Below are 58,220 nucleotides of genomic sequence, written 5' to 3'. Positions count from 1 at the left end.
ATTTCTCAATAAACAATGATTTTCATTGATGTGTATTTGTTGTTTTTAATAAACACATAACATTATGTACTACATATGCACAAAACCTGCTTTTTTTCTTACATTTGAATATCCAGATTTTCATTTATCTGAATGCCAAAAGAGAACAATTTGCCTACTTAATTGAGTTTCTACTGTATTTCAATTAGCACATAATGATAACAAGTGTCAACTGGAATTAAGGAAGTGACTTTTTGGATTGTTAGTGTGAATACTGAAAAGTGTGTCCTATACTAAATAGTCACTAAACTGAAACATGGCCATAGCGGTATGTTATGGAATCAAGTATTAGGCTTTGGTCAACTATACTGTAATTAAAGGCCATGACAATCCCTCAAGAACAATAAAGGCTCTTAAACAGAAAAGCATTCATTAATCTACTCAGTAATTTCAAGCTTTGACTGCAGATAAGAACATTCAAGTATCTAGTTTTTTGTTAAGAAAATTTAGGCCTAAATCTCACGAAATCAATTAATTCATATTATGAGACAATGGTACATTTAAGCAGGAGAACTAAAACAATATAATTACCATGCTTTATGTTCCTATAAAAGATATAATGTCATTGCTAGCATGTTTAAACGCAAGAAGTAAGTTCCAAGAATAATATTGATGTCTGTAAGTTTATGATATGTACATAATTCATGTTAAAAATATGTTACTGCTTAATAAAACAATTAATTTCTTATGTTCGATTTAGTTTCATTTTACGTTTTTGTTGCTGTGATTATAATATTTGTTAATAAAATTACGTTTTTTGTTTGTTTTAAATATGTATGTCTTAACCATCAATTTTCTTCCAAAATAAGGCTTCAAGTAGGTATATATTTGTCTGTCATTAAGTTAAGTATGCCTCTTAGGACAAAGTAAAGTGTAGGTACCTAAATTAGGTAAAGTTAGCGAGGTTAACTTTACTTTATTACAATAAAATTCTAAAACTGTTAAAATGTTTACTTATTAGTAAATTCGATATCAATAATAGCCATATATCGTAAAAAAGAGAGAAAATAAACTTATTGCATTGAGCTATAAAACTCAGTTTATACCTGCGCGCGTGATATCTTTACACATAACAAAACACAGCACTAGAAAATAACTTACTTGCACTGTGCCAATTATGTAACAAGTATTATATATTTAATACTATTTAAAATTGATTATTATTGTAGAATTTAAATGGGAATCGTGGGCGAAGAATTTATATATTTTAAACACAAGTTTTTATTACAGCTAATCGAACATATAGGATCGACAGTAGACAGAGGTCAGAGACACTAATCAGAAGAGAGCGTTCAAGACTCATTTATTTGACAATTGACATATATTGAAAATTGCCATTTTCTATTTTTAATCGGTGAGGAATTATTTTTATTGCTATTTTTTTATTGCTAAATAATAATAGCTCAGTGTCAATAATATGACTAATGGAGATTAATTTAAATGTTTAAATAATAAAATTAATAGTATCAGTTAATAGTTTGTTAGTAGTTAGTGATATTGATACGAATGTTGAAATTTTATTACAACATTATTACTAGGTAAGTCGTAAAAAACAAACCAATACAAATAAACTTTTTATAATTTTAATATAATTTAGATCAGGGTTTGTCACTTTTAATTGAAAATAGTTAATAAAAAAAAAGATTTGTGCAATTTACAGGATACGATATAAGAAAAAATATATCATCTTAATATCATTTATTAGCAAATATAATTACATTTTACAAAATAAATAAACTATCTTTATTACTCAGAAAATAAATTAAAGCGCGTGCATTTCAGTACACGTGACAGAAATGAAACTTTTTTGCGTCAGAAACGATAGACTCGTGACATATAAATTTATATTGTTAAAATCCAATCAGTTTCGTATCCAAAGTTTCACATCAACAATAAATTATAAATGCGTTTTATACACTTAAAAATTTAAGTGCATTTGATAATTATACATCTATTAAACATACACATTATATTTACATCTTTATAAATAGAGCTAAATAAATATATTTCAATATTTTTTACAGTATTATAACGAGTTTCGTAGTTATATCGAGTCTTAGTACCATAGCCATTATAATTTTAAAAAAAATCTACATTGTAAAAATTGTAATGTGCTGGAAGATCGAAACATCGAGGAAAATCGAACTAAATGCAAGATTATTAGTTTCTTCATAGTCGTTTAAAAGATTTGTATTTCAAAATTCGCGACAATTTTCGTTTTTAGTCTCACACAAAGCTAATTAGACTAGGGTGTCAAATGTGGCAGGGCAAAGATTTTTTCTATTGAATCATTACGAAACAAAAACACTAGAACTTAATAAAGGCAGGTTCAAAAGAGGCATATAAATTAAATCAACGCGATTTAAATTCTCTAAAGTTTGAAAGTATAAAAGTGGTGGGAAAATAAATGTATGTTTTTTTTATTTAACTAATAAAACTAGAAAAATAAATTATCTTAAACTAAAAAAAGTATAGACTTTATTTACATTTCACCTCATTTAAAAATAAAACAAGGAAATAAATGTTTAAATATAAAAGAAATATTTCTTCTATGCTTAAAGATAAAATATTAAATGTAGTACATAAAACGTAATACGGGAACTTTTTAAATATGGAAATATAATTTCTGGGATACCCTAAATAAATTAAGTTTTTTCTAACATAATGCCACCATACTAAATTAATTGATATTAATATAAAATATTAAGGTAGACTTTCCTTTGAAGTTTTCACATAATTTTATGTTTCACACATATGACACGATCAATATTAATTTAAACAAAAAAGGAAAGTCAACCGCTACTTTCTTGTCTGAATATAAATATATGCGCTTACAGTTAATTCTTTTAGATGATTTTTCAATAATTAAACCTCCTTTTTATTTTATTTTAAATTATATATATATAAAAAAAAATACAAAAAGTTAGTCCAATTCTTAAGCAATCGATTAATAAAAAAAAGTTAACGCAAGCGCATAAATAAACTAACATCGTCAAAACAATGAAGTAACCAATCTTATTAAATTATAATAAGCGCGTGGAATTGGAATGTATACGAAACTATTTGTCATATTAATAAAAATAAACCGCATGCAACACAGTGACGTGACTGTCAGTGATATTTTTTTTTTTTTAATTTTGGCTGTCAGTGATATTGTCGTTTTAGCGCCAAATTTTTCACCTGAACGCTCTTGAAGTATATTACGTTGCATTCAAATTTAAACAATTGTTTCGAATGCAATTCCTTTATAATATACATACATGTAAACTTAGTGTTACTTAAACTATATTGCCAAAAAATATAAATGTTGAAAAATACTGTACCAAATTAAATGTTGTAGCTTTACGTTTTGTAAACATTAATTATTAACTACTTAAATGAACAGTGACATTAAATTCAAGGAATAATTATTGTCGTAAATAATGACAAAGATATAATGGCAAATATATTCTTACTTCACCTTTTAATGTATTTTTTTTAAAATGATAAATTATTAATATTCCTATTCCTTCATAATTTCCTTTAAAAAAGCGTAACGCTTTTGTTAAGAGTGGGGACAGCGATAGCCCAAGGGGATCAGGCGGCTCTCCATCCCCTAAGGCTACAAAATTGTCGAATTCAAAGAGATTGTCCACTTCATTTTACGACTTTTTGATATGTTAAAGATTATTGACAGATATAATTTGGTTAATCCAACCAATAAATGCGGATACTTTCACGTATACACCAGGCACGTCGCGTCGTCCACAACCGAAGCCCCAAGACACGAGTCCGACTAATTCGTAGAAGCCATCGTCTTGACATACTAGCGGACCACCGCCGTCACCCTGGAATATAGATAAAAAAAATAATTAGCATGATTTACATTATATAGATCAGTACGTCATATTGTTGATTGTCTAACATCAGCGCACCTAAATAAATATGCCGCCAATTCTACCGCCAAACAGCAATATTTCCTATTGTTATTTTGAAAGATGAGTGGGCCAGTGTCCGAGAGATAGCTACGAGACATTCTAATTAAATGCTACACTAACCTGACATGCGTCATTCCCTTCCTCACCCCCGGCGCAGAACGAGCTCGCTGGCAGTATGAATATCTTCTCGGTGACCGCGTTCACTTTGCGGATGCACTCCGCGTCGCTGACAATCGGCAATTCCGCTTCGCGCACGCGCAGTGGTATCGGACCCGCTGGATAATAAAAAAAACTCGTTAAATGATTTCCGTTCGACCAAAAAATATGATGACTTTTTTTCTTATTTGACACATGAAGTTATTTTAAATCCATCGTATTGGGAGGCAGGGTAATTGAAAACGATCTTGAGTAAACCGTTTCGGCAAATAGATGTCCCATAAGCGGTACTTCTTTTTTAATAAGTAAAGTTGTATTCAAAGATTTGTTTGTTTTTATATCCTGGTAAATGTATTTACAGACTTGAAAACAGTGTAATATTATTTATATAATTATTGTATTATCAAGTGAAAGGCTTGGAGCTTATTCCACTACGCTTCTCCAGTGCGGGTTGGTTAATGTTTAAGTATTCCATCGCTCACTTTCTCCCATGTATCCGTAGCCGGTCACCGTGCAGCGCTTTCCCGCCGCGTGGCTCACTCCGCGCGCCGGCAGGCACACCAAGCACACGCCTGCAACATCGTATCGACGTTTAAGTATGTGATTACGTTGACTAAAAGTAACATTCTCTAAATTTCCCACTGCTGGGCTGAGGCCTCTTCTCCCTTTGAGGAGAAGGTTTGGAGCATATGTGTATCTTTTATAAATATGTTACAATTTATATGTTTGCAAAATAGGGAAAAATAAATGGTAAGTTTAAGGTATTATAAATACTGTTGATAATAAATAACGTATTAACTGTGAACGTTTACTCCGTACCTTCTTTAAGTTCAGCTTTTCCATGGAGTTTGAGCAGTGCGATATCGTTGTCCAAGGTCTGACTGTTATGGTTATGGTGAATGTAGGTGGTGGCTACACGGAGCGTCTGCGCGCCCGGTGACCCGTATTTCCGGGTCAAGTCGTGATCTCCAACTCGCACGTAGATGGCATCACCGGAGCGAACAATACTGGAATATAAGATTTATTATTATTTTTTGTGAGTTTATTTCACGCCCCTAAAATTCAAGTGATACCTACTAGAGAAACTATAATTACAGATATTCCAAAAGTGAATCAAACCAATAAAAATAAGGTTTTGTCTGTTGATCTAGGAAATATATTCAGACTAGTGGGCGTTAAATGTTATTGCTTTGTTTCAGTTTGTCTCCAAATTTGACAATTGAACTGAATGGAACTTTTACTGAATGGTTTAAGTATGAAAACGATGTCGTACTTGGTAACACAGTGCGCGGCGGTGAGCACCCACTGCGTGCCCACGAGCGCGGCGCCGCACAGGTACTGGTTGAGGGAGTTGATGAGCGCCACCTGCCAGCACCACTCGCCGCGCTCGCCGTCCTCGCCGCCCATCACGCGCCCGGCTCGAGACGACGTTCCTTTTGACGTACAATTTTCTTTTAAACGAACTTTGATTTTAAATCTAATCAGCACCAAAAGTATTTGCAAGTTTTCGTCTCATTTTTTTAATTGAAACTAACGTAAAACTGGCGTAATAATAAAAACTTGCCAAAATATATCTCCGAGGCTCGAATGACCAATGAAGGTATTATGATTATTACTAAAATGATTATGAAAGATCATGATGCCGATCTCATTACCTTTAACACCGCAGACATATTTGTTGTATTTCTCTGGAGTTCTAAGAGTTGTCGCGTAGTTGGGTTCGTATTGAGCTAAAATAGAAACAAAAATTTAATGAATAAAATTCGTCTAAAATAACTAAGAGTTCTGTATTGATTGATTTAATAATTATACACTTACGTAGAGGCGATGTATATGGTAACGTGTGTGCCACAGTGTGTGTATGCGGTGTGTATGTGTGCGTAGTAGCCAATGGGAAGGAATCGTTACGATTGACGCCGATCGCTTCCAAAACCTTCGATTTTGGCGCGCAACACTGCGTGCCTGCCTTCTTACACTTGAATACATCTGTCAATTCTGCGTTACCTGATTGGAATATAATGCAAAATATTATTTATACGACCAAGCATCACTGACTGCTGGATTTATTTAATTTGGGTTTATAATTATTCTAGGTGAACGATATCATTGTGAAGAAACTTCTGTCATATTAATTCAATTGCTTTCAATTTCGGTAATCTTCTCCTATATAATTAGTTATACCGGCTTCTGAATGCTATTCATCCATTAATCCTCGACGAATTTCAGAATGATTATTTCAAACCAGTATGTAACAAACGTCGTCTGGACTGGATTCCTCGACCGATATTATATTCGGATTTATGTTTAATTAATTAGTAAAATGTACTGTGTTAAGGTAAACTTACGGAAACACGTAAACGACAGCAAGGAGACGATGCAAGAACCGGGACAGTCTGGGCGGGGATCGATGGGCGCTGGTGTCGTCGTCGTTGTCGTAGTTGTTGTGGTGGGCCGTGTTGTAGTACGTGGTGGTATTCTGAAATTTTATGATAGTTTATTATATAAAATATTGATATTGTATATTATAAGTCTTCAGAGGCGTAAGGCGTGGGCGAAGTGGGCCACGTTAAAATGAAGTCATTTGTAATGTAAAATATTTTGTCGCGATTATGCACCACTACGCGCGTGTAAATATTGGTCTTGACCCGCCACTGTATATGTTACGTTCGTATGAACAATTGACGGTAGGGCTGGCAAGCCTTAGTAGGCTTGTCATCGATATATTCTACCGGCGAACAACAAAAACGAGTACCTATTGATTTATTCCAGTTTGAAGAACCTTCCTTGAGTGAGTAATTAAAAGCACAAGAGACATTACACCTTAGTAAAGGTCTGCCAGCCTCAGGAAATGTTAGCAGGTGACAATTTGAAGGATGTGATATGTATTACATTATTACATGTTCCATTTGGTGGCAACTACATAACATTACATGCCGAATTAGCCAGTCTGCCTACATTTTTAATATATAAAAACACAAGTGACCTCACAGCTTAACAGTCTGCCTATAAGTACAAAACAACAAAAACATACCTTGTGTTGTCACAACAGACGGTGCCAGACAGTTTACAATTGGTGTTAGGAATCAGAACAGCCGGACGCTCGCAGAGGCTTCTGATTAAATTTATTATACAATGTCCTGGACATCTTGGCAGTGGAGCCTGGAATATAGGGAAAAGTGTATAAAAAATAATGTAAACATGTCAAATCTGCCATCACTACAAAATAGTACCCAAATTCAACATAGATTTTTTTGATGTTCGTTTTGTAATGTTTTAATAGTTCGTGTATGTTATGTGACGTTAATTTCAGTTTTGGACGCATCGGGTGTCGTTAGAATCCTTACATCCCGTATGATATCTATACATAATACTTTAAATACTAAAGTAACTCTATCGTTTACCTCTTCACTCTTTAACCACTGCACCGATTTAGATGAAATTTGGAGTGAAGAGTTTCAGTCCCGGAGAAGGATATAGCCTTTTTTAATTCATCTCACGCAGGGTTGAAATGGGGTTTATGGTTTGTATGTTATGGGTAATGTTTTACAAATTTCGCGCGGGTAAAGGCGCAGTTTCAGCCGGTTACACACTTGAGGCAGTCGCGTTTTTATAATTATTAAGGTAAATAATCGTTATACCTTACGTTATATTATGATTTTTGATTACATACTGGTGTCGTCGGCCTTGGCGTTGTATGCGGTCGCCTGGTTGCGACTTCCGTGGTGGAGTCGCTGAGACAGCAACTCTCGTCAGCCGGACACGAGGCATCTTCATCCACGTTCGCACAGAGCATATAAAAAAATCCAGTTACACATTCTCCGCGACATTTCCGACCAGGCTTCTGTTTTGGAGGCGGTGTAGTAGTTAGCTGTAAGTTATGAAAAAAAAAATATTACCAAACTATACAATTGTTGTTAAATAATAATAACCTCTAAGTATCCCTCTGCTAGGCTAAGGTTTCCTCTTTTGGAAAGGTATGGACCATGCTGTTCCAAATTGGGTTTGTAGATACAAACGTGGTAGATTTTCATCGGACTCATGAAGAATTATTTATGAAATAAACATGAACATTTCATTTGAAACCAAGGCAAGCCAAATCCAATCCAAATCCATGAAAATTCAGGTGCTTGTTCGGATTTGGTTTATACTGATCAAGCCTAACCATTGGTCTATCTTTATATATTATTGCTATAAACTGAAAATATTCCAAGAATATGGAGCATATTATAGTTATTAGGTTTGGGTTGATAAGAAATTACAATATCCGTGGTCCATTAATAAATATTACGTTTGTTGTTGTTTTTGGTATTTTCACATTACTTCTAAGCAAGTAAGTGGAAAACTTACCGTAGTTATAGGGCGCTTTGTAGAATACCTATTTTCAGCAGGAACTACCAGATCTGGTGGTCTTCTATCACCGAATCCATCTTGAGATACACAACACGATCTACCAGATACGCAAAGACCACTAGATGTAAGATACGCCTCGCAGTAATGGCTCAGGTGAGACGCAACGCAGATACCAGGGCAGGCTATGTTACCTGGAAAATAATGAAATATAATATTTAATTCTTGAAATAAGATCCTGAGCAGGGCCAGATCTCCCATATGGCTTTTTGAGCTTCAGCCCAGGGCCCCGTGGATCAAAATCGGACCAAAAACATTAAATTAAACAGATCGTATGGTTTGCAGCCCTGCGAATCCTGCAATTAATCAAACCCATTCAATTTATTTAATTCAAGTCTACATTCAGGTGTGTATATATAGGTGCCCTAAGTAGTATTAGCCCAGGGCCTCCTAATAAATCCTCCTCCTCCTAAACTCACGGTCCGGCCCTGATCCTGAGACAACAAGTAATATAAAAGTTTTAAGCTGACATATTTTTAAAATAATGTTCCTAATCGGCCGATACATAAGGAGATCCGGAAGTCTGTGTTCAAACAGAGTTATTGAGTATTTTCTCAAGAAATTCACACAACACACTAATATAAATGAAAGTTGATTTTTATAAAATAATTTATATTACAGACATAGATTAGTGAAATTCATCTAATATAAAAGTATAAATTGTAAATGTCACATTGCCGGGCAGAGTTCTCCTTTCTTTGAAAAGATTTTGGAAATTTCTCCACGCCGTTCCAATAGAAATAAGTCATGTCTGACCGGTTCTAAGTCATTTCCAGTCACTGGATCGCTTCAGCTCATCGCCAATTGGTCTTTGGAAACTTGAATAACAATGAGAGAAACAGAAAGTTCGTTTCTCTGCATGACCCTCATCTCATCTTACCCTATTGCTCTTCTCCAGCTCCAATTGGCCATTATTGTTGTTTTTGTTGATAAACACTTACGTTTCGAATGTTCTATCTACTAATGTATATAATATATCCTAATAGTTAATAGAGTGTACCTAATAATTACCACTGTCTTTGTATTTGTCGTTCGGCGGTTTTGTTGTATATTCTTCTTCCTCTGATTCTGATTCGGTTGTTGTGTAGCGTGTTGTAAATGGTTTGTTTGTCGTTATCATCGTGTCGTTTCCTGAAAATAATAATTTGGTTTTAATAAAAAATTAAATATATTTCGCAACGCTAATAATTGGAATGTGTATTTGTGTACAGATGTAGCAACTTTCTCACGAAAATCCAGGTTTAATCCGCAACCTTCAGTTAAGGTTTACGTGTCCCAATCACTGAGACATCTCGGCTCCCCTTGAGTATTTTAACTAACGTTAAATAAATCAATATTTTTCTAAAGATTCATTGATCATTATTACGGTAAATATTTTTAATTTTTATTTGTATATAAATTAAGGCCTAATGAAAAGTATTATTATGACAATAAATATACTTAAATAAATAATCATAACATATTCCACACATATCTAAGTCAAGTCATAATGTTAACTACAATACTAGAATTAGTTGAATAGATTTATGTTAAAAGAATTTCAAAATATTTGTAAATGTTGTCTTACCAATCGGTTCATCCACGCAGCACTTCATATTAGGGCTGGGGCACGTGATCTCTTCGAGCACACTGGAGCAAATGAAGGCGGCGACGCTATGCATGCAGACGCCGGGGCAGTTTTTGGCATCAACTTGCGTGTCCAGCGTCTCCAGCAGACCTAGAAAGTTATACATACATTTGTACATTACGAGCGTTTATTCCAATCTGCTTAATATATTTTTCGCGTCTATGTACTTTTTGCAAAAATAACTTAAAACTCATTTTTGTAGGTTATACAGCGGTCAAGTTATATTAGAAATATAGTCATTTTTGAAAACATGCATTTATAACTAATAATTTGTTAAATATCAGTAATGTTTATTTAGGATTTTTTCTAAACATTCTTTTGAAAAGAAACTAGTCTTTTGTACAGTATTTCTTGTTTGAGTTATTAATAAATATTTGGCTCACAATCACTTTCAAAAATATGAAAATGGCTAATAAAATTTTTATATGTCTACCCTTAACGTACCGTTTGTCTACGATAATTTTGGTTTCATTAATTCATTAAGAAAAAGTCCTAGGCTAAGGTTCCTTATCCCATATGAATGTTTGTTAATATTTGTGATCAGTCCACTTTGTAAATTTTTATGTAAATACATTGAGCGTAATGAAATTAAGTTGTAAATGTTTTTGAGTTTGTTCTTGTATGTTGTCTTAATAATAATTTATGTTTATCGAATTATTTATTATTGTGTTGTTTTAGGTTATGGGTTAACAAAGAGGCTACTGCTATTATGCCTTCAAAATTAAATTAAGCCTGTAATCTCGACCGTACCGTTCAATCTCCATAGTGTCTTCTCCATCGCATGTGACATTGACGAAATAATCTGTGCCTTTTTGGCACAAATAAAAGAAAAAAAAGTAATTGAGACTTCGAATGTTCCTAGATAATTATTTTTAAAATGGAACGCTATATTGATTGGTTGATGTAATCGATTTTTTTTTTAATTTTATAATCTTTGATCGGCAATTCAAGACACATAAATTCTCATAAAGGTAATACGGCCCAATAATTGTTACTATGTCGAATGAACGATTCATAAACCGCTTTACAAATTAGTTATTCATCGTACGCGTCCATGTGTTACGCTTTAGTGGTCCGCAGGCCTAACTGGCAACTGTTTTTTATTCCCGCATCGTCTGCGCGAGCGCCGCGTCGCGCCGCTTTTAGCTTTGTGAGAACAAATTCTTGGAAAGAAATAGACGGAGTACTAACTCGCTTTCACACCGGCCAGAACTGTATTGACTATTTTTTTTAAATCAATTATTACTTCGATTAAGCTTCATTATTATTTACGAGAACATGAAATTCACATTCACATATCAGTATGTTAGGAAGATTTAATTGTCTTAAGTACATACATGTAATCATTAAATTACGAAATAATTATTTGTGTGCATATACCCACACATACACGCCGGTGTCAGTTTATTGACAGTACTCTGACTTTAAATGCATTATTAGTAATAAAAAAAGTCATTTATATTATTTGTATAATAGTTTATTTAAATAGTTATGTTATTTATTGTAAGCTACGTAGATGGACCGGTAAGTAGGCTACCTAATGTCGACCTACCACCTAGTCACCTTTTTAATAATTCCTGACGTCACCAATGCGTCACCAACCTTGGAACTAAGATGTTATGTCCCCTGAGTTACACTCCCCTGTAGTTACACTGGCTCACTCGTTCTTCAAACCGGAACACAACAACACTAAATATTGCTGTTTAGTGATAGAATAGTGAATGAGTACCCATACGCCCAACCACCAAGTAAAGACAAATGAATACACAAGTCGTTTTAAAAATCAAATTTTATTTACATCAAATTTAATTGAATTCAAATGACTATTGGTCGTTACTCAAAGAGAAACAGAGTAAACGAGTTTACATAGGATTACTCATTTATTTTGATTATTCATATTATTTAAGGTAAAAAGAAGATGCTCCAGTCATGTCCATATCATCTGGAAGGGATTAGGGAAGTGAGGCGTTAATACAGTGACACTGGAGTACTGACTCCACTGACTGAGTTCGATTATAAATCGCTGATTTAATTTATTGCATTGCCAATACTTGTGATATTATAATACTTAGAAACATCACTTACGTTCGGCTTAATAAAACAAAATCATAACACGAAACAATTAAAAAAGTTTTAATAATTGTGAATAATAAATGTCCATAATATTTTTTTGAGAATTTTATGAAAACACATTTAATTTGAACGTTTTTTTTTAAAATAACACTAAAGGCTACCAATGGCTTCTAAACAAAAGAATAACGTACTGAATTGGAGACCAATTCTAGTAAATACGCCGAGATGGCCCAGTGGTGAGAACGCGTGCATCTTAACCGATGATTTCGGGTTTAAACCCAGACAGGCACCACTGAATTTTCATGTGCTTAATTTGTGTTTATAATTCATCTCGTGCTCGGCGGTGAAGGAAAACATTGTGAGGAAACCTGCATGTGTCTAATTTCAACGAAATTCTGCCACATGTGTATTCCACCAACCCGCATTGGAGCAGCGTGGTGGAATATGCTCCAAACCTTCTCCTCGAAGGGAGAGGAGGCCTTAGCCCAGCAGTGGGAAATTTACAGGCTGCTAATGTCCTATTAAATACCACTACTATAACAATTTCGATTCGATTTCGACCTAATGTTTATTCTTTACAACAATTATCCTCAACTAAATCAAATAAAGTAATTGAGGACCAAGTCTATAAGTTTATAACGGTAACGATGCTTTCCCAATTCCAGTTGAATCGTTGTCTAATTAAAATAGGAAAACGGCTAAAGGGCAAGAAGTTTCGATTCGATAAATATATTTTATTTATGCGTATATTCATAAAATCTTTAATCATTTAATAGGTAAGAACTACCTATTAAATGAATTGCTGTATGCATCTTCTCGTTAAATTTCTGAACGATTCGAAGTCACATATACACTATTCCAACCACAACCGGTGAAAAGTCAAATAAACAACATTTGACAGCAAATTGACGCGATATCATTGGTCGAGAGCTTGATTCGTTTATCTATGATATTCACCATGGATTTGCGAAAAGATGGCGTTTTGAACGTCGACGAAACTGTTATCGGAATTTTGGAAGTAAAAATAAAGTGGAAATAAGTGGTTAAGTGTTAAGTTAAGTTAAGTTGTATTATAAATAATGATACATTAATCATTAACTCATAGTAGTACACAATATAGCTGAGTTATTAGCAAATCTCATGAAATACGTAAATCTAAGGTTTGTTTATCTTTTTTCTTGTTCCATTGGAATAGGCTTTAATTTGTTTTACTAACCGTCCTTAGATGCATATGTTATAATCCGTTAGATGGCGCTGTAGACAAGCTTTTAACTAATTTTAAACACACATAAATTCTCTCGACTCCGTTGCTTAATTATCTATGGTCACTATATGGTTTGCAATAAAATACTTAACTTTGAATTAAATTTGAAGATATTTTTAAATATGATGAAGAATTCAAACACATATTTCATGTTAGTTCTCTTATACGAAAACATATATGAAATAAGAACTCGACAACTCCATTTTTGCATATTTAATAACAATAACATTGAAATAAACTATTCTAGTATACTTAAATAATAAATATATTGGACAACATCACATACATTACCGGTACGGTACCACAAACACCCAGACCCAAGACCATATAGAAAACTAATGGACTTTTGTCAATGTATTACATATTTATGATTTTATGTAATTTGTAAGTAGTTAGTTATGACTTAGGAGTGTATTTTATAATAATATTATTCATTTGTTATTTATGTGTAGCTACACGCTTTGATTATTTATTGAATTCCATATTTATTATTAGTCTGCTCAAACTTCGTTTTAGCGATATGGCCGTCTGTTGCACCTGATGCAAAATTGTACATTCTTTATCTAAGGCCCGTTTTATATTCTAAATTTGAATAAATATTTCTTTAAGTATGTTGCCATCGCTTAAAATACAAATCAATACTCCATCACGATAAAATAAAAGATGAATATAAGACTAAAAATTATCTAATTAAGGTTTTACAGTTTTGAATTCTATACGAAGTGAATCAAACGTAAAGTTACCGATACGGAATGTAGATTAACGCCATGGCCTTCACCTAGAGCGTCGGTCTCAAAAAGACGAATAGACAATGAAACCGCTCGATCACGCACCTGCAATTTATTTTCGACCTTATTACCTAACACATAAAGCCATCCTAAATCAAAACCTGCGCTACCACATTCCTATCCCGGCTGCGACCGTTAGGCCCTCCCTGCGATGCACAGTTATGCTCAGAGGCAAATGAAAGGAAAACAGACAGTGGTGTAAATTACGAGATCACGGCGATTCTGACGTGTATACTTTGTTTTTGGAACGAAGTTTGTCATTTAGATAGTCACAAACGGTCTATTATATAACGGTAGGAACTTTGTTCCAACCGGGAATCCCAGGACACAACTCTTCTTTGTTTGTTCTTTGATTTAATGTATGTATAATATATAATGTATGTATAACTATTGGTACTCAATACACATAGTATATACTAAATTCCAACCACAACAGGAGAAAAGCCAAATAAACAACATTTGACAGCAAATTGAAGCGATATCATTGGTCGAGAGCTTGATTAATCTGTGATGCTCACCATGGATTTGCGAAAAAATGGCGTTTTGTGCGTCGACGAAACTGTTATCGGAATTTTGTAAGTAAAATTATAAGGATATATGTAGTTAAGTGCAATAGTGTTGTGTTATAAATAAATTTACATTAATCATAAACTCTTAGTAGTGCACAATATAGCTGAGTTATTAGCAAAATGCATCATGAAATTCTTAAATCTAAGGTTTGTTTATCTTTTTTTCTACTACGATTGGAATAGGCGTTATGTATGGTAAAAGTTTTTATATACAAAATTCCTAAGTGATGTTATAGGTGAATCCGATGCGTTAATTTGTTTATTAGTTTGTTTGTTATTATGCGTTTAGAAAACGTCATGGGGTATCTAACATTCCTTCTAATGTAATATATAATGATAAGCATTTAATTACAATTCCAATTATTTATTACATTATTGTTTAAACCAATTTATTGACGAGGACGAAATATCGTCCGGCTTCATTTTCAACGCAAAATTTTTGATTTCAATGGTTGTTATTCTGACGATCAATGAGTGTAACGCTTCTTTATTGACCTAAGATTTGAGTTCAACCAATCAAATAACTCAAATCAATTTATTGATTTGAGTTATTTTATTTAGAACTATGAAATAGTAAGGTAACGTTAGTTTATATTCAGTATAGATCTCACTAAACCGTTTTGTAAATATGACTTTGACATAATAACGTAAACCAAGTCCCAAATACCTTAAGATCTATTAAAAAAAAAAACTAAACAGAAAAACATGAAAAAGCTATAGTTTTTTTTTCAAGCTAATTTAAATTAATATAAATTCTAAATTTAAAAAGTATTTTAGAGAGTAAATATTAAGTGACCCCAAAAATGATAATGCAAATGTGAAAACGCTTATAATCTGTGGCACCGTCAAACAGACCACCGTTAAACGATGACCTAACGTTGGAGAAATCGACACCCGCACCGCGCCGAAAACGAAAGTACACCAGCCGACGAGAAACAACGTCTATCGCTCCTGATAAACTCACTTCAGACGTTGAAATGCGAAAATAAATCTGTCTGTTTGATACAATATTGCGACTACACCTTTGAAGCCTGGACCAGGATGAAAATGTGTATGAAATTACCCAAGTTTACTTATTTATCATCAATTCTACCGCCAAACAGAAATATTGTATTGATGTGTTCCGGCTTGAAAGCTGATAAGCCAGTGGAATTACAGGCACGAGGGATATAACATCTTAGTTACCAAATTTATTAGCGATGTGCTTAAGTCTTGAATTCTTACTAAGGGTGACAGTTCGCCTACTTATACGATATAAAATAAAAATTAAGACAACTTTATGAGGCGTCTCGTCGATGGTCCAAGATTTGACCACCTTCGGCGAGGCGTCCCTCAACGCATGATAACCGTATTTTGCACGCCCTGAACCCAGAATTAAGACTATGTATTTACAAGTATAAACCAATTCATTATTATCAATAAGAATTATATTATTAATCCGTCCTACATGACTAAATTTATCAACGAATTCTTGTAACATTATGTGATGGGAAGTCACCCTGTCATGACGACAGGACCAACATATTTCCGTACTTTTGTAGCATCTGTAGAAGACTAACAATGTTACCTACTGGACTGATAACTGGGTCCAACCAAACTTGGGTCAAATATTGGCACAAATTAACCAACGCTTACATCACTAATGCGCTCAAATCTTGGGCACTAAGATGTTTTAGCAAGTTGAGAACCACCAAAAAATCTAGGTATTCAGATTATGAAAATATATAGGGTTAACACTAGTAACTGGCCACGTAAGCCACCTGCATAGTTTTGGTTAAGATTTTTTTCAGTTATATTATTATAGCATCAGCATAGTTCTTCATATCTATGAATAACTGATATTCTCCTCTTTATGTAATGAGCGTAATATACCAATAAAACTAATTCCTTAGAATAATATTTCAATGAAAAGGAAAATGTACGCTTTTAGCTAGCAACTGGCCAATATAAGCAGTAATAGACCATCAATATCCTGACCATACGAGATGACAATTACTTTGGTACACTAGAAATCTAAAACAATCACATGAATATAAACATTTAACTGTATATATAAAATTTTGAACGATTCATGGCTTCAAATAAATAAACACGATGCATTTTATATAAATAATGCGTTTGAGTTGAGTGATTTCACTTTTTTAATTAAAAATCAAGATAATTTGAAACTGGCCGCTGAGAAAGTGTAGTCGCATATTGCACATACTATCGCTTGCAAAGCTACAATATACTAGACTTACTACATTCGTCTGGAACCTAGAAAGTACACGAACACGCTTCTCGTATCGATGTGACTATTCTGTGAGAACAAATACGAAATTCATTTATTAAACTCGATCGTGAAATATCAGGAAGTGATATGCAGCGTAATAATAGAATAATGTAAATAGTAACAGCCTGTAAATTTCCTACTGCTGGGCTAAGGCCTCCTCTCCCTTTGAGGAGAAAGTTAGAAGCATATTCCCCGACGCTGCTCAATGCGGGTTGGTGGATTCACACGCAAATAGACACATGCAGGTTTCCTCGCGATGTTTTCCTCCACCGCCGAGCTCAGATGCATTATAAACAAAAATTCAGTAAACGAAAATTCAGTGGTGCTTGCCTGGATTTGAACCCGCAATCATCAGTTAAGATGTACGCGTTCTAACCACTGGGCCATTTCGGCTGTAAGCGGAGACTATTATAATTATTAAATTATAATTACACGCATCAAGATTTTAAATATTACAGTAATTTACTGTAATCAGTTTGTCAGTGTACAACATTTTAATCTTACAACAAGAACTTCATTAAGCAACCCCTAAATATGTGTCTTAATTTCATTTTTGATGTGTAACATCAATCAACCTTTGAATTATTCAAGTAGGCTTCTACCAACACTCTTGAATTGTCATATTACAGAACTCTTTGAATAGAAAAAGTACCAAATTACATACAATATACATATATATGAAAGTCAACAAGTACTAGCTTTAATGTTTTTTTAATGTTGTTTAATTGTGTTTAATGTTTTTTAACAAATGAATTGAATGTGTTGACATAATTAAAAATATCTGCGGATTTTTACTGTAGAAATGAATATGATCTTGGTCTAAGATTTTGCGGAAACTTGGCGTTATAAGCTTATCTTTCCCGCAATCTGTAGTGATATCGTAAAAAGGGACGGAAATGTGTAACAAGAATTTTTTGCGGAGGAATGAGGAACATATTGTAAGGAAGGTCTTGAGCATGAACGTTGATGGATATAGAGGAAGGGAGGGAGGGAAGGACGACCAATGAAAAGATGGATGGATTGTGTGAAAGATGGTATGGCTGGAAAGAATGTTACTTGTGAGATGACGTCAGATAGAGAAGTATGGAAGAAGAAGACATGCTGCGCCGACTCCAAGTAAATAGGGATACGGGCAGGAGGATGACGATGATGATGCGCTAAAAACGTATCATAATAAAGTTATACCTACATCTACTTTGCCGAGAAGAGGTTGAATCGAAGTGAGAAACGAAATCTTATATATGTCTTATGATAATATATATAAAAGTATAAATATTCAAACAATACTACCAATACTATTTATATATTAAAAATTCATACTTTCATTCGAATTTCGATTTATATTTTAACTTTTACAATATATGAGCCGAGATGGCTCAGTGGTAAGAACGCGTGCATCTTAATCGATGATTTCGGGTCCAAACCCAGGCAGGCACCACTGAATTTTCATGTGCTTAATTTGTGTGGAATATGCTCCAAACCTTCTCCTAAAAGGGAGAGGAGGCCTTTATCCCAGCAGTGGGAAAATTTACAGGCTGCTAATGCTAATAATGCTTTACAATATAATATAATGCATGAATTCGCACCTCAGCATGACGTCATTTTACAAAAATACATATAATTCTGTTGGTGGTTCTAATAAAATAAGTGTATCTTTACAAAATATATAAATTAAACTTAAATAATTTAATCCAGGCATTTCAAATTTATGGTGGAATAAAGAAACTCGCATACACACTTGAACTCTGAAAACATTGCGTGGAGTTAATGCTTGTTGAATTCCAGGCAGGAGACAAAACATACATATATAATTGTATTTAACTAACATGACTGTATTTTTAGATGTTGAAAAAGAGTAATAACTGAGTTTCTTGCCGGTTCTTCTCGGTAGAATCTACATTCCGCACCGGTGGTAGCTTTACATTAAATAGTTTGTTAAATGACGATTCAAAAGTGCCTTGTAAAAGCCTACTAAAATATATTTTGATTTGATTTGATTACACCCCTTTTGAGCAGTCGTATAAAAAAGGATATTCCTTATTTACATATTGCATTTATGTAGATTAAAAATGCATATATATAATATTCTATAACGATTTATAAATATTTAAATAATAATATCGTTATTATAATAGATTAATTCAGAAAATTCACCATTTCATTAAAATTTAGATTTAGTTGTATCATTTTTAATGTATTATTAAAACATATTGATGTCTTTCTTAATCATTATTATAATATAACTTTCTTACTTTCATAAAAATATTATTAAACTAGCTACCAGCCCCGGCTTAGCACGGGTTTTAATTAATAAAGAAGATTATATGATATAAATATTTTTTATACCACTCAAAAATAATTTATAAGCAGAAAAAACTAATTTTGTATCGGATCCTTAGTTCCTCAGATTACCCCCTACAAACACAAACAAATATTAATTCTAATATTAATATAGATCATTTATTTGTGAGATTTATATACAATAATAAACGACGGAACATATGATCTCGTACTGAAAAAGCTACCAAACCAATATCGATAAAACTTATACCAAAAGACGCAGCGCGTTTCGGAGAAGGTATTATTATATTAATACTATAAGTACCTAAGATTCGCAGTTTCATTTGTTTCAAAATTGGACTCATGGAGTATAATAATACATATATATACATCGGTTAATTTAAAATCAAAGAATATATCAATGATCATTTTTATAAAACCTTATTTTGATCGATCTTTTTTCAATTTATCTAAGGCTTCTTGTATACTCATATCAAATCAAAGAAACCAATAACATCCAAATGAGTCAGGAGCGAATCAAACTTGAACTTCAAGGAAGGACATGGGCTACATTTTAAAGCCTAACAACGCGAGTGAAGTCACAGGCGACTACTATAAGCTTAAGTCTAGCAGGAGATATTATAACGCAAATGTGTGCGCTAAACAGTTCTCTCTCAATTCCGTCACTGTCATAGTCTGACCGACGAGATACACTACCGATGGCATTGTACAACGCAGTGCACATGCCAGCAACATAGAGCTGTTTTACATTATATTCGCCCAATGACCTTGGGCCTTATATCATGACCTTGACCATACAATCACGCGTGTCCAAATAATGTCTATTTATCATCTTATTTGGAGAGCTTAGACATGTTTTTCCGTCGAATTTCTCATTACATTTTGATGCCCCTTGTCGAGGCACCTAAAACCAGTGCTAATAAACCGAGCTCCAGGTTAACAATAAGATGTTTTAATGACTTCTATTTCCCCCACCCGGTATTTGAATCCACGACCATTTAACCAAACTATTAGTTATAATAATAATAGTAAAGAACACGTATAAAGTACGCAATGTCCAAAATGATTGGTCGTAGAAAAAAATGCAATTATTTCACTTTCAGCGTCCACTTGACGGTTTCACCGAACCGTGCGCCCGCGCATGTTAAGCGTGTACGTATCGGTATTTGCCAATCTGACGAAAACACGCAAATAAATTGTAATGAGTTGATATATTTTTTTTTGTAATACAAAATTTGAAATCGGACGGAAATGTTTTAATTATTTATTTTTTTAAATTAGTTCGAAAGCGTAAACACATAACGAATCTAACATTTACTACAATAGTTTGCTTAATTCTGTAGATATTTTTTTATGTGTGTGTATAAAGTGTAAAAAGTAAAATGTACTTCGATATACAAAGTGAGACTCGCTTCAAAAGGCGTTAATTTAAAATTATTTGGTTAATCAAACATAAATCGTTTTTTTTTTAGGACTAGCAACACAGCACCGATCTGGCAAATTATAGAACCGTACTTTCATACATTTCAGTACACTTTTACGGGGAACTAGACTGATATTAAATTTTATTATCTCACACACGCTCTACACTTTACACAAATTTTGTTCCAATTTGAAAGATTCATCGTATAATTTTAATTCATTCAGTTCTCTTGTTCAATCAGATATATTGCCAATCCTTGTCCTACTACAAACATACTCAGTGGGTTCCATTCACTCACACCATGTTTCCGTTCGAATCTGCAACTCGTTCGTTTGTAAAAGGTTGTGCAGGTCCGAGTAAACTGGCACAGTTAGATCTGGATTAGAGACGTGTTTTTTTGTCCCTGATCGAGGTAATTGAACTTTGCAAATTTATTTATGAACTTAAAACGGTATAAGACATAAATTTTAATTAAACAGTATATTATCAATAATCTAAGTATTATTTAAACAATTTACATTACATTAACAACCTGTGAATTTCCCACTGCTGGGTTAAGGCCTCATCTCCCCTTGAGGAGAGACATCTTGGTGGAATACACATGTGGCAGAATTTCGTTGGAATTAGACACATGCAGGTTTCCTCACGATGTTTTACTTCACCGCCGAGCACGAGATGAATTATAAACACAAATTAAGCACATAAAAAATAAGTCGTGCTTGCCTGGGTTTGAAGCCGAAATCATCGGTTAAGATGCACGCGTTCTAACCACTGGGCCATCTTATTTAAACAATAATTCGTTGTAATATATGTATGTGTAAACTTTCATGAACAAGAAATAGAGCGAGTGAAACTGTGAGGCGCAGCTACTAACCTATATATCAACATAGTATACTAAAAAGTGCTCCTAAATTCTCCTTTTTTACTATTATAGAATTTATACATATTATTAATAACTTCAACACACTAAAGTACATATGTATATAGTATATATGTACAGTGATACAGTTAGACATGAGATAAATGCAAATACCGAACTACAAATCACGCGTTTCAATAACATCCGGAATAAGTGAGCTGACAGTTCACGCTTCGAAGGCACGTAGAGCTATTGGTCCTGCGTCTGATATATCCGGTCTTGTTCTTTAAGAGAGGGAAAAGAGACTACGCTTGTATTTGTTCACACACTCTTTTGAACTATATATGACGCGCACATAGTTTATGATTGTAGTCGAACATCGTGGCTTAGTTTAAGACTAAAATTTATTCAAATTTTACAATATCTTCCACGTGTACCGTCAATCGGTATTTAAAATTGATGCGTTAATGTTGTAATAAGTGTTTTCAAAATGAAATAAAAATATATTTAATTCAAAAACGCTCTTACAAGCACCTTCGGTTGGTAATTCTACAAGATTTGATTAATGAAAGCTGGGAGTCATTCAGCATGCAGATTCCAAGAATTGGCAAGAAGCTGATAAGCAACTCAACAGTACCTACGATAAATCTTCAGAAGATACTAACAGCTCCTTTGCATGTTACGTTTAAAACGTACGTAAACGTAGATGAGTCAAAACTTCCTTTTGTCATATATTTAAAAAATTGCGTCATATAAACTAAAACAAAGTATAAATTCAACAAAATAATTGAGATCAATTGGCGTCGACGCGTCTGTCAAACTTTCTCCAGTTACAACTTCACCCACCCCCCACTCCGCCCCTCTCTCCCCGACCTTTCTCGTCAGCGTATGTGCACGCGCGTCGAGATTATTACGTACCGGTGATAGAAATTGAATCATCTGATGCAGTTACCATTATATTATGGTCAATGTTCTTGATATTACATGTTAAATATTTACTATATGTTTTTAAATACACACAATTTAATACATAAACATATAAACAAAAAACTTATATTACGAAGCGATTGCTTTTGCTTGTGTTATGACGCTTAAGTAAAAGTTTATGTTGCGATTAATATGGAATTTTCGTATTACGATAGCTTTTAGTTACAGAGAGGTCATTGAGGAGGGTCAGAGGAGGTATTGAGAGAGAACAGGGCGAGTGCTTTCCATGAGAACGTAGCAAAAGCTGCAAGATACGATAAACTTTGTTTGCAAGATTTCTAGTATTCTTTCTGTCTTCAATAAATGAGTACTGTTTTATTATTTATAAATAGGGAATATTATTCAAGATTATATAGATGATAAAAAAAAGCGTGGAGCTAATATTTGTTGACTATCAGCCAGGATACATACATTTAACTGTATTTTACTGACTTCAATATTGTTTTTGAAAGGTTAGAAAAGAGTACTGGGTATTATGTCGGTTCTGTGAAATTACGATTTAAATGGGCTTGTAAAAGCCTTTTAGAATAAAGTATATTTTGATTTTACCACATATAATACAGATATAATCTAACTATTAACATTAAACAAATCTACAATAACATTGATGCCAATATTTTTTAATATTTCCCTCTAATATATTTTAATTATTTAATATATATTGAATTATAATTAGAAGTGAGATGGCAGCAAAGATTGAACTGTAAGCGTAGAAGAAACAGTTTTGTCCTGCAAAAGGACATTCACCTGTTGCCAGAAGATTTTCGCGTTCTAGTATTTTACTCAGTATATACTTAAAGAAATAGTTTTATTTGATTCGATGTTTTTTTGCTATTTATAGAGATAGTCCGTACCGAAAAATACATTCAGTATATTTGGGCTATAATTTTTTTTTTAAATAAATGAATACCTACTTCACAATCGCAATAGAAGAAAAATACATTCTTTATTAACGTAGCAACTTAAGAAGTAGTTTAGAATCATCAAAATTAAAAGAAAAAATGGTTCGAAATATAGAGTCTACAGAGAAGGGGCTAGAAACTCAGAAACTATGCAATATAAAGTTAATAGTATTTAGACGTCATCAAGCTTATAAATTATCCATAGAAATAGATGATAATTCACAAGACCCCATAGTGATAGCAAATAGTATTAATTATCACCTAAACGTAACGCTAGTAACGGCAGCGGGAACCGTTACCTGCGCGTGCGCACCGCCGCCCCCTTATACAATTAAAAGGCCATTCATTACAATAACGATAGCTTGCTTTTTACACAGCGAGAAATTACTACGGACTATTAATAAACGTATGTACAGGAAAATGTTATTCGCGCTTGTCACGCTAATAGCCTAAATTTTAATCGGGCGACACTCCGTAACGTAAAATTACTCTTGTTTTATGTATATTGCTTGAGGAGTTTTTCAATTGGTCATTACAACAACGGCAACAATTTTATTACTATTGAATAGATTATATCTTCCAGAACGATTTCATTGACTTTTCTGAAGAGAGTCTAGTTAACTGAACAGGATTTATTATAGTTTACAAGTGGACTCTCTATTCCCTCGCTCCTAGGTTTTATCTGACGGGCCGGGTAAACCGACACTAGTGGACTCCGGCTTAACATGAATTACGAAGCGATGGCACGGCTGCTACTGAGAATGTTTCAACCGTATAACCCATTATAATTTTAGGAGTTAAATATATTGTTAAGGTAACTTCAAGAATAATTGTTTAATGTAGTCAGTAAATGAAATTTGGTGTGAGTCAATAGTCTTGATGCTAGAGTTTAAAGTATTAGATTTATTCTGATACAATGAAATTATACCTACATGAAGCGATTATCACAAAGAGACATTATTATTTTTTTGAAATTTTTCCCATTTGACCTTAATTATTAAAAAGTTAACATAAAAAAAAATTGAACTTTTCTCTAAGAAATACTCAAACCCCATTTAAACAACTCGAAAATCGTGAAATATCAGACATTGATTTACGATTCGAGGGAAATAAGAAACTACATAACACAAAAAAATCGTCTTATCGGAAGAAATATGCCTTGCGTTATTTTGAGTGCACGTTAAAGAACTTCTGCGAGCTTAAGGTAAATAAATCGCCAATAGCACCTTAGGTTTAACTGTAGTACGCATGATTTAAACAATAAATAAAATATTACAAACATGAATTTTAGATTTTGAGTGAGTTGTTCTTAGGTCCGAAGTGATTCTTTCCCGAAGTAATTTTTACATACGACATGGAAAACTATACCAGTTTACATTCCACACATCGAACGGCTAATATTTACACGAAGTTCTTCAGTCTCACCCTCAGTTATAAAGTTAATAAATGAACTTATTTCCCACAGCTTTCTAGACTCAAAGTTTTGGCTGGGCGTTGATAGTCAATCACGATAAACAATTTTATAAATATAGACAATGTAAGCCTATAAATTGTTTTATATAAAATATTTATAAGTAATTATTAAAGGTTGTATAGCTCTTAGCTATCGAGTTATATTCAATCACAGAATTACATAAATGTAATGAATACTTTTTGGTATGACATTTTTATAATAAAAGTAGAGGAAGAATATTTTTGAATTTGACATGAGAATTGTTAATCTGAGTTGAAAAGCGGAAGATAATGGATGATTGTAACAAAAACTGGAAAAATAAATATTGTAAACTATATTAAATATTGTTAATTATTTGACGTTCCTATTTACTTGAAGCTGGGTCTTCAATAAGTATAGTTTAAGAACTGAATTACCTCATTCAAAAGTATAATCATATAAAATTTACGTCTGACTTTTAAAAACATAAGCTTTTAATAACATCAGCTGATTAGAAAAAAAAAAAAATTAACGACTGCAGTTTAATTTGAACCCCTAAACTTTTTATACGAACGTCAACTAATATTAGGTAAACATTTTTTTTTAATTCTAGTTCTATCGAAGGAGTATATATATTCAAACCTTATATTTATATATTCTATGCGATTTTCTAACAGATGTTATTAGTGCACAATATAGCAAATTTTTATAATACTTATTTTTCTTTCTTCTAGTTGTTGATTAATTTATATTATTATTAATACTATATATCACAATTCCATTTAAATACTTATGCACTTAAATTTTATTTAAAGCTTCCTCGACATTCCTAACGCCATTTCACCGTGAATCTTTAATAAATACCATAGATTATTTATTTAAGCCCTCGACCAATAATCCGATTTCAAATCCTTATTAACGTTTATTCCTCTTGTGGTTGGTCCTATTGTATAATCTAGGCTTAGAAGATTTATACAAAAAATTAACAATGTCAATCACTAAATTTAAATCTATGTTTATCTAGATATAACAGTTACAGAAGAGGAATTTAAAGCCGTTTCCAACCCGTGATAACTTTTTGTAATAGAACTTTTAAAAACTGTTTGTAACAGCCTACTTGATTTAACTTTATATTGTAATTAAATCAGTAAATAAAGTATTGTTTATACAAATTAATTTATATTAAAATATTATATTGATCTACACATATTAGTATATTACAATGATACTTATTTCTTGTAACATGGTCGCTTGACGAGGCTTCTCTCTCTCTCTCTCTCTCTGTCGGTTATTATACCAATTTTTAAATTATATATAATTATACGTACAAAACGAGGTTGCATGAACCTTACCATTAAAGCTTTATAATATCGGTTGTATTCAATCGTGTGTTATAAGTGTTATTACGTTTAATAATCGTTTCGACTCTATCATTTCGGTTTACTGTTCTTTAAGAGGGTCTAAATTTATAATAATGTTTTGTTAGCTGTGACCTATAATATGTGTCGTATTTTTTTTTAAATATGTTGGATATTTATTGGGCAAAGGCGGAAGACTTCGAGTCCACCGAGAATTTGAGGACAAGTTTTTAGACCTCAGTCCACCTCGCTGCTCGGTGGTGGAAATCATTTCAGCTACATGTGAGGTTTCCTCGTTGGATTTTATTTAAGATAAAATATGAGATCGAATTAAGCATATGATAATTCAGTAGTACTTGCTCGGGTCATAAAATATGTGATGAGTGTTAGTACCTACCCAGGCAGGCTTGCATGAAGCCCTACCACCTAGTGTATTTAAAATCAATCTAGATGATAAGAATTTTGCCTAGCAGTAAGTATCCGTTACAGTCGATCGCATCAATACCTACCTACCTACCTTTTTTAATCAGATACATATCTAATATTATTAATTTAATTTGGCCGTAGGACAAGTGGATAGAATCGCTCTAAATATTTTCTAATTCACAATATCACTTTTAACAATATTATTAATGAAAATTATTGTTTAGATTCTTGGGTCCAAAAAATTCTGGTACGCGAGGAAGATGGTCTTGAACCATCGCCAGAACACTGCTAGTACCGACGGTTATCTGCTTAAGACGGGCCTGTTCGCCAATACCGAATAGCAGATGATTAAAATATTATCCATTAACTTTTTTAAAGTTACTGCTCTACACTGAGGGTAACGTTATACTGTATAGCCTTTCTCAATAAGTGGTTTATCTAAAATAAAAAGATTATCCAATTTAGTCTGCTAGATCCTGAGGTTAGCACGTTCAAACAGTTTTCAGCTATATATATTCGAATAGATACACTAAACGTACCAAGTAACAAGAAAGTCTGACCGACTCATATGACTTATTAACGGAAGTACACACCTCCGTTTAGAAAATATGTTATTTACGAACTATTCAATAAGAGATAAATACATAATTAAATTAATATGTTTTGTATTTGAAATAACTAGAATTTTAAGTAATATTACGTGTCATATAAATTTTCATATTTTATTATTTATAAATAGTATTTATTGAGTATTCGTAAGATTTAATTGTACAGGCCTTTATGTATGAACTAAATTAAAAAAAAAAAATTAAAATCCAAACATCTCATCATTTTACCGTTTCTCGTTTACGTGGAAACCTATATTATAGAAGATCGCTCGGACCGTTAATACAAAACTATGGCGAGCGAGTTTAAAAAGTAGCGGCCTTAAATTCCATTCGCTTACCAAATTAGTTCGGCACATTTCAATTCAACGGACATACGACTAATTTATGTATGTGGGTTCGGTCCCATCTTTGGAGAAAGTCTGACCTGATAAGAAGGTGTTCATGAAGGACTCCTCCGAGCGGACAGGCTGAGTCGTTATGAGTATCAGGGAGAGAAAAGCCACGGTCACCGCCATGGCGCACTGCAGAACTGTCACTATCACCGTTAGTTTATCAACTATCAACTGTCAAGGCGCATGACGCGACCGGTCGCCGTCTCACGTTGAGGCCAACTGCCACACGCCGGTGAAAGAAAGAAAGGGGGCCTCGCGTATCACGCAGAGATTAGGATCCAGTGAAAGTCAGATACGCCACTTAGGGTACAATGATCTCGTGCCTGTTCGTCTGAGTGTTCCATATGCAATAAAAAATATTTATGATTCAGCTGATAAATGTTTTCATAATATACCACGTAAGCTGTGAAACGAACTCGCGGCGTTTATTTGTACCTAAATATGTGTGTAAACATTCAAACTTCTTACTGACATCAGTACTAAGTTTTAACTAATCATAAGAGGTTTAAGTCCAACTCGACCTACGGATTTTTATATGAAGATATTGTTTTAATAATTAGAATCTCCAATTCGTTCTTAAGTGTTGGTTTTGTGAGTAATAGTAATAGTATTTTGTATAATCATCCTTTCAATACAAAAAAAATACCAATTGATACATTTTCGACCTTAATATTGAATCAACATATACACTAAAGTCTCTTCTAATATCATTAATTAATATATAACATCAACTATATACGAATAGTTCAATCAATAATATAATCTAAATTCCTTCGTATTTAAGAATTTATTTGGCTCTAAATCTCAGGTTCACATGTAAATTTGTTCAGTGTTTAGTTTTCCACTCCATTTGTCAACAGTTGTCATTACTAAAGATTTACATAAGAAAGAAAAAAGAGTCCATTAAGATGTTTTTAAACATAGCTTATACATCCGACTACAATATTTAGCATTTATATTATTAAATAATGTCCTGTGTGCATAGGTTTTTGCTCGAGATTGTTTTTAGCAAAAAAATAACTTGTATACATTTTTTGTGTTGTGTGACTTACTATTGAATATTGTTTTCTTTTATATTTACGATAATTCTATTAATAAACATTGTTGCCTCTCAGAGACAAACGAATTGTAGCTTCTTACACTAATTTCATATTCTCTGAACGAAATACTAACGTCGAACGACAGGCAAGCGTTAATGGGCTCACAGGTTCTGGATTGTGATGAGACGTCCACGATGAATGGATTGACTATGACAATATGGCTACATACACACAATCATACACATACACACACACATTCATACACCCACATACGAATGCGTACAAGCACATAGCAAACACTAACTATGCCTTGCTCTTATTAGTATCTCAAAACTTTCCAAACACATCGAAGAAAAAGTTAAAAATGCTACTATTAATACAAAAACTGACGGAGATTTAGATTAAACGTCTAATTAAAACGGTGCTCTAATAAAGTATTAAAACAATATTTTAAATTTACCGAAGATTACATCTACTGGTTCATAAAAACTATTTATGTAACACTTTATCCTACACACCTATCATATAGTTTAAGTATCATTTATGAGGCGGTTTTATAGATTACTAGCAATTTTTCTACACATTTTTGGACAAAATTTGGATTAATGCAAGGTGTGTAAGAGCAGCTCGAGGGTTTGTGTTATTAAGCTCTCTGTTCTCAAGAACTCTATGATGACATCCGAAATAAAACGCTTCGAGAAATGTAAGTAAGAATATTATAATTCCACTTATTGTTGAAAAAAAAACACTTTAAATCCGCTGAGTTTTTGTTGATATTTCTTCTCGGGTCTGACGTATTTATCCGAGCCGATGATAGTTTTTTGACACATTGACAATTATTAACATTAGGCCTTAATTATTTAAAAATAAAAAATTAAAATAGTTACTACACAAATCATGACCGCGTGGATGGTAACAAGAATGCTTTGAGCGAAAAACGAACCAGTCCTTTTGTAACCGATGGTGGCAATAAGGCGAGGTGTTATACTTTAAGTGCACTACTACACCAAGATCCAAGCGTTTCAACTGTAAATGGGACACTGACGTAACTTAGAGACGAATATTTTGATTGTTTGTTCGCTTCACATTTTCCGCGGCGGCTTCAACTCTTAACACTGTTCCTTTGATATGATAAACAAAAAGTGTAACATTTCTATAACGCTCTGAATTATGTTATTGACATATCAATCATATCGATGAAGGTAAAAGGTTTACTTGGTGGTAGGATTTTGTGCAAGTCCGTCTGGGTACCACCCACTCATCAGATATTCGCCTTTAGTTATATACCTTCTCCTAGAATGACCCTTACCCCATAATTTATGTGTTACTTTTACTTTACTTTACAAATTACTCGCTCGACATTCGATCATAAAGTAATCACACTGTTTCCAAAGCGTAAATTCGAAAGAATTCCTAACCTAAATCATTTCCGATTTTCTAATGTCTTTAATTAATGCTTAGAAGATTATGACCCACGTATGACGCTGCCTGTTATATTCCAATAACGTAACTCACCGTTGGGTCGATTACTACTAATTACATTTTCTAAGTCTGGTTTGTTGTCTGTTGCTGGCGCTGATCGCGGTGTTGTTGTGGACGTCGTGGCGATGCTTATTGTTGTATTTCTATAAAGTAATAGAAATATATCTAGTGAACTTTATATTATCGTACAATACTACGAGTATATTCCACTCAACATATCGTCTGATTTAAATATATGTTAAATAGCCGAAGGAACTACATATAAGCTTTTTATATATACTATGATAGATGATATTTTAAGCTACGTGGAGTACAATATTATCAGCCAAACAGAATGTTTGATGTGTATAAAATAATTTATCAAATTAAATTATATTAAACAATTTCATTTAAATTATTTAAATATCTTACTTATATAAAAACATTAATATATTTTCTTCACCTCATAATACAGCAAAAACTTTGGTGGCATTTCGTGTTCTCAAGTTCGTGTCCATTGCAAAAGCCTCCCATCGTATAAGGCAGACAAATACCTGGACACTCAATGGTCTGTATGGAATAGAAAATATATAATTAACAGAATAGGCTAAAGAAGAAGGATAACATCATCTTTTGCTCTAAAAGATGGATTTTGTAAACTCTGCTGATCAACCTTCCATAATTCATGATATCCAGCCATCCATCCATAATGATACAATTTACGCGTTGGGGAAAAATGTTTCAGTGTTAATATTTATTGTAATTACTTGAAAGATACGTTAATTATAAAAAAGCACACATAGTGAGAGAGGCGTATGTATTTTGAAAAATACAGAATTGAACTGTATAGCCATTACATGCCGTTTGGTCTAAAAATGCCTTCGATAAAAACTCCCAAAAGTAACGTCAATGAATAAAGATCACTGGCATTGTCATCTGAAGCACAACTAAACTCTATTCCAACCATAACAGGAAAAGCCAAATAAACAACATTTGACGGCAAATTGACGCGATATCATTGTTCGAGAGCTTAATCTATCATATTCATGGGTTTGCGAAAAAATGGCGTTTTGAACGTCGATGAAACTGTTATCGGAATTTTGAAAGTAAAATTAAAGTGGAAATAAGTGGTTAAGTGCAATAGCGATGTATTATAAATAAAGATATATTAATCATAAACTCTTAATAGTGCACAATATAGCTGAGTTATTCGCAAATCACATGAAATACGTAAATCTTGTTGGCTCGTTTATCTTTTTTCCTACTTCCATTGGAATAGGCTATAATAAATAATACATGATTTCTTCAGCACCCATTTTACATTTTGATTCGAGAATACTTATGTCCTGTATCTAAACAATTATCATTTAAATTAACGTATAAAAAAAATCTGTTTTATAATAATAAGGACTTCACTTTTAAACACATCTGTTTATTGGATGTTAAGTTAAAAACGAATTAGATAACGATATTCACTTATAACATCAATACTAATATCACGAATGCGAAAGTAACTCTAACTGTGACCTCTGCGCTTAAACCACAGAACTGATTTAGATGATGTTTTGTACGGAGATAGTTTGAGTCCCGGGGAAGGATATATTTTTTAATTTTCCCTCGTGGGGGTGAAATCTGGTATACTATTTCTATGTTATAGGTAAAGTTTTGCATATTTTGCGCAGGTTAAGCCGCAGCTTCAGCTGGTTGGCTTATAAATTTGTCAATTGATTCACTTAAGGCAGTCGCGTTTTTTTAATTATTAAGGTAAATAATTGTTATACGATGATTGTGTTTGAAGATTAAACATGATTTTTGATTACATACTGGTGTCGTTGGCCTTGGCGTTGTATGCGGTCCCCTGGTTGCGACTTCCGTGGTGGAGTCACTGATACAGCAACTCGCGTCTCCCGGACATGAGGCATCTTCATCCACGTTCTCACAGAGCAGATAAAAAAACCCGGATACGCATTCTCCGCGACATGTCCGACCAAGCTGCTCTTTTGGAGGCGGTGTAGTAGTTAGCTGTAATTTGTGAAAAAAATGATGTTACCAAACTATACAATTATTGTGATACATGTCCTTCGTACATAGGCTACTTTTTTTAATTCACCACTCGAAGGGAGAAAAATGAGGAGTGACAACTTGTGTGCTATAGGTAAAGTTTTATAAATTTCGAGCGTGTAAAGGAGGTTCAGCTAATAATATCTTAAAGTATTAACAATATACATGCATTATTGTATAAACACGAGATTTATATTTTATATTCGTCTTAAGGAACCTACTATCTCATCGGGTGACTCCGGAAGCGACTCGTTGCGCGCCACCAGGTCTGGTGACTGCTCATCTGAGTATACGTCCTTAGTGATTTCTAAAAAAACAAAACATTTGCTTAATTTATTATGTATCAACCATTGAAAGCAAACGCATTGAAGCAGATGCTGGACTAAGCTCCAAACCTATTTCTCAAAAGGGAGGGAGGCCTTTGCCCTGCAAAATTTTTATTGTGATAAGGTATGACTGTTATTTATTGGTTTTATTCGGTTATAAATTCTTTTACCCCGTGACAAACACATTTATTTTAATTATCTCAATGCCCAAAAAAAAAAATATAATTTTTTTTTCGATAATACTATAAAAGCACTTTTGAATCGTCATGTTAAAACGTATTCAATGTAAAACTGCCACCGGATCGGAAAGGAGAAGAACTGGCTAAAAACTCAGGATTTATTCTTTTCCACCGTTTTAATTACAGAGTATAATTAAATGTCAGTAATGTTCAATTAAATATGTATATATAAATATATATGCTGACTAGGAATCAACAAATACTCCATGTTTTTTTTTTATCTTTAATATATTCGTACGTGCCCATTATATCATTTGTACATTCTTTAAAATACTTAATCACATAGTTTTTTTATGGTAAAAATTGTTTGAACTGATCGGATATGAAGATGAGGTCATTGACATAGGTTAATGTTCGTCACTTATTTTTCCTCGTTCTTAATCCACCTTTGCATGTCATTATTGAACAAGTATTAAACTAATAAGTAATGATTGATTGATTGCTTTGACTATAAATAAAGATAATTTTATACTAATAATAAAACTACTTTTAAATTTCTAGGTTATCCCTTTTTATCCTCGTAGATATGAAAGAGATAGTATTTGAGATATTTTATAGTATTGTTAATGTGTTTAAGACTTTTACCCATTTCCCTGTCCTGTAGTACATATCACTCACACAGGATTTTGCAGTTGAGCTTCAGGCATAAGCATTACGTTACATTAGCAGCCTGTAAATTTCCCACTGCTGGGCTAAGGCCTCTTCTCCCTTTGAGAAGGTTTGCCATGCTGCTCCAATGAGGGTTGGTGGAATACACATGTGGCAGAATTTCGTTGAAATTAGACACAAGCAGGAAAACATCACGATGTTCATCGATGGAAACACCGCCGAGCACGAGATGAATTATAAACACAAATTAAGCACATGAAAATGCAGTGGTGCCTGCCTGGGTTTGAGCCCGAAATCATCGGTTAAGATGCATGTGTTCTAATCATCGGGAATCCAGAGTCCAGGCATAAAAACTACGCAAAAAAAACTGTTTGGGGTATTTGTAATTAATGAATAATCCTTCGGAATAATATTAATACAGGAGAATTATTACAGGGTCTTAAAATCTGAGTACCCGAGGTCGGTGGCGTAGTGGCGCTGTAAAAAATATAATTACTTCACAATATGTGAAAACTACTATATTATAGCTTAATTTAATATACATTACGACTCGAATGTATTTGTACACATATCTACCACCAATCCACAGTAGAGCACTGTAATGGAATTAGCTCCAATTTCTTCTTTAGATTTTACACGAAATCCGTTGCCCAGGTGGGACAATTATTAAAACAAGGAAGAGATGACTAAATCACACAGATGCAATTAAAATTAGAGGTTTACGGTAATAACGAAACAAATTTTATTAAATGTGTAAATTTAATTTATAAAATACAAATAATTATAATATACAATGTTTTATAATAATTCGGTACAGAGAAGTACGATTTATAAATTCTTATCTTTCGAAATCCATATCACGGGCGTAGTCATGATTATTTGTTCCTTAGCCGTAGAATTTAATCTCTTTCTGTAAAAAGGTAAATAATAACAGTTTATTCAACTTGTCAGGTCACTGAGTTGAGTTGGTAACTTCAGCGGAAGTAGCTGATCTCCATCGAAAACTAACGACATAGCCAAAATATTTTAGCTAAGTACTTTAAACTAAACGTCTTATAGTATAGGCCTAATATAAAAAAAAAAACTTACTTCATCCTTAGTTGTCGTTGTTGGAACAGTCTCGCTGCGGACCACTGATCCTGGCAGCTGCTCGTGTTTGTACGTGTCATATTTGAAAAATATGAATTTTATATTTTAATCGATTTTTATTTATTTTTTGCGTGTTAGTGGTACCACTGTAGACCGTTAAAAACCGAACTTACCAATGCATATTTATGTACGAACACAAATTGTATTTACCTATTCGAAACCTGCGTCCTTTAGTGAAAATAGAATAAAAATCTGTTTGGTATTTAGTGAGTCTCGTGTTCAGACGCGGCGGGAGGACTTTAGTTTATAATATGTATTATTTTATTATAATATGTTATTAACAATGGTGGTATTCGGTATAAATTATTCCTATAATATTCCTATTTTATTGATGATAATAAAATATTTTTACGATATAAATTTGAAAAATATCGTGAACTTTATCTGGGCCCGATTACTATGTTTATAAAATAATTGGGCTTATTCCAAGCACTGACCTAATCGGGCAGAGGTCACGGATGTTTCATTTTTCGAATAGACGAGCTGTGAAGATACAAGTAACACGAGGGCTACGGAATACAACGACATGCCGACTGTTCACAATGTCACTTCCGAATTAACTGTTCATAAAACCATATGAGTTCATATATACCTAAGGCGTTTATAAAGTTCAATGAACTTTCGCAAAAAATCCCCGCGAGAAACCTGATTATTAATAAATCCTCGTACACGTGGAAGTATCACGATGTTTTCCTTCGCTAATAAATCCAGCGACAATATACCTATTAATATAACCCATATCATTTTAAGTGAAGCTTTATGTTGCAGTCCTATTTTATGATTAAACTGTCAATGTTCTCTCACATTTTAGGGGTTAATCGTGAGGTTTAAGAAGTAGCTTATGTTCTTCTTTGGAGTTCAAGCTTCATTCAAATAAAATTTTAGTATTTTCGGTTCAGTGGTTAAACGTGAGGGAGCAACAGATAAACAGACAAAGTTACTGTCGCTTATTTAATATTAGTATAAGTATTTATTATTAAAGTAACGAAAAGAAAAAAAATATGCGCGAAGAATAATATTTATACACTAGGAGGACGGAACGTAGGCAACCTGTAAACTCAAAACTGTTGTGTTTTTGTATACCCGCGTTTTTGTTGTTCGGGGCTGCCAGGATACTAGGACATATTATAAAATTATAGTATTGTCATACGTATTGTCATACGTATTGTCATACGTATTGTCATACGTATTGTCATACGTATTGTCATACGTATTGTCATACGTATTGTCATACGTATTGTCATACGTATTGTCATACGTATTGTCATACGTATTGTCATACGTATTGTCATACGTATTGTCATACTTATTGTCAATTGCTCATAAAAACCTGTCATCATAAAGATGGTCATGGCATTTTGTCACAAATAATTCTACGCGGGCGAAACCGCCGGTTCATCTAGTAGTTTATATTGTACAGCTGTAGGTATTTTTTTGCAAGTCAGATTAACTCATCCATCTTTTTAGTGGCTAATAACCTTTTACCTTTGTGGCTAATTTAAAAAAAAAATTGAGGAACACGTTTGAAAAGTAACGTCTAGGGTCATCAACATTGATCGCGGTTATATGTAAATCTACATTACTATAATGTTTATTTAACATGAGAATATATTCTACTATGTTTGAAAAAGTACTTCAAAATGTTGATCTTCCTAATAAAAAACCACAAAATACAATAAACACTTTTGTCTTGCCATACATTTTAATTCTTTTTTATTCCCGCGAAAACGCTGTCAATCATTTTGGTGACGTCACATTGATAAAAACAACAGTTGTGTATCTATGACTGGTACTAATTCAATGTTAACAGCTATAATAATATAATATTTGGTGTTTTTTGAGAAGAAAATGAATTACAATCACTAACGTTGGAGTGTAATGTCCAAATACTATCATTAAAGCTCCAGAAAAGTGCCAGATGATATTGAAATGACAGTTTTTGTCTATCTGACGCCTCACTATGGTGGGTCGTGTTTTGGTGGTTACTTGATATACAGACTAATAATTACAACTTTTAATTTCAATATAATAAATTAATAATGCGCTTTTATGACTCAACATCAAAATATTTAAGTAAAGTTGGCGGTAGACTATCTGATGAGTGGGTGGTACCTACCCAGACGGACTTACACAAACCCCTGCCACCAAGCTCCAGCCGTGGTATATATGCCCATCAATGGTATATTAACAAATTAATGACCATAGTTATCTGGGAGTCGTATAAAATAAAACAATAATTATAGGCTTAAATATTTATTATAGTCAAATTATATGTAATCTAAATAAATATTAAAAAGGTACGCATAAATGATAGTACCTACCTAAATATAGTTGCATGAAAAAAAGATTAAAAAAATTTCAAGTCGAAAAAATATGTACTACAAAATAATGGTGCGTTTCCACTAAAATTTGTTTTGTTTATATCCGTGTTTGCATGACTGTCACAGAAAAAAAATATCATTATTTCAGACTGGCAACCCCAAAATTCGCCTCAAAATTCTTATTTAACGTTACAAGTCAAAGTATATTTATATTATAATTATATAGTATGATTATAAAATAGACCGATGGATATTTTATATTTAAATAACACTTCCCGTTTTGCTAACGTTAAATTTTCTATAAGTTTAATTACTTATTAATAAAACTACCGACTATCTGTATTTGCTTTTAATTTTGTATTCGCTCTTGCTTAATGTTCTGCCCTTGCGCCTTGCTGTCTAATTTTACTTTGAATACTCCTGCTATAGTATGTCAGTTCGGATTCAGCGTCCAACTGTACCATAATCACTTTAATAATTATAAGCAGTTTATTTGTCCAAAAAGCCTTAATTACGCAATTGAACCCTTTGATGTGCTGAAAAAACCGCCCTAACAATATGGCAGCATGGGTAAAGATAAACAACTTAATCTTTCTGCTATATTATTCACTGCAAAAAAATTGAACCACTTCTTCCCACTTATATTTTACTTCCAAAGTTCCGATGTTTGTATGTTTACTCATACGCCATTGGAATGGACTAATGCTAATTTTAATCTTGCTAAAGTTATTTCTAATAAAATCGATGGAAATTTTAGCCAATCTTATCTATCTTCATCTGAAAATTATCCCCACTGTCATAGAGCCATGGGGAACTGTTTATAAGAGCTCATTTCTTAGCATAGCAAGTCTAATCTAAAGATGTAGTTTTGTATTTTTTTATATAAAAATACTACCAGTGTGCGAAAATTAAGTCTTATGTTTAAAATTAAGAAAATATATACATATATAGATATATCTATCAATTATCTAATTAACAATTAAATTTTTGTGATTGTAATTCTATTTATAAGGTTTCGGGTTAATTAAAGCATTTTAAAGTGTGAGCTCCGTGCGTATTTCAACCCGACAATGCACCGCAAGGTTGCGCGTGCTACATATGTCGGAGCTGTGAATAATTTACTATTCAAAACCTTACATTTATGGCGTGATTATTTTTGATTGATAATTTTACTACTGAACAAAATGTTAAAAATGCTTTTATTATACAATCAGAATTAATTAACGTTAAGTTGTGTGAATCTAGATTCCATAATACTTATGATTTGCTAAATTCGATGGGAGCCCGCCATCGACATATTCAAATACATTTATCTCTAGACACGTTTGCTTTGACATACCAAACTAATCAGGCAGTAGCTTCTTACAAAATAAATATATTTTTGGGAGATTACTTCCTTAAACAAAATGCTTAAATAAAATAATGGTAATAATATATTGAATTTAATAAAACGATACATCCTATATTAGTAGTGTAGTTTGTACCTTTGATACTAATATCTAAAAACTAAATTTCTAATGCCACCTATAAGACGTCTAACTCGGTCGGCGGATCAAAAGCAACTGAAAAATATTGAGGCTTTACAACATATATAACACAAACAACTGTTATATTAACATATACCTTTTTCGTGATCTTATTAACATTAGTATGTTAAGCTTACGCCATTTTATCACAAATATTTTAATTTTGATTTGGATAATGGCAGTGTATAGTTTACATTGTTATCAAATTTGGACTTGAGCCCTTTCAGCACCAGACCGCAAAGTTGTAATTCTTGTAAGGTAGAAAGTTAAAAGAAATATTAATAATTATAATTTTAAATATTTAATTGAATACTATATCAATGTATTCATGTCTTATAACAATCTGTATCGATTGAATTTAATTCTATAAGTTATAGACGAACCGCTCGCTTGCTTTGTGGAACAGAGGTGTGCTACGTCGATCTGCGAACTTCACCTCACTGACGAGAAGTGAAGTTCTTTAAATATATTTATGACCGAGTGCAATGGATTTATAAGAATATAAACAATTCATAGCGTGATTTTAATATTTTCTATTAAAAAATAATAAAAAAAAGTTTATGTAAAAATTAAGATTTACTATGGGTAAATAGATTTATTTTTGACATTTTCGTAAAGTAATCTCGTGTCCACTGAGTGGGTCCATTCAAATGAATAATCAATATAACTTTACTCAGAAACCATAACACACTATGGACCAAAATATTCGTACCTTACTAACACCGATTTGATTAATTTAAAACATTATAATGGCAGCGTTCAGTAACGAGAGTGCACGTCAGCGAGCGAGCGGCGCGGGAGCGAGTACGCGTCGCCGGGGGGGAGGGGGAGGGGGGGCGCTCAGTCGGCGTTCCGCTCGAACAGCGGCTTCTTGTGCGAGGTGGGCGCCGGCAGCTTCGACGGCTTCTTGAACGACATCGAGCGGTTCACGTTCTCCTTGCCTTGTTGATCCTGCTGTCGCTGAGAATTTTAAAATATATTTTTAAATATCAGATTTCATTCGTAGCGTCCATTCTCGACTGGTTATGTCCAAATCCGCAGATGTTACAGTGCTTAAGCGTGCGCACAAAGCGATAGCTACCTCATTGGTTATTCTACCGTCAAACGGTAATACTTACTCAGACTGACCCAAGGTGTTTTGTCATGATCTCCACTTTTATAAGCTAGTCCATTAGTCCGATGTATAAGGAGAACACCTCACAGCTTACGAGCTCTTTTAAACTTTCAAAAGCTACTAGACAAATTTAAAATAGTATAAATGCGAAAGTAACTCTATCTGTTACCTTTTCACGCTTAAACGGTTGAACCGATTTAGATGAAATTTGGTTTGGAGATAGTTTGAATGAGGAAATAAGCATTAAATACTTACTCGTCTTAAATAAATATCTGTTTCGGAGGTACATTTCATGATGGATGGTTTGTGGTTGACCGAATCAGGAGGGGAGGGAGCTGCGAACACCACGGCGGAGTCTTCGGAAGCGGACGATTCGCTGTCGCTTCGGGCTTCACTTTCATTCTCCACTAAGATGCAGTCCTACACATTGAGATTTTATATTTTATCAAGAAGTCTACATTATATAATATGGCACATTTGCTTAATACATATATAAAAATAGTTCTATATAATTTGTCTGTAATTATACTGGTTCACTCACTCACTTTGAAGGGACATTGCTAGATAAGGTGAAATAAAAACCGTATTGTTGATTTTTATATTTTAAATTAAATTACTTGCTGCAAGTCAAATGTTTATCAGTTATAATGAATTATAATACAATCAATTCGATATCCCAAACACTTGGAGAAAAAAAAACAAAGTTCATTTATAAATGACAAAAATAAAAAAGGATCCAAAATTGCTCCCTGCGGAACCTATACCAAGAGATCAGTCACAGAAGACTATTCTTCAGTAGTAGTATCAATACTTAGAGAGCTTAACACGGTTCCTGTTACGATAGAAATGAAGTGCAATAGAAAGAAAGTGCAGGCGGCTCGGGCTCTAAAGTAACCGTCATGAGAAGCTATAAATTTTGTAAACAAGTGTTCAGGAGTTCACAACATTTGGACCAACATAAAAAATTAATTTGTTTAAGATTTAATAAATTATTAAGTAACAAATATTAATTAACATATATTATTTAAGAATAATTATTCGTCAGATTCATAAGTAAAATTAACAATAACAACCAGATCCGCGATATATGCAAAGCAATGAAACAAACTCGTACGCATTCGAAACTCGAATGACGCGTTTATTTCAAAATGGCGTCCCGATAGTTTACAATCCCTGCGACGGACGCGTTCCGGTACCAAAAAACACAAACGATAGCGCTTTGCGTCGTTAAAATATGATCCGACTAAATTAAATAGGTTGTTACTTTCATATAACCCGTCTATATTTCATGTCGATTGAATATGGTCAATTTATTATTATCTCGCAGTATAAAATGTTTACTTAGTTAAAAGATGTTTGTTACATAATTTATAGCGTCTCGTGACGGGTACTTTAGTGAGCAGTGAGCAGTGAGCAGTGAGCAGTGAGCGTAGAGTGTAACGTAAGGCGCAGGCACTCACGTCGTCGTGGCGGCGGGCGGCGCGCGCGGCGCGGAAGGCGCTCAGCGCGCGCGCGGGCGGGGACGACGCGGCCAGCGCGCGCGGGTAGCGGTACTGCGCGCGCAGCGGGGTGCTGCCTGCGGGGAGGGGGATTACGTTGCTTTAATAATCCATCTCGTGTTCGGCGGATAAGACCGCCAACCGAAAATATTGACGTGTCCGAGGATAATTTGCATAAGTAACGGCGGTGGTTATTTTAAAAAAAATGTATTGAATATCGGCATCTAAAGTTTATGTGATTTTCTCTTTTTCTTCTTAGATTCTCTTATAGATAGCTTTACCGCAAACTATCGCCAATTAATCATTCAATTTGTTTCTTTAAAAAACCTCATTAACTTACTGCTGTTCTGGCCCGGAATTAGTACCGACGTCAAAGGGATCTACAAATTTATGAACTAACTAGTGAGTACGAGTAACTCACCAGTCGGACAGTATACAGCGTACTCCTGATTGAGACACCGACTTTCCAGTTCCTCGAGTCGGGATACCTCCTCTCGCAGTCTGCCGTAGAACTGCTCCACTTCCCGCTGCACGGTGGCCAGGGTCAGAGTCTGGGCGTCGTGATGCGTCTGACAGGTGCTGGTGATATTTGATGCAACTGATGACAATGATGAGAGCTCCTCCTTTGTGGAGGTTGTTGTTACCTGAAATTATTTTAATATTATATATTATCGTTCAGTTTTTTCGCTGATTTTTCTTTGTGGATTAATTCTTCCAGTTATCTAGTCAAGCCAAGTTCAAGTAAAAGAACTGGCGAGCAGCACCGTGTGTAATATTACACGAACCATTAGTATATCCACACCCATATCTAGGCTTCAATGTTAAATTACAATCAATTTCAGACCTTTATTTGTAATTACGTAACAAACCGAAAGAACCACTGTTCCATTTAAAAGGATAGATCTTTCATTCAGCTTTGTAGGAAATCTCTTTAGCTAGGTTAAATATCGCGTTTTTTTTTTAATCTTTCAGAGTAGGCTGGTCGGTTTAGTGGATTTATGAAAAGTTTGGAGGTTTAAATCTGCCTAAGCACTTTTCAATTTTCATGTGCTTTATTTGTGTATATCATCTTGTGCTTACGACATTACATGGACCTACCTCTTAAATACTCTCTTAGCCTAGTTGACACATATGTTAATCATATAGCAATAGTTTATACATCAGCATTATTTCTCAATTTTGAAATTGATTAATTGTTTTTATATCAATACTATTTTACTTTTAAAAGATGACTAGTTTAAAGCAAACCTCATCTGGCCAGTATGATAATGGACTATCGTGGATATGTAGTCAATAAAAATTAATAAAACTTACATTGACTGCTCCAACAAAGTTATCCAAAGTTCGCTGACACGTCTGCACCATAGATTCGATCATATAATTAGACTCATTCACGAGACAGGTAGCTGATTCTTGTTCCTGTTCTATCAATCCTTTCGATTCATCCTAAAATTTAAATTTAATTAATTACACTATATAAAAAAAAAGTTTGGATATTTTATTGAACTCTCAAAATATAAATAGATATTCAAATATATATAACTATGTACAATTTGTGTGCACACTGTACTTATCTGGATAGAGAATATGATTATGACAGTACAGACAGCAAAACAAAGACATCTTTTGTTTTTATTTTCTAAATTACATTCTTATAAAAATAAAACTAACATACAAGTTCAGTAATATTTGTTTAGTACCCAAATGATTGAAAGTGGTGTGAAATAGCATTTAAAATTAATTATTTTTAAGGATCCTGTAATGAAAATTCATTCTTATATATAAAACTTTGTACAGTGAAATGAGTTCTATTTATTAATACTATTAGTTTCTTATTCGACCATTATTTAAAAACAATAAATTGTTTTTGTTATTTTTCATAAACATCAAACAGATACTGAATTATATATTAAGTAAATTACCTGAACATGAGACTGTGTCTGTTGCAGATTTTGTATTAAATCTGTTTTTATCGTCTCTACCACCTTCAGAGCGCCGTCACTCAAACTATTTACATTTGATACCATAACTGCGTGATCTGCAATATTTACAAGTATTAGATTTGTATGCATTAACATTACTTGGACATGAAGGTTTATTTTGTGTATTAGTGCATGCCCCTAGATAATCTCGTAAAAACTTAACTAAGCGGGTAAAAAACATCAACATAAGGGAGTGTTTATCTCGCCGCGTCCATCATCGATGTTCGATGTGCACCCAGCTTTATATAATGAAGCAAATAGTATCCGCTGGCAACACTGAATTTATTTCTTTATTTATGTTTATAATTCGTATCAAGCTCCACTCAACAACCGGTGGGGAAATCTGCATATGTCAGAAGGAATTATATCTCAATGTTATCTGACCTGCAGTGGAGCGGCGTGGGGGATTAAACTCCCAGCCTTTATCTGATGGGAAGACGTTTGGCCAGCAGTGCAACATTTACGAGTTTTAATATCGATTTTAATACTCATTAAAATTAAATAATGTCAATAAACTCTCCTTAATAAAATTGCCTAGCAAATGGAAACTGGCAAAATAATGAAATATTATTATAATAAAATACAACAAAATATACCCTTATCATAATCTTCTACAAAGACCTTCAATTCATTCAAACACTTCTCCAACTCATTCTCTTGTTCTAATAAATCTTCTCCAATCTGCGCCACCACTTCCTGATTAACTTTCAACATACTGTTTAGCTGATCAACATTTTCGGCCGTCCGTTGTTCGAACATAGCCCTTTGATTTTCTATATCCTTAAGTTTCTGATTCATATTCTCCTCCAAGAAGGTTCTCTCAGCAGTAATGTGACGTTCAATGCGTTCCTCTAGAAGCCTTCTTTCCTCTTCTGCCCACTGTTGAAGACGCGATTCGTATTCCGACTTTTCTCTCTCTATGCTCGTCACTTGCTCGGCTAAGTATCTTTCTGTCCGTTCTTTCTCTTCGGTGATTGACTAAAATAAAAAAGAACAATTAAAAATAATTCAAAGTATGCTTTATTCGAGTAGGCTCTTAAAAAGACTTGAATAATAATTTTACAGGATTAAAAGCTAATTCAGTAATTACACATGTGGTTTATGATATTTTTGTTAATTGCTAGAAAATGATTGAATAATAATCAGATGTTTATTTGAGGGCACCGTTTCATATAAAGAAATAGTGATAGAATGAACTAATCACTGACGTCGATTCGCTGCAGGATGTGCGCGCCCAGCCGCTCGGCGCGACTCTCGCGCGACTGTCGCTGCGTCACGCAAGACTGTCGCAGGCGCAGCGCAGACTGCCGCGCGACCGTCGCCAGCGCTCCGCTGGACTGCTGCAGCCGCCCCAGCAGCGACACGCCCGACGTTTGCTGACACGGGACAGAGGTCATAAGTCGAATGCATACTCAATACTATAATACAAGTACAGGACACGTTTCTATCAGTGTAAATATTATCGAGTCATTAAAAGAAATAAAACGATTAAATCACTAGCGATCGTCGGAAATATCCAGCTCCCGGAGCCGACACCGGATCAGATCAACGTAAACACCAGTCAGTGACCTCACCCAGTCGCCGAGAAAGCTCGCCATGTCGGAGGTCAGGTCGAGGCCGGCGGCGTGGCGCAGGCACGCCAGCACGCAGGCGGCGAGGCGCTCGAGCGCGGCGCGCAGACGCGCGGCGCGCGCGGCGGCGGCGGCGTGCAGGCGCGCGCGGCCCGCCTGCGCGGCGCCGGATACTTCGCTGTGCGTGTCGTTTTTCAACGTCGTCATCTGGAAAGTAATTATTTTCTTAAAGTTTTGAATGTCGACAGCTGAACTTGAAATATACAAAAAAAATAGTACTGTGGGAGCTAGTACACGGCGTCGGAGCGAGGGTTCGTTTCTCGCCCGTATTAGACCTCGAGCTGCCCCGCACCGGTACTACTATGCGAGTAAAATTCAGTGTGGTAGTATTTTACCTTACATCTATTTTCCTCCACAGCTTAATATACATAATACAGAAGATGAGACTATCCTATATAATGTTCAGAAGTTCCTCGTTAACACTTCTTCGTTCGAAAATTGTTTTTTTTTTCATACTTCTTACAATATTCCTTTTAGTTACCTTCCAAAGAGTACGAATTATACTTTCGGTAATTATTTATTTCTCATACACGTAAGCAAAAATATGGTTTTTGAATATCAGCTAAACTATGTTATAATAATATGTCTAAGAATACCTTATTCATGGTCTCCATAGCTTGTTGGACCAAATCGTCAAGTCTTTGTTTACTTTGATTTTGCATTTGAGTGCTGTCGTGTGTGTAAGAATCTGTAATAGTAAATAAAATAGAAATATAGTGAGTACTAAGGATTTCCACATGTTCATGCAAGCTGTTGGCACGTAATCTCCCCACTGCGAAGCAGCTGACAATGATTGGAAGTTTAAGATTTGAAAGTAGACTATTAAATAAAAATTTCTTCACGTTCACGTCCCTGCGAAACATTGAAATTGAATAGACCGTCCCGGGATTCGAATGATATAAGATGAAATATGAAAAAAAAGTTATAGCATAGGCGGACGGGCAAATGGGCCACCTGATACCTGATACCAAGTGGTAGGTAACTATCACTGCAAATTTTTTTTATTCTTTACGTCATCATAGTGCCGCCAACCTTGGAGACTAAAAAATTATGCCTGTAGTTGTACACTGGCTCATTCAATACTTGAAACCAGAACCCTACTAATAATATGTATTAGTACTTGGCAGTAGAATAAATAAATAATAAATAAATAAATAAATATTGGACAATATCACATACTCTGATCCCAATGTAAGTAGCTAAAGCACTTGTGTTATGGAAAATCAGAAGTAACGACGGTACCACTAACACCCAGACCCAAGACAACATAGAAAATTAATGAACTTTCTCTACATCGACTCGGCCGGGAATCGAACCCGGGACCTCAGAGTGGCGTACCCATTAAACCGGTATACACACTACTCGACCAAGGAGGTCGTCGTCGTCGTCGTCGTTTATTCAACTCATCAGATATGAGTGGGTGGTACCTAAACGAGCTTGCACAAAGCCCTACCATCAAATTCATACATACCAATGGCAAAAATAATCACTAATCACAACAATATCTTACCCATAGTTGTCTGAACGTCCGCAAGGGCCTGCATGAGGGCCCCGACGAAGTTCTCCGTCCCCCCTGTTAAATTGTTCCTATGCTGCGCAGATATCTCACGGTATGTTCGCGTTATTTCTAGATTAGTTGATTCCACTGTTCTGGAAAAAATAAAATAAAATATGAATACTATAGTTAAATACTTATAGATGCAGACTAGCTTATAATATACATACTTTCTCTTATCAATAGAGTCAAGTAGCTTTGCAGCGTCAGTGGAAGCTGCATCAGCGACCTCCAGCAGCTGTTTGGCTTGCGACGATAGCACCTTCTCAGTTTCCATCTGCTTGCTGACGAGGAACCGCTGCTCTTCATAGTGCATTTTTGTAGTTTTTAACATCTGAAATGAGGTTTTATGTGTCTTAACGTCGTCTACAGATTACTGAGGCAAAAATATATGTGGTTGGGTCGTTTAACAATCACATCAAATTATGAGTGAGGGAATGAATTGTTAATATTTACGCATACTGTAATATTTCTACAGTCCGAGGGGCAGGGCAAAAAGCTATGAGATTGAGGTGATGCAATGTCATTGGTCGTGATTTTGAATAAGCGATGATCACGATTCATTACAAATTGGGAAAAATGCAGTTTTGAACATCGGCGATTGGACATCAGAACTTTGGAAGCAAAATTAAAGTGTACATTATTTGTAAAGTGGAATGATATTGTTTTAAATCTAAATCTCGTACTGCATAATATAGCAAAGCTCGTAGCAAATCACATGAAATATGTAAATCTATTGTTTGTTTATCGATACTCCTTCCTCGAGTGGCATGGCTAGACGAGAATCGCTGAGACGGCCAATTCAGTCAGGAGGACATAATCACCAAGGTGATTTATTTAAGCTTCAGCAACATTAGGATAACACTAAGGTCTTACATTAGTAGTAGTAGCGAGCATATTTTCCGTTGAACACAACTTGCTGACTGTCGAATTCAATTGCTGCTTGTGCTCCTCCAGCGAGCAGTTGAGCTCCTTGAAGACGGATTCCATACGTTCACGTTCCTCCTCCATCGCGCGCTTCTTCAGCAGCAACTCTTGGATTTCCTTGCGTTGTTCTTCTTGTTTAAGCGTCATTTCCGCGAATGTCTCATTCGCTAAGTATACACCTGAAAAAAAATTATAATCGGATTTTAGTTCCCGAGAATACTCAACACATATACAAACAAATTTTAACTCTTTATAATAATAGCATCGATTCATATTCATAAAAGGAATTTAGAACTCTGGACATTTGCAACAGTTCAGTTATCAGTGAGCCAGAATATAAAAAAATTACACAATTTACCATTCTTTTCTCTAGCTGCGTGTAAATCCCTCTTAAGCCTATCTATCTCTTCGGCGTAGTCTTTCAGGATCGCCTTCTTAGTCATCTTCTGGTTGACTTCCGGCTTGTTCTGGATGTTCTTAGCTCGGTTTGCGTATTCCAGAGTGCTCATAGTCTCCTCGAGGTCCTTGTGGCCGGGCGAGATGGTCGCTATGATGGACGTCTTTGTTCGGCCGCCGAGAGATTCTTGTAAGATTCGTGTTAGTTTTGACTCTCTGAAAAAAGTATATCGCTATTATTGGGCATTGCAAAAATTTGTATGGAGGGTTTAATTCATGATACGAATGATTAATATTATAACCCCATGGTATAGGCAAGGATTTTTAAAAACTATAATTTAAAAAGTTCTTGAAGCTGTTTGTAATAAAACATTGTACATGCCTATATGGTATATGCGGATGCCTCTCCACGAGAGCCGTGATGACTCTGCCGAGAGTCAACAGCGACTGGTTGATGTTCACGCACTCCCTCGCCCTCTCCCTCTTCGCAGGATTATCTGAGCCCGCTTTGCTAATGTTTTCTGAACCGGCCAAATCAACAAGATTCAGCTTCCCGATCTTGACGAGCTCCTCGCCTTCTGGGCTATTTTCCTTCATATGGATGACTATTGTGAACACAGTGTGCGAGCGGCTGAAAAAAATGTTTTGTAAAGTAAAATAGTATTTAGTTGATATTAAAATAAAGCAACAGCCTCTACAGCCTGGGTAAGGCCTCCACTTTGCAGTAACGTTGATCACTTCGACAGAATCAGTGATAATTTATCGCAATCATTACACGAGATAAACTTATAGCGCCAAGTTTCCGACTCCGCAAAGTCAATAAATGATATTTTTAACTTATCCGATTCATATATTCAAATTATTTGTAAAAACTACATTCATAAAAAATGGATATTATTCAATACAAGATTATGATAAAAAAATATGGAACTAATACTTGTTGACTTCCAGGCAGGATGTGTTATATACTTATATTTAAATAAAAAGTTAGAAAACAGTAGACTCACAAAGGAAGTGAAATAGGGATTTAAAGTTTTTATGGATGTCCATCATTCCTTAAGTTAGAAACATAAAACTTTATTGAGTAGATACGTATTTAAGCGTTTTTGGATATTCTACTCTAAGGGGTGAACAATATACACATCAATATTGTATACAAAGAGGTTAAAAATAAACTTAATATTTTAAGTTAATTTGTACATACATTCAACTTCCACGAGAGTACCAAAAGCCGCGGGCAACAGTTAGTAGTATTTATAGTAGAACTATAAATTCAAAAGTTCTCGTAAAAGTCTACTCGAATAAAGTATATTTTGTATTTGAACCCTTTTGAGGAGATGGTTTACACATGTGGCAGAATTTTATTGAAATTAGTCACGTGTTTTCGTTGAACGCCTCGAACGAATTATAAACACAAATTAAGCAAATGTTATTTCAATGGCATATATATTTATTCATTTAGTTATCGGCGTTTTATAAACGGGTTTGAAATTGCAATCATCTTCTAAGATGCACGATTTAACCACTGGGCTATCTCAGTTCTAGTTATAACAACGTCTTCTCTAATATTATACACATAATCGGATAAACCATAATCCAAACCGTTGGATCGTCGTATTACAATCAAAGATACGGTAAACTAAAGATGCTTTCTTTATGTCAACATATAAAAGAAGGCACAGTATTACTTATATTCCTTTTGAGAATTTACATAGTATTGCAAATGCGAAATTAACCATTCCCTTTATCGTGAATGCGTCACCAAATTTGGAGACTGGCTCACTCACCTTTCAAACCAAAGCACAACAACAATATTGCTGTTTGACAGTACAATATATGATAAAGGGGTGGTAACTACTCAGAGGGGCTCGTACAAAGCCCTATGACCAAGTGAACCACACAAATATGGTAACATTTACTTCCAAATATAAACCAAATCCCAGAGATCCTAGCAATACTAATCACAGATAGATATTCATAACATTGCACTCGCTCAACTACTGTTTGTGAATATGTGTGTCTACAGATACATACATCAAACAAACATTAGTAGTTAACTTACAAGGGAACTTTGTAACAACCGCCAGTATTCCTGCAATATTACCTTCGTTTTATAATTATATAACCACTGCTCGGATATATATGTTAACTAATAATACAAATAATGATAATTACTGACACTGGAAATGTGGACATGTGTTTAACATGGGGCATAAATGATAAAATCTCTTTTTTTAGATACTGGCCCATTCAATCGATAGCCAATAAAAAGTTATGATGTTTATCAGTGACATGTCTGTCAGTAGAATATGATACAAGCAAGCTTTGCTTAATTAGTCTACATGGAATAATGTTAACAAATATTTTTACCTTCAAGTTTGGTATTTTAGCTTAGAGAAAAAAAAATACATGGTGATGGTGATGACGATGGTGATGGATACACGTATCCTTCACTCTCATAATGGGAAATAGGGCTTTAGATATATTCCGAGGCACGAGAGTATTAACACTGCGAACATCTGGTGTATTAAACTCTAGTGTATTATGAATAATATTCTATTTCTAATATTTGGTCTCACTCATTCTAGTTTCATAAGTTAGACAAACAAAACACTCTGTAATTATGTTTGTGAACGTCTCAAAGCATCTCACTTCACTCCACTTAGATTGCTCGTACACTAATTGCATTTGATATTTACCTAGATTGAGCATTCATTAGAGTGGAGGCTACCCTCTTCCGTTCCTGTCCTTGAGCCATGATCTTGTAAACCTCGTTCTTGTTATAAACCTGTAGATGAAACATATAGTTAACCAACTATAAAAATTTTAAGTTCCCAATTCATGTTATGTACATTATACATACATATATATATTGTACATGTTTATATCGTGTAGTATGAGCTGTATTAAAACTAATATGGGCGTAGCTCTAAGTTTTTACCACCGAAATTTATGAAATTGGTAAGTATTTTCTTGGAAATAATATACTTGTAATTTAATTAATAAAGAACTGTATCAATTGCTTTAGTAACTAGTAATTCTGGACAGAATCTACAGTCTTAAGTGTTTATCAGAGTTTAATTGATTTTAAATATATTTTAAAGTACTTTTAAAATTGTTAATGTTAGAATATTGCCATGTTTCAGGGCAGTTCTTAACATATTTAACAGGTAACTTCAGACTTAACTCTAAAAAAACCCCTGTAAAAGTACATGTTATTAAATAAAAATATTTTACTCTACTTACAGTTATCTCCTCCAAGCCATTCACAATATTGGCACCCTTCCTGGTGACATCTTCATAGATCCTCAACTTGGAGTTGTCTTCTGATGTTGAAAGTAAGTCAAAAAGTTCCTCATTGTACAGCTCTAAGTATGACACTCGGACCGTGTACTCTGTGTTCGATATACGAAGCTCGTCAAAGATCTGACTGAGTGCACGAGGAATAATACCAGCTAGCGGATCCTGAATTGAAAATAAAAAAATAATTAAAATTAAATTAAATTGAAAATAAAAAAACAGAAAAAAAAACGTTTCTTTTTATTTATTTATTTATTTATTTTTACCTTTATATTATAAATAAATCTTAATCTAAGTGAAAAAGTAGCATAATGTATTATGTCTAAGTACACTATATGAGAAATTACATTCATGGCTGTACTAATGTTTACATCATTCATAGCAATCTTTGTTAATTAAATCATTGTTGACTACAAGGTAGGTGGTACATTAGTAATTTATGGAATGGTTATTATTTCTTAGAGCCCCAATATCTATGGGTGGTGGTGACCACTTACCATTAGATGGCTTATTAGCCAGTCCACCTAAACTTCCTATACTATGTTATAGTTACTCTGAAATTGTAACAATAGTTTATAAAATTTATTTTAATATCATTAAGTTATCATAAAAACTAAAAAAATTAGAAGATGTCCTCACACTCTGCCAAGTGGTTTCATCAGCAGCAGCCTCACCGACCATGGTATGTGTTTTGCCCGTACCAGTCTGACCATATGCAAAAACAGTGCAGTTGTAACCAGCCAAGACTTCTTCGATCAACGGACTGACTACTTCTTGGTAAATCTCTACCTGGAATTTATTAAAAAAATATATTTACAATATAACAAAACATTAATTACTAAGTTATTAATTATGTGAAATTCATAGAAAATTACAATAAATAAATTAACTGAAATTGTCAATCTATCAATCTACATAATTTTATAGAAATTAATTACTACTTAATTTTAAAATGACTTATATAGAAAGTAATAATTAATATTTAAGAAACATTACTTCTCAATTGAAACAATAATTTACTAATAATATACAAATACAAATGAAAACTTATCACTCTAGAGGTAATGGAAAACTTAATACCAAAACACAGACTTGATGCTTATAATCTAAATAATAAATTGATAAAATAAAATATGGTACCTGCTTTGATAGGGGAGGGAATGCACGGTCAAAGGTAAATCTCTTAGTGTGCATACTCTGCTGAGATTGACGCACAACCACTTCCTTTCCATTTACCACTTCCACTACACCGAGAGACTTGATGTCGCGCTCCCGTTGGTTCAGAGGCCTGAAATTCAATCATTTCAGAATTATCACAAAATATATTACTAACTCAATATCAACGACAAAATTATAAAAATAATAAAAGAAAAACATTGTTTCGGAAAAATATGCTCTGTACAGCTTAGTTTCGGCTGGTCTCTTAACGTCGTCGTCATACATCAATGGAATAATTAAAATATAGGTGTACAACATTATCATCCCTCATGTTATAATTCAATATAATAATATCATCATCATATCATTAGAACTCACACCTAACCCATTCTCTTCACAAACTTCTCGGTCAATCATTGCTTCATTTTTCATGTTTTAATAACAAATATATTACATAAAAAATTTAAGAAACCTTTTCTTCGTTCCAATATGTTATAGAGAAATTTTACAAATCGGAATGTAGAGCCTTATTTTATTAAATAAGGCTTGAATATCATACATTACATACTACAGACTAAAGTTGAGAGTGACTCAAGTTTTATTAAAGATTTCAATTACAACAGTTAAATTAAATAAAACAATTTAACTTTTAGAAAGTAAAATTACATTTGTAAATTTAATTAAAAGTTATTACTTATTAAATAAAGATTACAAAATGAATAAATCTAAAATGAACTTATGTAATCAATTTATTATTAGTTATTTATTTTTATTAATTCTTTACCACCAATTGAATAACATAGTAAATTAAATACAATAAAATTATTTATATTTAAAGTACTTAATGAAATTACAGACCAATAAGGATTTATATACTTTATGAATAATCCTTATAAAAGCTAACCATAACTAAATAAATATTGTAATAGCATTATAATAAACATTAATTATTACTGCTGGTACTATAAGTATACAATATCTAGGTGATATGAATGAGTCACTAGACATAATAAAGGCACTTGGACTAGTCACTTAAACTAAATAAAACAAGGCATGTTTTAAAGATATAGCAAGTTATATGAGTTTACTGAAATATGAAAGAGGACAAGGATGTGAGTCATAATATGATCAATTGTTATAAATTAATAGTAAATTTAGATGTTAAACCCAAATATCAAAAGCATAAGCTTTATCTTTTCATATTGTTTAGTCAGGCTTAAGCTTTATCAATTAAAAGATACATAAGATTAATTAGTTTTTTAATTGATGTATAAATAAATATTTAGTCAATTTATTATGAACATTTACTAAAGGTAAAATTGTAAATAGATACTTTGTTGGTTTTAAATGTACCTTAGCCTCACGAACACTTGGATATTTTGATTTTTTTCTTTCCTGCATCCTTTTTCGGACGTCATCTTGATATAACACACATACAATTCACTAAAGTTATTTTCACAATTATTACACAAATTTCTTACTAGATACAACAATTATACTTATAAAACCATCAAAAAAGCTACAATGATTTGAACTCATCAACAGATATTCGTTAGATGTTTGGGTGAGTCGTTACAAATCTTCGTTCAAGTAAATTCAAATTTTGGCTTTTAAAATGTGTTGCCATAATAAAAAAATAAATAACTGTCAAACAATAATCGTCTATGTTTGGATAATTGTTTCAGCAATGAAAACTTAAAATAATTATTGCAAATATGTTTTTTCATATTCAGTTAATTTAATATATTCCATAGTCGCATTTTTTTTAAAGTTATCTGAGCATACCAACTTCGTTTTTCATAAAATGCGAATATGTATACATACTGACAAATAAAAATAATTTTACACTTTGAGATAGCCCTAAGTTTGTATTTATACTACCAACAAGTAAAAAGGCGGTTCATTAATTGATAAAGACTGGAAAAAATAACATGGCCGGTCTTATTAAAATAATTAATTCAAATAATTTTAGTAATTACGTCGTAATAGGACTTGTGACCCATTAGGCAGTACATGTGCTATCAAAAAAGTGCAGAGTATCAATCAGTTGTACAGACTTACAGACGTATAGCGTTCGAAACACTACGATAATTATCGTACATATGCGATAATTTCATACGTTCGTACGATGTTCGATGGTACACTATTATCGACAATTACTTGACTGATGACTTCGATAGCATTTTAATGTCAAACGAATTTTAAATGAGAAAAATAATGGTAATAATGTGCTATGTTTACCGACTATAGGTATATACCTATTTAAGGGAACACCATAATGCTTAAAGAGTGAACTATTGCGTATCTTTGTTTCTCTTTCACAAAAAGATTAAAAATTGTATATAAAATGTTACATTTTATCAATATTTGTGTATTCTAGTCTCGCAAATATAGAATCTATCAGGTTAAAATTTCAAAAAATATATCAGTTTGTTTTCATTTATCTCTATCCTTTAACATTATTTTCTTTTTCATACATTAGTAATTTTGGCGCGTTTATTACACTTAAAGTGGTGGAAGAAGGTCCAGCTCAGGCCTGTGCCATGCGTCGTTTTTTTTTTAATTATAAAACAGAAGTTTACAAGAATTAAACAAAAAGCATTTTCAACACGTTTCATATGATTTTTTAATGCACCCTATTCATTTTTCTAGCGGATACAATAACTTTGATCCATATACGATAATTTTTAGTTACTCAGTCACTTTTACTTTTTACGTTACTCAGTCAGTTATCAGTTGAATTCCAGCTTGCTAGACTGTTATTTTGGCTGTGTTTTAAAAGTCATCCGGGAAAAGCGATTTTATAGAAGTATAGTAGCCATAAATTCATATTTATTAAAAGCCCATCATAATTGTTTTAAGATATCTTCACGTTAGCATGCCAACCGGTTGCCAAAGTTAAAAAGGGCGTTCATTAGTTAGTTGAATTGAAATTATCTATTTTCTTTGTTTCAGTTAAGATAAAATTGGCCACAAATAGAATTAGCATTTTATTGTTTTGATAAGATTTAGTATAGTGGTATTTTGATGTCTTTGTTTTCGATATGTAACTGCGTCTTTATTAAGTTTTTTTCAAGACCTGTGTTATACTGCGGCTTCGATTGTGTGAACGATAAATATGGGTTGAATATTTTTATGAATTTTATAAGAAATATTTTTTTTCACCAAAAAAGGTATCGTTTATATACGAATTTATATAAATTTATATATTCGTAATTTAGTGATAAGGTCAGTAATTCTGCATTTGCGGAGCATCAGGACCTACGGCAACTACATTATTTTTCCATACTAGCAACATTAAATAATGAGTAGACATACCAACTTCTTGGTATGCGATATTTTTAAACAGTAATAAATGTTTTAAGTGGTGGATTGGGAATAAAAAAGGTCATCATATACATACATCATTTCTATCTTATTAGTATCAACTTTTAGCGACAAAGTTATTAGTAATTCGTCATATTTTGTTTTGATCGTTATCTAAACCCAAAATATCAATCACATCGTAAGAGCGATTTCCGAAATGCCCAAAATAAATGTATATATTTGTTCATTTAAAATTATAAGATTTTATGACATGTCATTAAATGCTCAACCGTTATTTGCGTGATGGTTTTAACAGGAGCTGTAGCAATTGTCACAGAGCCACAGAAAATTGACGCGATATCATTGGTCGAGAGCTTGATTAATCTATGATATTCACTATTGATTTGCAAAAAAATGGCATTTTGAACGTAGACGAAACTTTTATCGGAATTTTGGATATACAATTAAAGTGGAAATAAGTGGTTAAGTGCTGTATCATAAATAAATATATATTAATCATAAACTCTTAGTAGTGTACAACATGGCTGAGTTATTAGCGAATCTCATGAAATACGTAAATCTAATGTTTGTTTATCTTTTTTCCTACTTCCATTGGAATAGGCTCACTGTGTACTGTGTTCGGTGTACCGTTAAAGATTTGATTTACGAATCGATGTTTAAAAATGCATAACCATTAAAAACAAAACCAAAAGCTTTTACTCCTGTCTCTGTGTAATAGATTATATTATCTGTATTAATAAATTCAGAGACGTTGTTATTTTACTTAAATGAAAAAGCAATAAACCAATGTACAGAGTGGCGCCGACGTCATCACACGCAGCAGCTAGAGGATTGGACGTACCCGCTCCGTCGGCATTACTTTAGATTACTAATTTTGTGAATGAAAAGTTCGCAACGGAAACGTTTGACCTATTATGTATATGGCCATACATTTGTGTAACAATATATCCTTTTATTTCTTGATTCAGTACAGATTTACAGTTTAGAAACATTGTGAATGCAATTTTTATATAAATATAAGTAATTTGTTGTTGCAGCTGTCCAGATTTGACCATTGTTCTCTGTCTTTTGCTACTCGCATCCAGTGATTGATAGAGAATTTAACAAATTAATAAAATGAAAAAAAAAAATCCTGTAGCTAAGTTAATGAATGTGTTTTTTTTGTTGTTTGATCTTAAACGCCATATATTATTATTATCATTTAAAGCGTTGTCGTCACAGGCACATTGTATGTATGTATATAAAGCTATTACGTATGTTTTAGTGCCACTATTACCAAAGAAGCTGCGCTTCGGCACAGACGGATGTTATTATATTTTTGTTATATGATAGATTTACGACTTAAGTGCTTAAATATATTTTATAAAGCTATGATATATGTGGCTTTGATGTATTAATCATAATATTATTACTACTGTTATCAACGAAGGCCAATGTCGGCTGATGTTTTAAATAAAGCGATTGAGACGTTTTAAGGAAATTATTGGAAAATAAGATACTAACTGGAGACCGTGTCTTTAAACACAAATCTATCTATCTGGCTCTATGAGACGGCTGCTTCCCACATCTATTCGTCTTGGATCGTTTTGAACGAAGTCCTAATACAAAATGCATTCTTATAGAAGTAAATATACATAATAATAATAATAATAGCCTTTTATTCCTAAACATGGGGTTACAAGAGGTCCCTACCTGGCATAGGCCTCCTCCAATTCCTTCCAATGGGTCCTGTCCCTTGCTACTCTCATCCAGAATGTTCCCACTGCCTGTTTTAAATCATCTTCCCAGCTCCTCACTTGACGACCCCTACTTCTTTTGCCGTCGCTTGGTTGCCAGAAGGTGACTTGCTTACTCCATTTGTTAAGAGGGTGGCGTAGCATGTGTCCAGCCCATCTCCATTTTTGGACGTCTATCCTGATAACCGCTCATAGACATTGACGCTGTAAGAAATAATAACCATTCCTTGCATTACACCATTTAAGATGTTATGTCCCTTGTGCCTGTAGTTACACTGGCTCACTCACCCTTCAAACCGGAACACAACATTACTAAATATTGCTGTTTGGCGATTGTATATCTGATGAGTGGGTGGTGGCTACCCAGACGGGCTTGTGCAAAGCCCTGCTATCAAGACGCATTGACGTCGTTTTCTAGGCTAAGTCTCTGTACTCATCCCACCTGTCAATGCTGTTATTAATGTCAGAAAGAACAAAAGCGGTTCTTGTGATTCACAAGAGATGAGGTTTTCCCGAAAGTAAGCTGTATCGCTAGATGGCGTTTTTAAAACCACGTTTATATTAATCACACCGGCTGATGCTTATTACTCGGTTTATAGGAAAACATTCGATTATTAAGATAACTAGATAGTGTCATACTAAGAACTAAAACAAACTTCATTATCCTGTAGGCATGATGGCTACACTTGACATTCGTCAAATTTCTTACTACTTTACTGGTGTGCGTGAACTCTGTGGCTAACTTTGGGCGACTATTTTTTTCAGCCATTTTTAAGTTTTTGTATGTACATGTATATGAGTACATGTAAATGAGTAAAGAGAAACCAAGAAAAGAACAACTCACATAGTGGTAATCGACAATCAAACTTACACGTCCTGCGTAGTCATCTACAGTCTATGACAAAAAGATAAACATCACTAAACCTTCTATATAGGGAAAACATAAATAAATATACAACACTAATATATAATATACTTCTTGGAAAAAGATGATCATGACCTGTTAAGTTCCGTAAGAAGATGTGACAGCAATCGAAGTGCGTTCTCCTCTACCGATCATTGC

At 33.6% G+C, this 58,220-nt stretch overlaps 2 protein-coding genes across 2 annotated transcripts; both read right to left on the bottom strand.

Annotated features, from left to right (window-relative positions):
• Window positions 1-3,440: 3,440 nt before the first annotated feature.
• Window positions 3,441-27,996, bottom strand: LOC125071401 (protein masquerade). Its single transcript, XM_047681628.1, has 14 exons — window positions 27,833-27,996; window positions 10,087-10,236; window positions 9,531-9,650; window positions 8,460-8,653; window positions 7,783-7,980; window positions 7,144-7,271; window positions 6,458-6,588; window positions 5,931-6,116; window positions 5,768-5,842; window positions 5,386-5,545; window positions 4,932-5,119; window positions 4,595-4,684; window positions 4,077-4,231; window positions 3,441-3,866 (listed from the first exon to the last, which is right to left on the bottom strand). The coding sequence occupies exons 1-14, from the start codon at window positions 27,921-27,923 to the stop codon at window positions 3,699-3,701; spliced, it is 2,034 nt and encodes a 677-aa protein (XP_047537584.1). The 5' UTR covers window positions 27,924-27,996; the 3' UTR covers window positions 3,441-3,698.
• Window positions 27,997-36,980: 8,984 nt separating this feature from the next.
• Window positions 36,981-53,668, bottom strand: LOC125071499 (kinesin-like protein Klp61F). The gene is made up of 20 exons (XM_047681777.1): window positions 53,448-53,668; window positions 52,077-52,224; window positions 51,576-51,725; window positions 50,883-51,101; window positions 50,336-50,424; window positions 48,019-48,267; window positions 47,599-47,852; window positions 47,190-47,419; window positions 46,484-46,647; window positions 46,269-46,408; window positions 45,355-45,446; window positions 44,702-44,905; window positions 44,336-44,503; window positions 43,724-44,105; window positions 43,068-43,183; window positions 42,460-42,591; window positions 41,567-41,789; window positions 41,107-41,222; window positions 39,902-40,066; window positions 36,981-39,492 (listed from the first exon to the last, which is right to left on the bottom strand). Exons 1-20 carry the CDS (start codon window positions 53,510-53,512, stop codon window positions 39,373-39,375), a joined length of 3,426 nt encoding a protein of 1,141 aa, XP_047537733.1. The 5' UTR covers window positions 53,513-53,668; the 3' UTR covers window positions 36,981-39,372.
• Between the last annotated feature and the right edge of the window lie 4,552 nt (window positions 53,669-58,220).

This window comes from Vanessa atalanta, chromosome 19 (genome assembly GCF_905147765.1).
Source record: "Vanessa atalanta chromosome 19, ilVanAtal1.2, whole genome shotgun sequence".
Classification (NCBI taxonomy): Eukaryota; Metazoa; Arthropoda; class Insecta; order Lepidoptera; family Nymphalidae; genus Vanessa; species Vanessa atalanta.
This window is presented reverse-complemented; position numbering and strand designations above follow the sequence as displayed.

Coding starts and splice junctions, on each gene's coding strand:
- LOC125071499 (XM_047681777.1), bottom strand. CDS start 53,512: ATGACGTCCGAAAAAGGATGCAGGAAAGAAAAAAATCAAAATATCCAA. Junction 44,906..45,354: donor CTATGGAGACCATGAATAAG/GTATTCTTAGAC, acceptor ATTACTTTCCAG/ATGACGACGTTGAAAAACGA. Junction 41,790..42,459: donor ACTTTGTTGGAGCAGTCAAT/GTAAGTTTTATT, acceptor AAATAATTTCAG/GTAACAACAACCTCCACAAA.
- LOC125071401 (XM_047681628.1), bottom strand. CDS start 27,923: ATGGCGGTGACCGTGGCTTTTCTCTCCCTGATACTCATAACGACTCAG. Junction 5,546..5,767: donor ATATGTCTGCGGTGTTAAAG/GTAATGAGATCG, acceptor GTACGTCAAAAG/GAACGTCGTCTCGAGCCGGG. Junction 4,685..4,931: donor AAAAGCTGAACTTAAAGAAG/GTACGGAGTAAA, acceptor ACGATGTTGCAG/GCGTGTGCTTGGTGTGCCTG.